This window comes from Helianthus annuus, chromosome 17 (genome assembly GCF_002127325.2).
Source record: "Helianthus annuus cultivar XRQ/B chromosome 17, HanXRQr2.0-SUNRISE, whole genome shotgun sequence".
NCBI classification, from domain to species: Eukaryota; Viridiplantae; Streptophyta; class Magnoliopsida; order Asterales; family Asteraceae; genus Helianthus; species Helianthus annuus.
The window spans coordinates 57,130,495-57,194,363 of NC_035449.2; the positions used below are offsets into that span (position 1 = coordinate 57,130,495).

Here is a 63,869-nt window from a genome sequence, read left to right on the forward strand (position 1 = left end):
TAAAAATATATAATGTTTTTATTATTTAGTCGATGTCGTCGTTAATTTATTTAGTCGATGTCGTTGAAAAACGTATAGCGTTAAATTTTTTTGAAAACCGTATATACGGTTCAAATATATAATATCGTTATCGAGCTTTTGAAATAAATTATTATACCAAGTCTAGTGTCGTTCGAACACTATAAACATTTAAATATTATACCGTTAATTATTTTTAAATAATCGTGTACGGTCCGAATATATTATACTGTTTGAATACTATACCGTGCGGTTCGAATACTATAACGTTAAAATATTATAGCGTTAAATAATTTGAAATACCTGGGTACTGTTCGAATATGTTACACCGTTACAGCAAAAGTTTTATATATACAACAAAAGTTTGATATATACAACAAAAGTTTGTACATACATAACAAAAGATATAATACTATGGCAGCGGATCCTGGTGCTGCTGCTGCTGCTCCTCCTCCTCCTGCTGATGCCATTCCGCAGCCGGAACAAAGTGTCGTGGAGGTAACCCTTCACGCTGTCGGCGCTCCTGCAGCTCCGCAACCACCCACTCCATCATATAGTTCATCCTGTCAACGTCGCGACGTAGCCGCTGATACCCCGCATATGAGGGGGCAAAATCGGGCCAAACATGTCGTGGGAACTGAGGCGCCCCGGGTGGACCACGCGGCTGTGGTGGCTCCGAAATGTACATGTCCGGCTCATGCTCCTCTAGCACCTCCGGATCGCGTGGGGGATATACCAGCTCGAACTGTGCCGGTAGCTGCATAGGCACGTAAGGCTGGCCATCCGCACCCTTAAACCGCTTCCCGCATGGAAATTTTTTTGGTAACGTGCATTCCCGATATCGTGTTCATCCCCATCCGCTTTGGCTGTATCGTCTTGCCTACACTCGGGTGGTCAGTCTCCGGGTGATAGCCCAACGAAAGGGCTATCACAGTGACGTAGGCGCCGCCGTATAATAATCCGTGCTCCTGTCGATGATGCGCGGAGGTGAAGTACTGCGCCAACCCGTGTGCGAGAGCGCACAACCTCTTGTACAAGAGGCAATATAAGAAAAACAAGTCACCGCTCGTACACCACTCCCGGCTCGGCGGCTCTTGTTTCGGGCGGTGATGGAAGTGGATATCATCTTGTGAAAATACCTGCACACAAAAGGAAACCAGTCAGTAAATAATAATTAGACGACATCGATTAAATAATAAGAAAACAATATACTTTTGACTTTACAGATTTCGACGCGCGTAATGGACCTACGCTCATAACGGACGACTTCGACTAAATAATAAAAAGATTATATATTTTTGACTCGTTACGGATTTCGACCGCGTACGTCCCTAACGAGCGTCGAAATTAAGATCGTCGTTAAAATATATTTTTTTATTATTTAGTCCAAGTCGAACCGTAAGGCGCGTAGGTCCCTAACGAGCGTCGAAACTAAGTTCGTCGTTAAAATATATAAGTTTTGTTGTTTAGTCGACGTCGTCCGTAAGGCGTGTAGGTCTCTAACGAGCGTCGAAACTAAGATCGACGTTAAAATATAGTTTTTTTATTATTTAGTCCAAGTCGAACCGTAAGGCGCGTAGGTCCCTAACGAGCGTCGAAACTAAGATCGTCGTTAAAATATAATCTTTTTAATTATTTAGTCGAAGTCGAACCGTAAGGCGTGTAGGTCCCTAACGAGCATCGAAACTAAGATCACGTTGTCCACTTTTAACTCCCACGTGTCATTCGTCACGTCCCGGATAGCGAGTAATGAAAATGGGCAACCAATTTTTTTGCTACCAACTTTCCTAACTTTTGCTTTACTACGGTGCTCACCACTATGGTCGCACACAAGCCATACCATCCCCGTACTACCACCAATATTTTTCGATCGGCGGGTAACAATTACGTAACCATTCTCCTTTCCAGTTGCTTTGTACCCAATTCTTCAAATCAGTTATAGACACGAAACACTAAAAAACAGTTATGTTATTAACAATAATAATATTAATAATTAATTAACAATAATACGTATTTTAACAATAATACAATATTAACAATAATAACAACAACAATAATAATAATATTATCATTAATAACAATAATAATAATAACAATAATAGTAACAATAATAACAATATTAATAATAATAATAATAATAATAATAATAATAATAATAATAATAATAATAATAATAATAATAATAATAATAATAATAATAATAATAATAATAATAATAATAATGACAGTAACAATATCATTTTAACAATAATAATAATTATAATAAATTTAACAATAATAATAATAATAATAATTATAATATGGACAATAGTTATATAATTTTAACAATAATAATAATTATAATAATTTTAACAACAATAGTAATTATCATAATATTAAGAACTATAACAAAAATACAAATATTATTAATAACAATAACAATATAATTTTAACAATAATATTAATAATAACCATAACAATATATTTTTAACAATAATAATAATTATTATAAGAATAATACAAATATTAATGTGATACCTCCTGTATTTGAAACGGATTGCCCGGGGTAGATGGTTGATAATCATCATACAATGGTGTGTTACGAGGCTCATAACCGTATCCACCGTATCATCCGTATCCACCGTATCCTCCGTATCTATCCGAACTATCTTGTTGCACGTAAGAAACTTCACCCCCATATCCGTTACCCGGATACGATTACTGCGTCGAGTATAATATGGTTAATCAACAGGTGCATTCTCAGCATCGTATCCTACGTATCCATCCAGATTACCTTGTTGCTTGTCACACCCCTAATTTCCACGTGTCACCGGTGGGCCCGGTGGGGGATTAACGTGACGTAGTCGATATCATCATAGTCAAACAACACAAATTATAATGCACAGCGGAAGCAAGGATAGATTCATTTCAACTTAAATTATTGTAATATTCGAGTATCACAAAATGTCGAAATAAAATCCACATGCAGAATCAAATAAAAAGGAAACTTCATTTCAACAGACTTCATGCATCCTAAGTTTGCGAGACTTCTATGGATGCTTAAGGAGTGACCAGCCTATTACGCGTAGTACCTGCACTTAGTCTTTTTGGAAAATACGTCAGTTTACACTGGTAAATACAATTTAACTGACTCATTTTGAAAATGTTTAAAATTGATTTAAATGCTCGTGGCATAAAACTTTTTATAACTTGGGATAATTATTTGCTTAATAATCTTGTAAAAGAATTACATGTTCGTTCTGCGTTCGGTAGCCCGGGTCATGCCGGGTTAAAGATTAATAGACACACCACTTAATATAATTCCGCCGCGAGACTTCTCTCGTACCGACGATTATACATGTTGTACAACACTACGGGTGTACGCCTACACCCGAGTGCTAAGGTCGTGGCCATTCTTTGAATGATGCCAAGGATATCCGGGACATGGTCATTAAGCCCCCAAAGGCGTTAAACAAACAAAACAGCATTTTCAAACGGGTTAATTTGACTGCACATAACCAAGACCGGTTAAGGTCAATTCCCCGACCAAGCGGTATTTTATATACCGTACCCCAAGCCCGTATAGGGAAAATAAGTTAAACGTATTTACCTGAGCAAAGTATAAACCAAATATAACGAGTGCACGTAGCTTTTACTGGGCTCCTAGATCTGGAAATTAAGGTTTTAATAACCTATTAGAATCCTAACGGGTCTTAAGCTTAGACCGGTTAGTTTTATATAAAGATTACGGTTTTAAACGCACAGTAAGGCGAAGACCGTTTTAGAATGTGGTTTTGTCCCAACAAGCTTGCACACTTGTTTTATATGGGTAACATAATCACATTCTGGATTTTGAGACCAAAAAGATATGGTTTGACCCGTTTCGGCAAAAATGGCCAAACTAGTCACATAAGCCGATCCGAATGCGTATAATGCGTAACGAGTAACCATAAGAGTCAAATACAAGTTTCTGAAGTCAATATGCTTAAAATATGTTGTGATATCAGAATGATACCTTCCATTATGCCCCAAAATGATTTTAAACCAAAACTATGCCTCATAAGGGCGTTTTGGTCATTTTATAAGGTGAAAAAGGGTTAAAATGATAACCTGAGTTACAGGTCTGAATATATTAGTAAATATACTTAATTTACTAAGTTATAACAGTAGGGTATCAAATTTATGTGAAATTTATTATCTTTAACCTTACTATGCACCGTAGGGGCATTTTGGTAATTTCACATGTGCCTAAAAGGTCAATTCTGGAATTCTGAGTTCAAAACGTTTGCCTACTGTTTAAAATATAAAATTTCACTGATCATATCAGTAGGTTCAATCCTTTAAGCTTAATAAGGCTCTAGTGCACACTTATGCGTTAAAAATGCCTAAAAGGCGATTTGGAGCCATTTCCGGGTTTTCTGTAAAAAGCTGATATTTTTAACATTCCAGAAGGCTCAAAATAATTTATTTATCATAACAAATCAGTAGAAATTGGTTTGAGGTCAAAAGGATTTGTAAAACTCATTTTATGGCTAAAAAGGGCAAAACCGGCATAAACCGAAATAATCTTAGAACACTAAGTTATGCTTAGCCTAAAAATAAATAAAAATCACCAAAAATCCCAAAATATTATTTTATAACAGTGGGTAAAAAGTTTGGTATAAAAATTTGGGTTTTGATAGGCTATACATAATTTACGCCGTTTAATTAGTAAAGAAGCTCTTAATTACGCTATTGAGCATAACTCTTAATCTAGACCTCAAACTGACTTCAAATTTTGGGTGCAAGTTTATAAATCAGTAGCTAAGGTGCTTACCCTTTTACATTTTCAAAAATCACGTTTTAAGGTCAAATGGGCATAATGGTCAACATATAAGCGATTAACGGAAACATGCATGTGAATAGGATTTCTAACGAACCAAGTTGTATAATCTCAGAGAGTTATACTAACATGTAAATAGGTTCAAAAGAAGCTCTAAGGCAATCCTAATCTTGGCTAAAACGGGTCAGAACTGAAAGTCAAAGCAGAAGTCAAACTTTGCGACTTTCGGTTCCAAACCGAGCCTAAACTGAAAATTGTCGAGTTGAACATGTTGGAACATGTTCTTACATTAATTACCAAGTTATTTTAATGATCAAACAGGTTGCATGCATCCTACATTGCTAATTATGTATTAATTCGCAAATAACCTTTCTGTTGACTTTTTATAACAAGCTTTAACTCGACAATTAACCTAGTTAGAGTGGGAATCTGGAAATACCCTTTTATGGGTTTGTTACCCACATAATTACCTACTTAAAGGTATCTTTAATTCGTGATTTGACAGAGCACATTTTAATTAATCACGAAGTCAAACCTTAATTACGACGGTTTGACTTTTAGCTAATTAACTAATCTAAAATGGATTAAGGGAGGTTAAGGGCACTTACAAGAGTCCTAAGAAGGATTAGGGACCTAATGAAAGTTGGTTGCTGTCCAGGGAAGCTCCAGAGAAGTCTTGAACCAATGTTTCAAATGAGCAAATGAAATGGTCACCACCTCATGCCCTTATATAGTGAACTAAATGGTCCAAGATTGAGACAAGCAACTCTACAAAGGTTGGGGGATCATCCCAGGTGTCCCTAGAGGGCTAAATACTGCCTAGCAAGCCCCTGATTTCAAAAACCATCCTTTTATGTCGGTGTAACGGGCTGAACAGGCAGTTGTCCAAAATCTGCTGCCAGCGACAGCCTTACAGACCGTAAGCGTAAGGCCTTGTGGTCCGTAAGCACCTCTTGCGGACCGTATGCTAAAATGGCTACGGTCCGTAACCGACCTTTGCTGAAAATGCCCAGGTACCCTCCTTACGGACTGTAAGCCAGGGGCCTTGCGGTCCGTAACCGATGGTCAGAGGACAAAAATTTTAAAACTTCTAAGTCTTGACCATGCAACTTTGAAGTGCCGAAACATCAGGCTTTTACTGCGGTGTAGGGTCCACCATCACAGGTTTTGCATGCTTGCATGAACATTGATACCTTGGATTCTTATGGCATGCTTAATTTGACGGAATTACCAAGAACAAGTCTTGGATTTTCATATTAGTTGGACAATTTAATTAACTATCTTTGATTCCCTTTTACAAGGATTTTATTCAGCATTTCCATTAGTAATAATCCTGTCAAATCCGAAGTCCATATAGAAGATGGAACTTTATTTATTTGGAAACAACCGGTTATTCTATAAGATGTTTATCTAACGGTTTAAGGATCTTGGGATTTATAAAAATTTGGGTCGCTCAGAGGTGATTTAATAACATGTCGCCCTTGGGCCGTTCAGAGGTATTTTAATAACATAACGCCTTTTTTTTTACTAAAATCCTACCGTACATCTTTTTATCTGATCCGGTTTTCCTGACACGTCTGTCTCTCATGACACGTGTCTTTATTTCAATGGACAGGAATTTTCGAGGTGTTACATCCTCACCCCCTTAAAAGAAATGTCGACCTCGAGGTTTAGGGAAACAGATGAGGGTATTTCTCTTTCATTGTGGATTCTAGCTCCCACGTGTATTCAGGACCTCTGCGGGCGTCCCACTTTACCTTGACAATAGGTACAAGCTTTCTTCGAAGCTTCTTTACCTTTCGATCCTCAATCGACGCAGGTTTTTCCACAAATGTTAGGCTCTCGTCTATATGCACATCCGTGTGTGGTATGACTAGCGACTCGTCAGCTAGACATTTCTTCAGATTGCAGACGTGAAATACATTATGAATACCATCGAGCTCCTCAGGTAAGTTTAACTTATAAGCCACTGATCCTACACATTCGATGATTTCGAATGGTCCTATATACCTTGGGCTTAACTTACCTTTCTTGCCAAATCGCATCACCCCTTTCCAAGGTGATACTTTGAGCAAAACTTTATCGCCAACCTCAAACTTGAGAGGCTTTCGCCTTTCATCCGCATAGCTCTTTTGCCTATCTCGAGCAGCTTTCTAGCAGTCGCGAATTTGGACAATCTTGTCCGTCGTCTCGAAGACTAAGTCAGGACCTGATAATTGCGTATCTCCCACTTCTGCCCAGCAAATGGGCGTTCTACACTTTCTACCATATAGTGCCTCAAAAGGCGCAACCTTAATGCTAGTATGGTAGCTATTATTATAGGAGAACTCGACCAACGGTAAATGTCTGTCCCAACTTCCTCCTAGATCAATTACACATGCACGCAGCATATCTTCCAATGTTTGAATGGTACGCTCACTCTGCCCATCAGTCTGAGGATGGTAAGCCGTACTGAAATTCAATTGAGTGCCCAGAGACTGTTGGAAACTCTTCCAGAAATGAGATGTGTATCTAGTATCCCGATCTGAGATAATAGATACTGGTACGCCATGCAAGGCCACAATCTTATCTACGTACAATTGGGCTAGCATGTCAGAGCTGAAGGTCTCTTTAATGGGCAGGAAATGTGCTGACTTAGTCAGTCTATCAACTATGACCCATATAGTATCATTTCCCTTCGGCGTCTTAGGCAATTTGGTGATGAAGTCCATCGTCACCACTTCCCATTTCCAAGTGGGAATTTCAGGCTGTTGCAGTAAACCTGACGGCTTCTGATGTTCAGCTTTGACTTTAGCACACGTCAAGCATTTAGCTACATAAGCAGCTATAGACTTTTTCAAGCCTATCCACCAATAATTCGCTTTTAAATTCTGGTACATCTTATCAGCTCCAGGATGGACGGAATACTTGGAACTGTGGGCTTCCTTGAGGATAACATCACGAAGTCCTCCATATACAGGAACCCATATTCGTCCATTTAATCTCAACATTCCGCCTTTGTCGTAGGACAACTGTTCTTCAGTTACTCCTAATTTCTCCTCAGGATAGTTAGCTTCCAACACAGCTTCCTTTTGTGCAGCTAACAACCTTTCATTCAAACTACTCTTAATTTCAATGCTCTTGGCATTGATCCTTATCGGCTTCACCCTTTCCTTCCTGCTCAAAGCATCTGCGACTACATTGGCCTTGCCTGGATGGTATCTTATTTCACAATCATAATCGTTCAAGGTTTCCATCCATCGTCGCTGCCTCATGTTCAAATCCTTCTGATTGAACAGGTGTTGAAGGCTCTTATGGTCGGAATAGATTACACACTTCGTCCCATACAAATAATGCCTCCAAAGCTTTAGTGCAAATACAACGGCACCCAACTCCAAGTCATGGGTGGTGTAATTCTTCTCGTGCACCTTTAATTAACGTGAAGCGTAGGCTATGACCTTGCCCTTTTGCATTAACACACAACCCATTCCGGTGTGTGATGCATCACAATACACCACAAATTCTTCAATGCCTTCAGGTAGAGTTAGCACTGGTGCGTTACTTAACTTCTGCTTCAAGATATCAAAAGATTCTTGCTGCTTAGGCCCCCAATTAAACTTAATGTTCTTATGTGTTAACGACGTCAAGGGTACAACAATTCTTGAGAAGTTTTCAATAAAACGCCTATAATATCCAGCCAAACCTAGGAAGCTACGAATTTCTGAAGGTGTCTTGGGCTCCTGCCAGTTCATGATAGCTTCTATCTTTGCGGGATCCACTTGAATTCCACGCTCACTCACAACGTGTCCAAGGAACTGGACTTCGCGAAGCCAAAATTCACATTTTGAAAACTTGGCATAGAGCTTCTCTTGATGGAGCAGCTAAAGAATGCATCGAAGATGCCTCTCATGGTCAGCTTGGTTCTTTGAGTAGATGAGGATGTCGTCAATGAAGATGATGACAAATTTATCCACATAAGGCTTGCATACGCGATTCATGAGATCCATGAATGCGGCAGGTGCGTTAGTGAGCCCAAAAGGCATCACTAGGAACTCGTAGTGACCATAACGAGTCCTAAACGCGGTCTTATGTACATCCTCCTCCTTAACCTTCAATTGATGATAGCCTAACCTAAGATCTATCTTAGAAAACTAACTCGCTCCCTGTAGCTGGTCGAATAGATCATCGATTCTAGGCAAAGGATATCGGTTCTTGATAGTAACCTTGTTTAGCTCACGGTAATCAATGCATAGACGCATTGATCCATCCTTCTTTTTAACAAACAGAATTGGCGCTCCCCATGGAGATGAACTAGGTCTAATAAAACCTTTAGCTAGTAAATCATCTAGCTGTGTCCTTAACTCCTTCATCTCTGTTGGTGCTAATCTATATGGTGCTCTGGCTACTGGTGCAGCTCCGGGGATGATGTCAATCTTGAATTCCACCTGCCTATCTAGTGGCAAACCAGGTAGTTCCTCGGGAAAAACCTCAGGATATTCAGAAATGACTGGTATGTCTTCGATCCTGGGCTTCTTCTCGTCAATGGTTACTTGTGCCATATAAATGACACAACCCTTACTCGTGCATCCGGATGCCTTAAGCATGGCCACATGCTCTGGTATTCCGTGTTGAGTATCTCCCTGAATAGTGAGTGGATCACCAGATGGGGTCTTGATTACTACCTGCTTCTTGTTGCACATTATCTGGGCTTGGTTACGCGATAACCAATCCATTCCTATTACTACATTAAAGCCTGCTAGCTTAAAGGGTAACAAGGACAAAGGAAAAGAGTGGTTCCTAATAGATAGGACACATCCATCTAATACAGTCGAAACTGTTTCTATTGTTCCATCAGCTAATTCCACTTCATATTTCATACTTAAAACTTTAACAGGTAATTTCAACAGTTCACAGAACTTATTATCTACAAAGGATCTATCCGCCCCAGAGTCAAACAATACCCTTGCGTAGACATCATTAATGAGAAAAGTACCTGTTATGACATTATCATCCTGAATAGCTTCCTTTACATCCATGCGGAAGACTCTTGCATTAGTCTTCTTTCCCTCCTCCGTTTTCTTGGCAAGTTTCGGGCAGTTGGGTCTAATATGTCCCTTCTCATTACAATTGTAGCAGGTGGCATCCTTAAGTTTCTTGCAATCTAATGCCTTATGATGCGGGGACTTGCAAATCCCACATAGTTTCTGCTGAGATTGGGATCTAGACTCCTGCCTGCATTTCCCGAAATGGTGCTTCTTACAAACTTTGCACCTAGGCTTTTCACTCGACTGCTGATCCCCCTTCCTGGATCCCGACCCCTTCTTGTGGTCGTCATTGCCCTTTCGCTTTTTATCTGAGCGTCGCGAACCATCATCTTCGCGTTTCCGTTTCTCGGCATCTGCAGCTCGCAGGGATCTCTGTCTAACTGCGTCTTGCGTAAGGGACAGAGATATATCAGCTACTGATCGAAACGTAGTGGGCCGAGAGGCCTTGACGCTCGCTTTAATTTCTGGGGCCAGACCCCCAATAAAACGGGCTATCCTCTTTGGTTCAGGAGTTACAAGATAGGGAACTAGCCTTGACAAAGTGTTGAAGGTTGTGAGGTACGCCTGGCAGTCCAGGTTCTTCATGACTAAGGACAGAAAATCAGATTCTATCCTTTCCACCTCGTGTTGGGGACAGTAATTCTCCTTTATTAGGGCAACAAATTGTTCCCAAGTCATGTTGTAAAGCGGTATCTTCCCGGTGGCTTGAATCAGCGACTTCCACCATTGAAGTGCATCACCTTTGAAGGATTGTGTCACAAACTTCACAATATCTCTTTCAGCACAGCCACTTATATCCACTACTGTCTCCATTTCATCAAGCCAAGTCATACTGTCCACTGCCCCCTTTTCCCCAGTGAAATCCCGGGGTTTACAAGACACAAAGTATTTATACGTGCAACCCTTGGCACGTGGGGCATCATAAAGCACGATCTTCTTGGAATGATCACCATTCTCATTCGAAGAATGTCTATCATCCTCCTTCTTAGATTCCTCCTTTTTAGACTTGGGTTGGACAGAAGGTGGCTTGCTGTGAGCCTCCGAATGAGTCTTAGACTTATTATGCGGTGTAGACAAGGTTCTACTATGGGTCCCGCTGTACTCACTGTACTGTCTTTCTAATGCCTTAGTAACCGCATCATCCACAAGCGCTTTCAACTCCGCGCCAGTTAACTGTATCTTTGCGTTATCGTGGTTTTCCACCGGACGACTATTCACTTCATCCGACCCCGCCATGTAGCTTCAATTGCTACATATAAACAATAATGGGCAAGGTTTTATTTAATAGCTAATACAGTATTTTATGTATTTTATTAACCATGGATTTAAATAGCCATTGCAGGTTAATTTATTAATCAAATATTAATTCAGGATCTGTATTGTAATCCTATATTATAGTTAAGAATTAACATATAACTTAGTCACAAGGACAGTGTTAGTTTATAACCCGGATTCTTACAGAATCAAGGTATTAGGGTCTGAATCACAGTTCATTACCATATTCTAGACAGTGAGTTGCAGACTCAAACTGTCTCTTAGTCCCTAGAACATTAATTATTACCCGTAGGCACTTCATTCTCAAGGAATAGACATTTACTTACAAGGAATTTTTAAATTAACCCAATTTTCAATGATGGCTTATGTGACTTTTACTGTGTCACAATTTGCCCAGTATGTTAACATACTTACAGATGTTAACAGAATTTGGAATCTTCTAGACAGGTTCTACCATCTTGGCCATGTCTGCGACGACACGTGGCTAGGTCTTACCCCTTAGATTCTCTTTATAACGCAGATCAATCCTAAGTTGAGACGTTAATTATGGACCTGAATCTAATTATGGAGATACCATCTTGGCCTTGTCTTAAAATGACATGTGGCTAGGTCTTGTCCCTTTTTAGATTTTTGCCATTTTATATTAATGGTAGGTCTTCTTTAATTTAGGAAATGTTATTCTCATTTTACCTTTTTATTTTAAGTTTATTCATATACTTATTTATAACAAAAATCATGAAAATTTTAAATGCAATATTTCACTAGATAAAGATTCAACAGTACAATACTTGCCCTATACGGGACTTCTACAACAACATGCCCACGCAGGGGCGAAACATAACAAACAAATAAACACTCTAACAAACAACAACCCACGCAGGGGTCAACTGAAAGACATACCCACGCATGGGCAGAATACAAAAGACAAGCTCGCGCAGGAGCTGAATACAGAAACAACAAGTCCACGCAGGGACTGATTATAACTAAAATACTAAGATCTTCAATGGTCCCTCCATTTGGACTTTCCTTTGATCAAATCTGATAGTCCTTTGAAGAAACCTCTGTTGTGTCTGCGCTCAGTTTGGATTTCCCGTTCACAACGGTCCAGTCTCTTAAGGACCTCCTGCTGACGCTCTGGCGGAATAAGCTGTGGCTGCAGCGGCTGGTACAACGGCTGAGGAGGTGGTGGCTGCTGGAACACATATGGAGGGTACCCGGTAGTCCAAGGACCACCATAGGGCCCTTCAGGGTGTCGAGCGTTGTAATCCCAAGCCTCCTGATATGGGTCCACGTTGGCATAGTTAAAGCTGTTGTGGCCCGGCATTTCAAATGCGTTGTATGCCGCGGAACTGGCATAAGCAGGGATTGGGTTGTCAAAACCCGACGGAGGTGCCACAGGCACTGAGTTGACTTCTGGTATGGGGTTTGATGGACCCCCCATTTGTGGTTCTTCCTCTTCCTCCTGAAGTGGCGGATAATGGCTGCCACTTGATGGTTGGGGTGTGCTGATGCGGACACCCCCTTGCACGGACATCCGTGCGTTCGACCTCCTCCGCCTCGGTGGCTCCGGAGGCGGCTGTTGTTCCACTGGTGGTGGTGGTGGCAGAGTGACTGCCACAAATCGTTGATCCTCAGAAGGATCTTGCTGCTGTTGTTGCTGATACGGGGACGAGTGCTCAGAGGGCGTGAAGTACCAGTCCCACTGCTTGAACCTCTCTTGATAACAATCCGGACCGCGGTACGGTGATCCGTGGAAAGATGACCCATCCGAGATTTCGATGGGGGTGGTTCGGCGTTCCTGTAGCAGGCTCCACTGGATCAGTATCCTCGTCCATGTCATTTTCCCCAGAGAAGTGGTCTTCCGGTCCGAGTGGGTTAAAACCCCCGGGTTCTGGAAAAATGCTGGCCGGGTTGAATCGACTTTGGAAAACTGGGGTTGGGTCACCAAAGGAGTGGTGAGAGTTGGATCTCTGCAAAGGTATGAAAGAGGGTGGTTGTTCGTTGGGCTCATTTTCCGATTGGGGCCCAAAGGAGTGCTGGTAAGAAGGTGAAGAGCTGAGGGAACTGACCGTCTCCCGGGTTCAACATAGAGCCTCCACGGCTCTTGTGGACTAGTGCTCATGGTAATGGATGGGGTACGCCGGTGCGAAGGCCCGGCTTCATGATCGTGACCCGTGACTGGTCCTTTGCCTCGACCGCGAAGAAATCTTGGTGGCATGTTGACCTGCATACAAGTTTTAGCTAACAACAACAACATATAATAATAAGACCCAAAAATAAAACAAAACAGAGTTTGTCCTATGTTCTTTGTCTAGACTCAGAATTCGAAGAATGTGCAATTCATGCACTGAGACTAAACACAAAAAGCTAGTGTTTAATTCACTCAGTGTTAGCTCTGATACCAACCTGTCACACCCCTAATTTCCACGTGTCACCGGTGGGCCTGGTGGGGGATTAACGTGACGTAGTCGATATCATCATAGTCAAACAACACAAATTATAATGCACAGCGGAAGCAAGGATAGATTCATTTCAACTTAAATTATTGTAATATTCGAGTATCAGAAAATGTCGAAATAAAATCCACAGGCAGAATCAAATAAAAAGGAAACTTCATTTCAACAGACTTCATGCATCCTAAGCTTGCGAGACTTCTATGGATGCTTAAGGAGTGACCAGCCTATTACGCGTAGTACCTGCACTTAGTCTTTTTGGAAAATACGTCAGTTTACACTGGTAAATACAATTTAACTGACTCATTTTGAAAATGTTTAAAATTGATTTAAATGCTCGTGGAATAAAACTTTTTATAACTTGGGATAATTATTTGCTTAATAATCTTGTAAAAGAATTACATGTTCGTTCTGCGTTCGGTAGCCCGGGTCATGCCGGGTTAAAGATTAATAGACACACCACTTAATATAATTCCGCCGCGAGACTTCTCTCGTACCGACGATTATACATGTTGTACAACACTACGGGTGTACGCCTACACCCGAGTGCTAAGGTCGTGGCCATTCTTTGAATGATGCCAAGGATATCCGGGACATGGTCATTAAGCCCCCAAAGGCGTTAAACAAACAAAACAGCATTTTCAAACGGGTTAATTTGACTGCACATAACCAAGACCGGTTAAGCTCAATTCCCCGACCAAGCGGTATTTTATATACCGTACCCCAAGCCCGTATAGGGAAAATAAGTTAAACGTATTTACCTGAGCAAAGTATAAACCAAATATAACGAGTGCACGTAGCTTTTACTGGGCTCCTAGATCTGGAAATTAAGGTTTTAATAACCTATTAGAATCCTAACGGGTCTTAAGCTTAGACCGGTTAGTTTTATATAAAGATTACGGTTTTAAACGCACAGTAAGGCGAAGACCGTTTTAGAATGTGGTTTTGTCCCAACAAGCTTGCACACTTGTTTTATATGGGTAACATAATCACATTCTGGATTTTGAGACCAAAAAGATATGGTTTGACCCGTTTCGGCTAAAATGGCCAAACTAGTCACATAAGCCGATCCGAACGCGTATAATGCGTAACGAGTAACCATAAGAGTCAAATACAAGTTTCTGAAGTCAATATGCTTAAAATATGTTGTGATATCAGAATGATACCTTCCATTATGCCCCAAAATGATTTTAAACCAAAACTATGCCTCAAAAGGGCGTTTTGGTCATTTTATAAGGTGAAAAAGGGTTAAAATGATAACCTGAGTTACAGGTCTGAATATATTAGTAAATATACTTAATTTACTAAGTTATAACAGTAGGGTATCAAATTTATGTGAAATTTATTATCTTTAACCTTACTATGCACCGTATGGGCATTTTGGTAATTTCACATGTGCCTAAAAGGTCAATTCTGGAATTCTGAGTTCAAAACGTTTGCCTACTATTTAAAATATAAAAATTCACTGATCATATCAGTAGGTTCAATCCTTTAAGCTTAATAAGGCTCTAGTGCACACTTATGCGTTAAAAATGCCTAAAAGGCGATTTGGAGCCATTTCCGGGTTTTCTGTAAAAAGCTGATATTTTTAACATTCCAGAAGGCTCAAAATAATTTATTTATCATAACAAATCAGTAGAAATTGGTTTGAGGTCAAAAGGATTTGTAAAACTCATTTTATGGCTAAAAAGGGCAAAACCGGCATAAACCGAAATAATCTTAGAACACTAAGTTATGCTTAGCCTAAAAATAAATAAAAATCACCAAAAATCCCAAAATATTATTTTATAATAGTGGGTAAAAAGTTTGGTATAAAAATTTGGGTTTTGATAGGCTATACATAATTTACGCCGTTTAATTAGTAAAGAAGCTCTTAATTACGCTATTGAGCATAACTCTTAATCTAGACCTCAAACTGACTTCAAATTTTGGGTGCAAGTTTATAAATCAGTAGCTAAGGTGCTTACCCTTTTACATTTTCAAAAATCACGTTTTAAGGTCAAATGGGCATAATGGTCAACATATAAGCGATTAACGGAAACATGCATGTGAATAGGATTTCTAATGAACCAAGTTGTATAATCTCAGAGAGTTATACTAACATGTAAATAGGTTCAAAAGAAGCTCTAAGGCAATCCTAATCTTGGCTTAAACGGGTCAGAACTGAAAGTCAAAGCAGAAGTCAAACTTTGCGACTTTCGGTTCCAAACCGAGCCTAAACTGAAAATTGTCGAGTTGAACATGTTGGAACATGTTCTTACATTAATTACCAAGTTATTTTAATGATCAAACAGGTTGCATGCATCCTACATTGCTAATTATGTATTAATTCGCAAATAACCTTTCTGTTGACTTTTTATAACAAGCTTTGACTCGACAATTAACCTAGTTAGAGTGGGAATCTGGAAATACCCTTTTAAGGGTTTGTTACCCACATAATTACCTACTTAAAGGTATCTTTAATTCGTGATTTGACAAAGCACATTTTAATTAATCACGAAGTCAAACCTTAATTACGACGGTTTGACTTTTAGCTAATTAACTAAGCTAGAATGGATTAAGGGAGGTTAAGGGCACTTACAAGAGTCCTAAGAAGGATTAGGGACCTAATGAAAGTTGGTTGCTGTCCAGGGAAGCTCCAGAGAAGTCTTGAACCAATGTTTCAAATGAGCAAATGAAATGGTCACCACCTCATGCCTTTATATAGTGAACTAAATGGTCCAAGATTGAGACAAGCAACTCTACAAAGGTTTTTGGGATCATCCCAGGTGTCCCTAGAGGGCTAAATACTGCCTAGCAAGCCCCTGATTTCGAAAACCATCCTTTTAAGTCGGTGTAACGGGCTGAACAGGCAGCTGTCCAAAATCTGCTGCCAGCGACAGCCTTACGGACCGTAAGCGTAAGGCCTTGCGGTCCGTAAGCACCTCTTGCGGACCGTATGCTGAAATGTCTACGGTCCGTAACCGACCTTTGCTGAAAATGCCCAGGTACCCTCCTTACGGACCGTAAGCCAGGGGCCTTGCGGTCCGTAACCGATGGTCAGAGGACAAAAATTTTAAAACTTCTAAGTCTTGACCATGCAACTTTGAAGTGCCGAAACATCAGGCTTTTACTGCGGTGTAGGGTCCACCATCACAGGTTTTGCATGCTTGCATGAACATTGATACCTTGGATTCTTATGGCATGCTTAATTTGACGGAATTACCAAGAACAAGTCTTGGATTTTCATATTAGTTGGACAATTTAATTAACTATCTTTGATTCCCTTTTACAAGGATTTTATTCAGCATTTCCATTAGTAATAATCCTGTCAAATCCGAAGTCCATATAGAAGATGGAACTTTATTTATTTGGAAACAACCGGTTATTCTATAAGATGTTTATCTAACGGTTTAAGGATCTTGGGATTTATAAAAATTTGGGTCGCTCAGAGGTGATTTAATAACATGTCGCCCTTGGGCCGTTCAGAGGTATTTTAATAACATAACGCCCTTTTTTTTTACTAAAATCCTACCGTACATCTTTTTATCTGATCCGGTTTTCCTGACACGTCTGTCTCTCATGACACGTGTCTTTATTTCAATGGACAGGAATTTTCGAGGTGTTACATTGCTCGTACGGAGATTCATACCCGTATCCGTAATCCTGATACACTTAGTACGCCGGGTAATATGGTTCATCAACAGGTGGAGTCGGTGTCTCGTTCAAGTCTGGCAACTGTATTTTTTTATCAACAGGGACGCCAGACACAACCTCCTCCTCCTCCTCATTAGCATCATTTACTCCTCATGCGTCGTTAGAATAGTGATTAAAGAAATAATTCTCGTCCCAAAATGATGACATTTTAACAATATTGTGTTTGATACAGAGGAAATGAATGTATACAGAACAAGTGAATTGAAATCGTGTTTGAATTCGTAGGCAGAGATGGATGTCTAAATACACTTTTGAATTCACAATCATACGTCTCGTATAGCTTTATACTCTTCGTATAGCTTTATTCACGTGCCTAGACAACATCGTATCAGTGTCAAATCTGTCTGACATACGCTGCGTATAGGTCTATACGCAGCGTCTAACTTTTTGTACATACGCTTCGTATAGATCTATACGCAGCGTATGTCAGACAGATTTGACATGGTACTAGGTTTGACTGTCTGATCGTGTACCTACCCCTTACCTACGCTCCGTATAGACTTATACGCAGCGTAGAAGAGTAACCCTATATGCAGCGTATAGGTCTATACGTAGCGTAGGTAAACCCGAATTGTGTAGATAACCAACCAAGGTGTGCAGATACTTTGAGCCTATAGATTACAATCCACAACTTGATTGTAGGCAAAATCTATATCGAGATATATAATCATCCTTATAAAAGGAAAAGAAAGTATACTCAAAACTAACAAAAAAAAATAATTCAAAAAAATCAACTAGGAATGAACAGAATTTAGTAGTTGACAAATGATAATGACACAAAGATTTAATTTTATATTACTTCCCACAAGTTTCGCAATAATAAATATATAAAGGGACAATGAATACATTAAAGAGGCATGCTTTATGAGACTACAAACACACGATCACAACACACAATCCCATTGCCTCTTCCTTAAGCAAACATTTTCCCATTCCAAAAACCATACATACATTCATTCCATTTCTATTTACGTATCTTAATTCATTCCGTTAATCAAATGTCACAGAAGCCATCCCGTCGTACAATTTCAGTTAATAGGAGAATCAAACCTCCTCATCCGTCATCATCCACTCCCAGACTTAACCAACAAGTTGTTGTTCGACGATCATCGAACAAGCAATCCAAACTCATTAAGCGATGCAACTCTGAGTCTGCTTTGTTGACATCCCGAATCTCCATCGCTGGTGCTGGTCTTGGAGACGATCAGCGCTACACGACCGCGCCAAGTGAGAGTTGCCTGATGTTTAGGAGTCGGATTTCGACGAATATATTCGCGTCGTCTCCAGAGTTGCTGCCGAATTTTCCTGAAAAAAATGAGGTAAACGAAATCAATTTATTAATATTTAATTAATTGTTTGATCATTATAAGCAACTTATTAGTTTAGTTTGATCAAAATATGTCTTATAGCACGTTATGTTTAGTTACGTACATGTACAGATTTTAAATGTCGGTAGAAGTTATCAAAATTATTAACGGTGGTTGTTTTTTATGAGAATGAAAATTGTGAAAAGTGATATTGATTTAGGTGGTGTTTGTTTTTTGGCCAAAAGCTCTTCTGAGCACTTATGTCTGCGTCGCGCAGTCGCGCGCAGACATAAGGGTCCTGCAGCTTGTTTGTTTTCCTGAAGATCTGCAGAGTTTTTACCTTTGCCTCATCTTTTCCCCAAGCAGATCCTTCCCTATGTCTTCAAACCTCTGCCAACCTCTTCTCCCTCTCTCCCTCTTCAAAACATCCATCTGCTCCAAAACCCTAGTTCCACCTCCACCTCCACCTCCGCCACCACCTCCACCTCCACTTCCACCTGCCGACACCACCTCCACCTCCAACACCACCTCCACCTCCGCCACCACCTCCACCTCCGCCACCACCTCCACCTGCCACCACATCTCCGCCACCACCTCCACCACCACATCTCAACCACCACCACCTCCACCACCACCATCGTCAAAACCCACCACCACCAAACCCATCAATTAAAACAAAACCCAGATCGGTGAGAGAGACCGTAGAGAGAGAGAGAGATCGGTGAGAGAGAGAGAGAGAGACCGTACAGAGGGAGATCGGTGAGAAAGAGAGAGATCGGTGAGAGAGAGAGACCGTAGAGAGAGAGAGAGAGAGAGATTGGTGAGAGAGAGAGAGGAGGTGGTGTGATGGCGGTGGTATGATGGCGGAGGTGGTGCGGTAGTGGTGGTGCTATGGGCGGTGGTGGTGACAGATTGTAGAGAGAGACCGAGTTCAAGGCAGAGAGAGAGAGTTCAAGGCAGAGAGAGAACTGTTGTGTGTGTTGTGTGTGTGAAGTGGTTTTTGTAGAAAAAAAACAAACCCTCTTCTCCTTGCAGATTGCAGACATTTGGTCCACCGCTTCTCCTGTAAATGCCTACAGATGTGGTTCGCAGACTGCAGACCTTTTACCTCTGAAAAAACAAACAGCACCTTAATCATCTTGATCATCTCACTCATTATTGATTAGATGTGGATTTTTGGGTGTGATGGACCGGCACCGTTTAAGTTAAAACTATTGAATCGTTATTAATGTTTTAAGCATCGGACTGGACAAGGAATGAGTTATTTTACTGGTTCATTGGTTGGACTGATCCGGCTAGTTGACATATTTAAGAACCCGAATACATCAAAAATAATGTAATAATTAAAAGTATACAAGTGTACATAACACAAAATAAATTATAACAATACTTTATGTCTTGTAGTGAATTTAAATAAAATATGAAGAGTTAAATAAATAAAATTTATGAAATAACAAGACAACAAGTACTAAATGGATGATAAGAAATATAATTTTAAATAAGAAATATTAGAAAAAGAAACTTAAAAATTAGAAATCTGGTACACAACTACATTGTTCGGGTTACCCGGTTCACAGATCCGACTGGTTCCCATGGGAAACGGTCAAAGAGGTCAAACGGTATTGATGTCTTTTAGCCTTTTATTAAAGATGTATTATATAACGTCAAACAACCCCTTTGTGATGGCATGAGGAGTTAAAACTTAAAACCTATTATTGACTTATTGTATTTCTTTTTGCCGACCAAGAATGCGATTTTGGTCATCTCCATGACTTAAAGCCAAAGAAAATGACATTGCAAGAGCATAACACATAATATATTTTATTTTATTTTTTCTCTTTTTATTTTAATCTAAGAAAACATGTATCGTGCTTATTAATTTTATAATTATATGAAAGTAAACTTGTAACTTTTTCAATTTTACATGTTTCTAGTATCGCAGGGCTACAACAAAGAAGCAAAAGTCGCGATCAAGGTAACGGTTGAGGGAAGGGTTGGACCGATCCGAGCTTTGGTAAAGTTGGGTTCTAGTGTTGATGAGACAATAAAGCTTGTTATGAACAAATACAATGAAGAAAGGAGGTTCCCTAGACTTGATCAAGATGACATGACTTCCTTTGAGCTACACGACTCATACTTTAGTCTTCAATGTAAGTCTATTATATCTTACTCCAGTTAAAGTCAACTAGTACAACCTATTTATGCACCTACGAAAATAAACTTTGATTGACTTGTTGAATATGATTTTCTAAAATTTTTTATTTTTACATATATAGGTTTCGATAAATCAAATATGATTGGCGAAATTGGGAGTAGAAGTTTCTATATGCGTAAAAGTGTCAGCAACAATGGAGACATGTCTTCTAACACCTCTAATGGTTCTGAGATTGTTGTGGCCGAGGCAGAGGAAGCTCCATATGCAAGTTCAAGTATTTTCTTTACAAGTTTTATACATGAAGGATTAAGAAAAGTGATAAAAAGAATGTGTAAGATTCGGAGGTTCTTGGGATGTTTTGGTGGGTGATTTTAAAGCCATGCCTAAAACAATCATATGAAGACAACTGTATGTGCATGAGTATATAAACATTCGTATACATACAATTGATGAATAGTTTACATATATGTACAATAAATCATGATTGTAAGTGGAATTGTTTATATTTTGTTAACCAAATAAGGTAATGTGTTATATTGTATTCTTCCTACTAGTTACCACATCATTGTGTCCTAAATTAAAATACCCAAAAACACCTTTGGCAATGGGAATTACAATGATTATCATATAACACTAGGATTTTGACCCGCCGCGCGTTGCGGCGGCGTCAAAAGTTAAAGTAACTCGTATTTATACTTTATATTTAACCCGACTCTTTACTGAAAAAAATTACGTCGCCGTCGAATGAAAACGTATTATATCTGACCCAACTCGCTTTACTGTTTACGAACGTACATAAAATAAGTATGAGAAAAAAGTTTATGTTAAAACGTGAATTTAAGATGACAGGTACGTTAAAACTGCGATACGCAACACTACGTCGGTGGCACCTTAGTTGTTTATAGCGGACGACACATTATGTGATGCGTTGACCATATAAAACACGTGTTTGATGTATCCGATCAAACTCAGTGTAACCTATATAAGCATTGTGGTTACAATGTACAATGATGACAATAACGTGTGATGCCCGCACGTGACATTACACGTTTTTTACTTTGTTACACACAGTCCTTTCGTGACATTAACGTCATTATGTATATATAAGGTATGGCTCGATCCTTGTGGTGTAAAGTTGTAACAATATTTTAGACAATCGTTTAAAGTCGTAAAAGTTACATAGATAAAAAATAGTATAATAATGTGTGGCGCTATGGTCTAAAGTCGTAAAAGCAATTCAAATAAAATGAGACGTCAAGTTATTAAGTAGAAAAAGTTGGTGGATCAAAGTTGTCAATTACCAAAAGTTAAAAGTGAATGTCTAACTTACTTAGTTTGAAAGTGTGAAATGAAAGAATTAAAAGTATAAGGGGTTAGAAAGTAAAAGTATTGGAGTTAGAATTCTAATATATGAAAATTGAAAGGAGATAAATGTTTAGAGGCTAAATGTGTATTTATGTAAAAGTTAAGAACTTAAAAGACAAAAATCCACGGACTTTGCCTTTTAAGATGTTATAAAATTTAGTTAACAAAATAGAGGTGTCAAAATGGAAAATGTCACATAGAAGGGACCAAAAAGAAAATGTGTTACAAAATATAAGGGGTCAAAAAGGAAATAACACTGATGCAGCAAATGAGGCAGAACATTAAGGGGTGAAAGTGATTCTTTTACAAAGTTTAGGGGTGTGTTTAGGTCGATGGCAAAAACCACCGACCTTTGTTTTTAAGATATGGGTAATATTTTAGTGCAATTAAAGTATGCTTCATGTGCAACACGAGCTAACAAAGGATCTATGATATGCTCAGTGCTCATCGTTGAGACTTGAGTCAAAGGAAAGTCACTCAACACCTACCTCTTTTAACTTTTTGACTTGATTCTACTTAAGATTATATGTTATCCTTCACTCAGTACCTCTTTTTATGTTAAAAAGGTTAAGGGGAGAGAGAAAAAGTGAGAGAGATAGAGCACGCCCTAATATCAACGAGACTAGTGGTGGCAGAATGTTCCCCGCTCCTTTCACGTCACCTCCCCACTCCCCACTCCCCTCCCCTAGGGTATAACACATAGCCTAGGTGGCATTAGATGTCGATTTCTATTTAAGTGGTGTGGATTCAAGCCTTACACAATGGACAATAGGCGGATTTTATGAGTAAATATTGGGGGGGGGTCTGCTGTTAAAAAAAGTACAAATATATGTGACGCTAGAGGTTTTGTTTTGTTTTTTTTTTTTATATTGTTACCCAGATCATGTGTTGTGGTGGTGTGGTTTTGGCATTAAGCCACACCACATGAACACCAGGCCTAAGAACACTACTCTCGGAGGAACACGAAGGGGGTGATCTTCGCACGGATGAGAACGATGTGGTTTGACATTTTTTCAAATATAAAACAACATATAACCCAATACAATAAATTCATCTCAACCTATCAATACATTTCACATTTTATCTTTTCACTTTTTGAATGTGAAATGTATATCTTTCGCCACTTAATAAACACTCTTTTTCACATTCAACTATTAAAAGAACAATTGGAATTAAAAAAAAAATGAACAAAGAAAAAGGGAAATTAATATTCTAAAGGCAAACATGCTTTACAAGCCTACCAACAGACAATTAGTGCGTTGCCTCTTCCTTAAGCAAATATCATAAACTATACACATACACACTCCATCTCAATTCCCGCATCTTTCAACGCCTTAACCACAAATATCATTAATCAATGTCACAGAAGCCTGCCCGTAGAACAATTCTGGTCAATCGGAGAATCAAACCTCCTCATCCGTCTTCATCCGCTCATAAACTTCACCGAAAAGTTGTTGTTAGTCGATCGTCAAACAAGAAATCTAAATTCATCAAGCGATGCAACTCCGAGCCTACCTTGTTGACATCCCGAATCTCTATAGCTGACGTTGGTGCTGGTGTTGGAGATGATCAGCGGTATATAACTCCGCCAGGTGACAGTAGCCTGCTGTTTATGAGTCGGATTTCAACGAATATATACTCGTCGTCTCCAGAGTTGCTGCCTAATTCGCCTGATCAAATTGAGGTAAACTAAATCATTTCATTAATTTTCGTTTGTTTGATGTAATGAGTGTTTTATGTCTTAATTATCTGCTTGTTCAGTTGCCTACATTTAAAAATTTTAAAATGTTTATTTAACTGATCAGAACGACTGTTGTGAACCAGAACTTCCGGCTTTGTTTTTGTTCTCTACCGTCAATAACTAAAGAGTCTAAATCATGGTTTTCTGTTAAAAGTGGTCAAAGGGTCAATGAAGCCACTTAACCCCTTTGTTCCGCCAACAAAAGTTACGAAAATTGATATTGATTTATAGATAAAACTCGATTTTATTATATATTTGTTTATCTTTAGATTGTTTGAGGAAGTTTTCATAGTTTATTGTCAATTTTAGAACTTGTTTTGATTATAGGTGAATAAGAGGTTTGAACACTTTTTATACGTACTATGTTTCTCAGAGTTCGTAATGAGTTGACAAACATGTATTGATTTTTCAACATAAACATTAATTTCTTCCACCAATTCACCTAGAACAAAACAAGTTTAAAAAACTGACTAGAAACCATGATAACATCTCAAAACCATATAAAAATAAATCAATAAAACTCCATATTGGTTATTGATAAATCGGATTATTTTTCCCTTACACACTAGCCTGGGTTCTTGTATATGATGAAACGTCGCTGTTTCAGTGGAAACATATTTTATCGCTACATTACATAGATCAAAATTAGTGGCTTTTATAAACGACGTATTTCCTCAAACATCACTTTTTTGTATTACTTTTTGCCGACCATAAATGGGACTTCATGGCTTGTTAATAGTTAACGCGCAAAAAAACGACTTTTTTTTATATATTCAATTGGAAAATTTATTTTAAATGAAATTATATTAAGATAGAAGGTAAACGGGCAACAAGCTACGCCGCTATCCCTTTTTGAATAGCAAAACTAATGTGTTTGGGGTTGAGTTTTGAAAATAGATTATGCGTTTTGAATGATCAGAATCAGATAATTAGCTGTAACAAAACGTGTTGCAGAAAGATAGTGTTTGGATTTGATTATGTTGTTTGATATCACAATAATCAGATAATCAACAATTTGAGTGTTTGGCAAATATATATATTTAAAAAAAAAATAAGTGAAATGACAAAAAATCAGTTTTTGGATTATCACGTTTTCCTGCAGTAAGGGGTGACCTACTTTTGGATTATCACATTTTGATCTCTACAAAACGTAAAAAATCAGTTTTTATTAATTTTTTACCAAACACTCTAAATAGATTTTTTTTGCGATTTCAAAACACAATAATAAAAAAATCAAGCAATCCCAAACACCCACTTAACTACTGATTTAGAAAAACACAAACAACTTGGTTTTTACAGTTTTGACGGTTTAACAGTTTTAGACAAAAATGTATCTATTTTTTTAAAAGTTTGTATTAAACTTTAAAAAGATAACGATTATTCATGAATATAATATATATACACAATGTCAAATCTCTAAAATGAAATATATCTAAATAAGAAATGTTAAGTGGCTTTTTTTAATTTATAAAGCTAATTCTAAGTTTCAAACCATAAAACATTAAACCGTTAAAACGTAAAACTGTTAATTTATGGCAGGTTCTGTTTATTGGGTGTAATAAAGAAATAAACACCACAAGCAAACCCGAGCATGGTCTTCACTATAAGCACTTGTTTTACATGTTTCTAGTCTCGCAGGGCTACAACAAAGAAGCAAAAGTTGCGATCAAGGTAACAGTCGAGGGAAGCGTTGGACCAATCCGAGCTTTGGTAAAGTTGGGCTCGAGTGTTGACGAGACAATAAAGCTTGTTATGAAAAAATACAACGCGGAAAGGAGGTCCCCTCGACTTGTTCAAGATGACATGACTTCCTTTGAGTTACACCACTCAAACTTTAGTCTTCAATGTAAGTATACTATCTTACTCCAGGCAAAGTCAACTAGTTCAACATGTATATGCACCAAAGTAACAAATCTTATGTACAAGCTAGGAAAATAAACATTAACTCTTTTTATATTTTAATGATTTGTGTTCTAAATTCGTTTTTTTGACATAGGTTTGGATAAATCAAATATGATTGGCGAGATTGGGAGTAGAAGTTTCCATATGCGTAAAAGTGTCAACAACAATGGAGATATGTGCTCTAACACCTCTATTGTTGTAGCTGAGGCAGATGAGACTCCATATACATGTTCAAATATTTTTTTTACAAGTTTTATACATGAAGGATTAAGAAAAATGATACAAAGAATGAGTAAGATTCAAAGGTTGTTGGGTTGTTTTGGTGGGTGAATTTGAAGCCGTGCCTTAAAACAATGATATGAAGACAAATATATGTACATACATAGTATATAAACATTGGACAATTGGTAATTTGGTATACATACAATTGATGTATAATGAATTATATTTTGTTAACCAATACATACATTTTCTATTCAAAGGTTGATGATTCATGTTAATAGCAGAAAGGATTATATAAGGTAAAGTATGTTATCATGGCAATGGGATTTACAATTACCATACTTTAGTGCAATTAAAGTATGCTTCATGGCAACACGAGCTAACAAAGGACCTATGATGTGCTCAGCGCTCGTCGTTAAGACTTGAGTCACTAGACACCCACCCCTTTATTTTTTGTTAGTTGATTCCGCTTAAGATTATGTGTTATAGTACTTATCTCTCACTGTTACCCTAACTTCACATCAACATATCCTTCCGTCTCTCATCTCTATGTTATACTTGCTCATCCCTCACCATTCACCCCTTTTTTATATTTTTTTAAACAACTAAATACATAGAGAGAGAGATAAAATAACAATTGGAATAATAAAAAAAAAAGAATAAGAAAATGGATAATGGATAATAAGGCAGACATGATTTACGAGACTACCAACAGACTATTAGTGAATAAGTGCCTTGCCTCTTCCTTAAGCAAACAGACCTCCCTTTAAAACCTATGTCTATATCTATATCTACGCATCTTTTCACGCGAACGCAACTAATTCCGTTAATCTATGTCACAGAACCCTGTCCGTCCAACAATTCCGGTCAATCGGAGAATCAAACCTCCTCATCCATCACCGTCTACTCACAGACTTCACCGTGTTCGTCGATCGTCGAACAAAAAACCGAAATTTATCAAGCGATACAACTCCGAGCCTACTTTATTGACCGCTGGAATTCCTATCGACAGTCCTGGTGTCGGGGATGATAATCCGGATTTGACTCCGCCAGGTGATAATTGGCTGCTGTTTCAGAGTCGGATTTCAACGAAAATATTCTCGTCTTCTCCAGAGTTGCTGCCTTATTCGCCTGAAAAAAATGTGGTAACACAAAAATCAATTCACTAATCTTCAAATTGTTTGATGTAGGATACCCGGTTGTGTTACAAATTTACAATGTCGATTGAAGTGATCAGAACGATTTTGTTTTCGATCGAGAATGAAAAATAAGAAAATTGATTTTGATATCGATCTTGATTAGTGGATAAAACTTCATATTAGCCATTGATAAATTGAATAGTGTATAGTAATTTCTTGATCCTTAAGACTCGCTTCGCCTTTAGTAGATTCGAAAGGGAGTTAAGACGCAACTTGTCGCTTGTTTACATGCCACTTGTTTGTAATTGGTTATTTTGGCGTATCAACTTATGTGTGTAGACTATTATACATTTACCCACAGAAGTCTGTGTTCTTGGGTGTGATGGTAACGTCGTCGACTTGTCGTGTCAATGGCAACAAATTTTATTGTTACATTGCATAGATTGATTGATTGCCATAAAAATATAACAAGGTAATCAAAATTGGTGGCTCTTATTGTATTACTTTTTGCCGACCCAAAAATGGGACTTGGGTCATCTCATCTTCATGACTAGTGATGACTTGTTAATAGTTAACCCCCCCCCCCCCCCCCACACACACACACACCAAGAAAACGACATTCCAACAACCTAATTTATATTGGTTCTCTTGATTTCTAGTAATTTCTATAAAAAAAAATTAGATCGATGTAGTAACTACGGTTTTAGGAAAGAGGAAAAAAAAACTGATTCGGTTGATTTTCATGGTTTCACGGTCTTTCACTATAAGCATTTGTTTTACATGTTTCTAGTATCGCAGGGCTACAACAAAGAAGCAAAAGTCGCAATCAAGGTAACGGTTGAGGGAAGCGTTGGACCAATCCGAGCTCTGGTAAAGTTGGGTTCGAGTGTTGACGAGACAATAAAGCTTGTCATGAAAAAATACAACAAGGAGAGGAGGTCCCCTCGACTTGATCAAGATGACTTGACTTCCTTTGAGTTACACCACTCAAACTTTAGTCTTCAGTGTAAGTCTACTATCTTACCCCAGTTAAAGTCACTATTACAACATGTTTATGCACCAAAGTAACAACTCTTTATGTTCAAGGAAAATAAGCATCAACTATATTTATATTTTAATGATTTGTGTTCTAATCTATTTATTATTATTTAAATTTGACATAGGTTTGGATAAATCAAATATTATCGGAGAGATTGGGAGTAGAAGTTTCTATTTGCGTAAGAGTGTCAACAATGGACATATGTGTTCTAACTCCTCCATTGGTTCGATGATTGTTGTGGCTGAGTCAAACGACGCTCCATATACATGTTCGAATATTTTCTGTATAGGTTTTATACATGAAGGATTAAAAAAACTTATAAAAAAAACACGTAAGATTCGGAGGTTCCTTGGTTGTTTTGGTGGGTGATTTTGAAGGCTTCCCTTAGACAATCATCGCAGAGACAAGTATATGTACATACGAGTGTATAAAGATTGCTATGCGTATAGTTGATGAATATTTTACACAAATGTATAATGAGTTAGTTGTTAAGTGTGATTGTTTATACTATGTTAAATACATACGTGCATTTTTCTATGTAGAGATTTTAAGCTACAAGAGTTAGTTGTTAAGTGTGATTGTTTATACTATGTTAAATACATACGTGCATTTTTCTATGTAGAGATTTTAAGCTACAAGAATCTTACCACATCATTTGTCCTAAACTAAAATACCATAAAACAATGACCCAGTTCGATTCGTGCCCCCAGGCCCCCCACCATTTAGTTTTGGCGATACCTGTTGATGATGAGAGACTAGGCGAATAGGAGGCGATCGCTAGTTCGATCCTTGAACTGAGCGGGTCTTACCTAACCGCACTGTCGTGCCTTCGGGCGAATGTTCACTGGCTTCGCCCCTAGGTGAGGGTTTTCTTTGGTTCGGATGCGAGTGTATCCCGATGTGATGAATTTCGCCAGTAGTCCATTTGGAGAATTCGTTGGCCGTTAAAAAAAAGAGGTTTGTAAAATCCGCTACGGATATATGAGTGTTTTAATATACAAGTTTTCATAATCTAGGACAACTTATCTTTAGTCCATTATGGCTTTGTGTGTTATGTTATGCTACTTATAATACAAACTAGGTTTATCACCCTAGCCGCGTTGCGGCGAATTTAGTATGTGTTTACATGTGTTTTGAAATCACTATTAGCGCATTGCACACGGAACCACTAACAAAAATAAAAAGAAAATTGTAAAAAACCGTAAAAAATAATCGAAAGAAAATCAGTCAAAAAAGTTGTATGTTAATGATGTTCGTATGAAACCCGTGGTCAGAGATAAGCAAATAATACTGGGTACCGGTACCGAATTTCCCGAACCGAAGGATCCTAAGTACCAATTCGGTACCGACTTTTGGTGTTCCTAGTACCGGTTCGCTACCGAATTTTATCTTCATATACCGGTACCGTAACTGGTATTTTTGGTATCGGTTGCCACCGAGCTCATCCCTACCCCTGAAACTAAAAAAAGAAATCACTAAAAGTTGAAGAAAATCAACAAGAAAAAGTTGTACGATACCGTTGTTGTTTGTACGGCACCCGTGATCAAGGATGAGCAAATGGTACCGTGTAGCAGTACCGAATTTCCCGAACTAAAAGATTTTCAAACTCAATCTGGTACCTACTTTTGGCGTTTTCTGTATCAGGCTGGTGCCGATTTTTACCTTCATGTACCGATAATGAACCGGACCGTACCCGTATTTTCGATACCAGTATTGATTGATACCAAGTTATCCAACTTAAAAAAGAAAGAAAATAATATATAGTAATTATTATATTAGTATATTATTATAATATATTTAAATCACTGTTCATTTCATCTTGGTTATTAATATTAATTAATATTAATATTAAATATTAATATTAATATTAATATTAATATTAATATTAATATTAATATATAGTAATAATAATACGTACGTTTTAAATAGTCACTAAGCTTTTAATTTGGTGTCATATTCATAAGTTTAGTCAATATGTTTGTATAATAACGTGATTCGTTTTATAGAATTCTAGAAACTATTATTTTGTTTTGTTTTTTTTTTTTTTTTTTTTTTTTTTTTTGAGTTGCATCTATTGGTTTAATGACTACAAGTTAATACATATTTTTAAGCATGCGGATGTATTAAGCGAGCAGAACGCACAAGGATACAAGATGAGCATAAGGCTAGAGGGTATGGTGATGGTCCTCCAAGGGAGGATGATCCGCCACGTAGGCGCCGCGTCATAGTCCTCCCAAGGATGATCCATCCCACTAAACTAGAGGGTATGGAAGGATGGTCCTAGATGATGTTACCCCACAAAACTATGTACAAGTAGGAATGCCTAATGTACAAATCACTAACACAAACAAACAAAGGGGCCCCACCATATTGCATCGTCCTGGCCGTCGAGAAGAAGACGGAGAGGACGCGACGTTGGGGGGGCAGCATGGAGGTAGGATCGGCGACGGTAGGGGACGGTCCAAAGCCGATTCCCATACCGTATAGCCTAAAAAAACTTACTTTGGCAATTTAACAAACATGTTAGAGCATTCACACCCCATCCCTTATCGTCATTCTTAACCCCATTCTTGAATTTGTGGGAAAATAGTAAAAAACATAGAAAACACATGTACCCCATCCCTCATTCCCATCCCCCGTATTATGGGAAACCAACCAAGTCACCTAAATTTGGTTCCAACTTTTGATCCCCGTATCCTTTTTATTAACTTTTTTATGGGTGTGTGTGAGTAAAAGGAAAAGAAAAAATAATAAAAAGAAGAATATAAAAGTGTTATTTAAATGATATATATATGTGAGGAATGAGATGTAGAATGTTTCTAAAATGTGATATACTAATTTAAAAAAATGTATTTTTAATTAAATTATATGGTTATGATTAAAGATATCTCATAACTATCGCTTATGAAATAAGTAAAGGTAAAAACCGAACCAAGAACCAAACCACGATTTACAACACCTACTATTAACTTTTCTTAAAATGAGTTCCGGTGCAACGCTTAGTGTTCAATTCTTATCCGACCCGACCCGTAAAAAATCCCCATTTAACATAATCTTTCTCTTACGTTTGCAACAAACAATGGCGCTCAATTCCATCACCTGTTCTTCATATCTACACCCTGCTCAGTCTTCTACCAGGTCATAATCTCTCACATCAACACTTAATCCCTTCAATTCAATTCAATTAATAAACAAAAAAAAAACGATTTCAGTTAACCCGTATTTTGTTGTTTGATTAACAGTTGCGGTGACAAGGTTTTCGTCGGATTAAGGCTTCAATCTCCTAGTCAGATTTCTCATTTACTTCCTCATATCTTCATTCTTTTCTGGTTTTCTAACCCTTTTGTTTTCCATCAGATTCTTATGGATTCGCTAGACCTAATTTGAGTGCTCAATTGTTTAAGAAGATTCATAAAAGTATTGAACCTAGGTATGCTGCAGTAAAACGAAAATTGAAATATAATCATGAAAGAATTTAGTTATTCCTTTATTTTCATTATTATTATTATTATGATGAATTCATGATATTGAATCTATGTGTGTGTATTAGGAGGAGGATGATACTGATACATTATATGTTCCTGTTATACATTTTTACCATTTTTTGTGTTATTAGTAACTTGCTATTATATGTTACCTATTATACATGCAGTTAATATATCCGAGATGTATTTGTTATCGGTCCCTTGGTGAGATATCGGTGCAAAATATCGGTTGGAATATTGGTACCGATATTGACTGATAACAATTCATTCATTCTCGGGCATAGCTGTTCACGAAACGTGGCGTGGGACATCTGTCGGCGGCGGGTTAATTCCGAGCGAGAGGTCAAACCAATCCCATTCATCCTGGTCTGATCCTGACCGAACCCGCAAAAAAAGATAAATAGATCAAGTTTTTCTTGCCGGGAGAGTTGCGTCGGAGACATCTTTATCTGAAGAGGAGGCTTCGTCGTCCGGCTCCTCGTTCAGGAAGAGAACAAACAGGAGAAGTTTTTGCTTTTTACGCCCCATTTCCCTCTATCCGAAGTAGCAGATGCAATTCCCACATCCGCTCGAGCTTCCTATAGCAACATCGAAATTGAATATCCCAGGTTCAGCTTGGACCGATGTATCATTGATTTTCCTGATATCAGTACCTTTCTTCTTAGTTCTACCATTCGTCTTTCTTCTTCTTGCTGCTATTAGTGTTTCAAGTCTTAATTGTTAATTGTTAGTGTTTTAAGTCTCAATCTGTTCCTACTTGCTACAATTGTTAGTGTTATGCAAGTTGTAAAAGGCTAATTTGTTAATGGTAGGAGAGTACACTGGATTGTTAGTGTTAAATTGCTATATATATAAATTCAACATGATATTAAAATTACCGATATCCCACCACGATTACCAATATCTCAAATATCGGTGCTTGACCGATATCTGATTTTTTTACCGCATTAACTGCTTAATCTACCATAAAACTTGAGTTTCTGTATTGCTTAATGTATGTTCAGGACTGGCATTAAGCCGGCACGAGGGCGTATTACAATGATGCCGATAGGGACACCTAGAGTACCATATAGGGTTCCTGGTGAAGGAACCTGGCAATGGGTTGATCTGTGGAATGCCCTCGTAAGTTTGTGATATTTTGATTCTTGAAACGCCCATAAATTAACTGATATTTACACTCTCTGTATATAATGGATGTTGCTGTAGTATCGTGAACGGGTTATCTTTATTGGGCAAAACATAGATGAAGAATTCAGTAACCAACTACTGGCAACAATGTTGTACCTTGACAGCGTTGACAATTCCAAAAGAATGTATATGTACATTAACGGCCCTGGTGGTGATGTGAGTTCTTAACTTCTTTCTCACCATAATAGTCACGTTGGAGGATGTAGAAAATTCTTTTTAAAATGTTATGTTCCTTTTGAAGCTTACTCCAAGCATGGCTATTTATGACACGATGCAAAGCTTGCAAAGTCCGATCGGCACCCACTGTGTGGGTTATGCTTATAATCTTGCTGGCTTTCTTCTTGCAGCTGGAGAAAAGGTAATTTCGTTTTCATTTTCGACAACAACATTGCATAGAGATGGTTAGTTTTTATCTATGTTCTTAACTATCTTGGGATATTAAAGGGTCAACGATTTGCAATGCCTCTTTCGAGAGTTGCTTTAGAGTCGCCAGCTGGAGCTGCTCGTGGTCAGGTTGGAACATATCATACTGCCAAGAAAGTTTTGCCGTCAATACATAACAATTAACGTATGCTCGACTTTTGTGTTTTTTCTACCAAATGATGTTGTACAGGCTGATGATATTCAAAATGAAGCGAACGAGCTTTTAAGGATCAGAGATTATCTTTTCAAGGAGTTGGCTGAAAAGACAGGTCAACCCGTGGAGCAGGTATGCTATAAATTTCTTTCACTAAAACATTTTAAGTGCGTATATGTTTTACTGTTCATAATCATAACAAAACTTATTATTACGACTTCAAGTCGCTATAATCAAATTATGAGTTTCATGTTTCACAATATCTTTGGCTTGACCTTATCCCATTAACCGTAATGTGCAGGTTCACAAGGATTTAAGCCGGATTAAACGGTTCAATGCTCAGGAAGCTTTGGATTATGGACTCATTGACCGAATCGTTAGACCTCCTCGTATAAAAGCTGATGCACCACGGAAAGAAGCAGGTACAGGTCTTGGTTAACATACCTGGCATTGTACCCATTTCAAAACTTTTTTTTATTATTTGTAAACATTGGAAGTATTATGCAACTGTCAACAACTTTATTTAAGCATGAATAGAACAGAACATCAAGTTTCTTTGTTACACTTTATTTAGTAAAACAAATAACCGAAATAACGGTAAAAGGTTACGTAAAAAGGAACATCACTGAGTGCCAAACGTCTAATCCCGTTATCATCTGAAAATATTCTAACATCCCTGCATATAACCTTGCAGTAGTTGCAGACGGTAGGGCAGAAGACAAGTTTATAACCGTCATCGGTTTTCTCGATTTTAAACCAGTTATCAATTGTTTCTCGTCCCGGGTTTCCTTCTACACCACCCACCATAACAAAATATTGTTTCATAACTTCATCGTATCTCAGCTTCCACACGTTTGACTCGTTACAACTGGTCCGACCCAAGAATTTGATGTTAACATCAGTGGAAAGGCGAATGACGCTTTTCTTGGGGTTGACTGGGGTGAAAGTCAACGGGAGGCCGTTTAAGTGGGTTGAGAGTTGGGTAACTCCAAGTGGGCAAGTTTTGTTTGGACTGGTTGGCCCCAGTGCAATTCCGCCACCTCTAGCCACTGGCATAATGTAGTAGCTGATCCCTGACCGGAGGTTTTTTCGGGTGACATCGAGTACTGAATCTGGAGCTGAGTTGGCTGCCAAGACAAAGAGGATGAATGAAAATGAGAGTAAGATTATTATTGACCTCCTCATTTGAGAAATAGTTTGGGGATGAAAAGTTGCTATTTATATATGGTAAATAAGTAGATAACATATATTTATTATTTGGATCTGGGTTTCCATATAAATTATCTTTCCATATATCATGTTTGGAAGTCAACGGTCAATTGGTCAAAGCCACTTTATTATCTGCCAGCAAGATTTAAAGTTTGGTGAGAAACAATGAGTAGATCTTGTTTGATTACAAAAACATAGATACTTATTCAAACATTGCTAAAACAAACAACATCGTTGTTCTTTACATGTATTTATTTATTAAAGCATCGATAGAACGACAAGACGGATCGATCAATAGAAGTTGAAAAACAAAGGATCACCACTGAGTACCAAATTTCCATGATATGTTCCAATATCCTTGCACATAACCTTACAGGAGCTGCAGACACTCGGGCAGTAAACAAACTTATAAACTTCTCTGTTATAATCATCTACAGCTTTCTCAATCTTGAACCAGTTGTTCAATGTTTCGGGTCCCGGGTTCCCTTCAACACCTCCCATCATCACAACATATTGTTTAGTCGCTTTATAGTATTGCAACTTCCATACATTTGACTCGTGGCAACGGGTCACCGGACCCGAGAATTTTATGTTAACATCTGTGGAAAGACGGATCACGCCCATTTTAGGATCAACTGGAGTGATAATAAGTGTCTGGCCCTCCCCTTCGGTTTGGTAGTATTCTACAGCGCCAGCTGGACAAGTCTTGTTGCCCACTGGTGCTCGTAAGATGCTGCTGTCAAAACCATCTATGCTTGTCGGGGTGGCGTAGTATTCAACCCCTGAGCGAAGGGGTTTTCCGCCAGCATCCAGCACAGGACCGGGAGCTGAATTGGCCTTGAAGATGCACAGGAAGAATGCAAGTGAGAAGAAGATGATTGTTTTCATTGTTGAAAAATTGATGATGAATGATGTAGATTGTGTGTGTATGGAGATTTTTATAGATGGTGGGGAGTTGTAAATTCAAAAACCTGATGAACATGAATGTTGTTGGTTTAGAGTTTTGGTAGTTTTCAAAAGGAAAAATAAACAGGTGAATTTGGATGTAGATTATGACTTCTAATGGACTAGTGAGACGAGCATTTTGAAATTTGTTTTTTAATGAAAAATCATCGCCGCCATCTCATCTCTACCTACTAGTTAGCACTAAAACTTTTAGAGATAATTGGCAAATTTGTCCCTAAGGTTTGGGTGTGCTTACCAATTTCATCAAAAACAGCTTTTTTGTATCATATTGTTCATCACTTTTGTGATTTTTTGTCATTTTCATCCAAACGTTTAACTTTTTTGCTAAAATCATCCCTGAGATTTGGGATTTTTTGCCATTTTCATCCAAATATTTGATAGAAAATATAAAGCAAATTAGACATTTGGATGAAAATGGCAAAAAATCTCAAAAGTGAAGGACAATATTGTACAAAAAAGTTGTTTTTGGATGAAACTGGCAAACACGCGCAAACCTCGGGGACGATTTTGGCAATTTACTCTAGATTTTGATAACCCTAACTAACTGATTAATAACACTCCCAATTTGTATCACAACACCCTCAACTTTCAACTTATTTTTCTTTGTCACTCTCAAACCCAGATGCCACGTCACTAAACAAATACCACATCAGATGCCACGTAAGCAAAAAAGTCACATCGTATACCACATAAAATGACGCTTTATCAAAAAGGGCTACGTCAGCAAAAACAACTGCCACGGCAAATGCCACATCAACAAAAAAAACTAATTAAGTTAACGTTCAGTTAGTTTAAGAGTTCCAGATGAAAATAAGTTGAAAGTTAAAACTATTGTAGTACAAATTAAAAGTTAGAAGTGCTATTGATCAACTTATGAAAGTTGGATTATTTAAATCCAATATCCTTTGAATAAAAAAAATGCTAAACAATCAATTGGAAAAAGGGCATGGATAATAGTTTTATTGGATTACTAACAAACATTTCATCGATGGATGTTACCAACTTTTTATAAATAAATTGTATTTTATTACTGATTTATTAAAGATGTAACATATATGTTTTTTTTTTTTTTTTTTTTTTTTTTTTTTTTTTTTTTTTTTTTTTGGCTCTAGGTTATGGGCTAGTATAAGCAGCCCTTTTGAGATATGATTTTTTATTATCTACTTAGCTAATTCATGGCAAAAACAAGCCATCATTCATCATTCGTTTTTTTGATCATTAACTTACGTTTGTTCGGTATTATGTTTGAATTCTTTGATTTTTTTTGGATGTTTGGATATTTGAATTATAAAGTTTTTGTTCATATCTTTCGATTTTTTTTGTGTTTGGCAATGAAAATAGGAAATATATCACACACATCAACATTTGGTATTGTCAAATTTTCTTTCGGACATGTTAACGAACACTTGGTATGCAAAGAGTCTAACTATGGATATTAGACATTATCATGAAACATAAACAATCCATGAAGCTTAATTAACTTGCAAATTTAATAATTATCATAAAACATAAACAATTATATATAACAAAGGTATTTGCAGGTCGTTAAAATGAATTCAAAGTAGGCTTCACAATTGACAATGAATAACAATTAAAGGAATTCAAACATAGAAAAAAATAATGTAATAGAATTCATACCTTTAGTTTGAATTGAAATTAAGGACCCCGTTGCTTAATTCCTAAATGTCATACATGATACACCCTAGTTTAATAATTCATTGATCGTTCATATGGTTTCTTTGTACAGTGGCTTCAACTAATGGGTTTTGAACATGAAACACATATAGGGTCGGGTATTATACTTTGGACCGAGATACCCGATATGACAAATAACCGGAACCCACCCTATATTTAGGGTATGAAAATCGGGTATGATATCACGGTCGAGTCGGTTCTCGGGTCGGGTCGGCTCGGGTAATAACAAATGCTCACCCCTAAGTGAGAAGCCTTACTGCAAGTTCTGTAAAAAGGACAGACCCAAGTAGAAAGAATGTCCATCATCTAAGGAGTGGCTAAGTAAGAAACGTAATAATCTCTTCATGATATTTGTTCCCTTTAATTTTAATGTTCCAATTAACACATGTTGGTTTAATTTTAGTTCTATGGTTCACGTTACTAATTCTACTCAGGGATTCCTTACAATCAGAAAGCCAGGAAGAAACTAAGGTAGTGTTTGGTACGAAGGAATAGAAGGTGGAATGGAATAGATCATTCTATTGGAATGAAAAGAAACATGTTTGGTTATCAAGTGGTAATGGAATGGAGCATTACACAAGGAATGTAAACCTTCCAACTATAATAATTTTCATTCTTTGGTAAGGTGGTGTTTTTTTATCATTCCTTCAAGGAATGGAAATATATACTATTATTATTATTATTATTATTATTATTATTATTATTATTATTATTATCAATATTTTTATTATTTTCTTTACCATTATTATTATTATTATTATTATTATTATTTTTATTATTATTATTATTTGCAGCGGTTGTAATAAAACCGTGTTAAGTAATAGCAATACTATACCATTTTCAGCGACCTCCAACACCGGAAAAGATCGTAAAAACAAAATAAATAAAAAACGGGAAAAAAATAGCGCCGAGCGAAAAACAAACATAAAATCTTCGAATCACGCACGCACGTTGCTGAGAAATTAAACCGAAACGTAAAACATAGAAAAAAATAACTAAGTCCATCCAGAACCGCGTGTTGGATGAACTTGTCAAACGCAGAAAAATAGATGTGACGCGACGGGCCAGTCAAATGGGAAAAAATATACGAAAAAATGTTGAACCTCACGTGCACGTTGCGGTGCGTTAACTCACAAAATTTAGAACGAAACGAAAATTTGGGAAAGATGAAAAGTATGGTGGACCAAAATTGAAAATAAAAAAGACTTGGGATTAAATTGGAAAAGATGAAAAACTTTGGGTTAAAATTAAAAAACAAAAGGTCTAAATTGCAAAATTGAAGTTATTTATTAATTTTAAATAAAGATAAGAATAAAAATAAGTAATATCTATATATTGGTTATTAATTAATCTTCTATACTATGTAATAAAAGAAACCACTTTTAGGACACTTGTCATGATATTAGAGCATCTCTTATAGATAATTATTATTTTAATTTATTATTTTCTAATTAATTATAGATAACCCTCCTACTAAATATTATTTAGTTAAATATCTCATGGATAATTATTATTTAGTTTAATTTTCTTCTCATTTATAATATTATTTAGAGTAAATTAAGATTTTGGCCCATGTGTTTATATCACTTTGATGTGTTATGGTTGGATGGTCTAATTTGTCATGATTTTGTATGTGTTCACTTGGAATTATGCTTGGAATATGGTAACTTTGTGTGTATTTTGGTTGTGTAGGTTTGCAGCAAAGATATCATGATTTGTTGGAGCTTTACATGTACACAAGGATGGAAACAAAGCAAAGACAAGCATAGACTTTAGAGAGGCCGTAGCCCTACTCTCCTGGGCGTAGCCCTACTCCTGCAAACGAACAAAAACGGTTCCAGACGGTTTTTGATGTTTTTCTATGAAGTTTTGACCAAGGAACTCGACATTCAACACAAGGGGGTGCCAAGGGACGACCAAGGAAGAAGAATCTTGAGTGACAAAGCCTTTCTATCATCCTAATCATGTCTTTCACTTCCGAATTCCACACTTCATCATCATTTTACACCATCATGAGTAGCTAAATCATTCATGGTTGCATCAAGGTCTAGGGTTTGATCTCATTTAGTATTCAATCTGAATTGTAAGTACATTTGACATGGATTTGCTTTGATTTGTTAAGTACTTGACATTTTCTTTGTGATTTCATGTGTTTATCATGTTTCAATGTTGAACAATTTACTATTTTGAACACTTCACAACATTGTTTCTTCTATTTTGAACAAGGTGTTTTGATTGATAGCGTCGGATAGTGTTTTGATAATTGATAATAACCTCATCGTACAACATAAAGTATTCGGTCTAGAATCGTTAAAAGAGTTGTTGTTTGATTGAAGAGTCCATTGATTATCCAATGTGTGAATGTGGTAAACTTCACTATGTCTATGTAGTGATTAATGTGCTATTGAATTAGATTGTTTATTGAATGTGCAACCCAATCCTTGGTGTGACCATCTCCTAATTACTTGTGATAAAATCAATCAATTTAGGTTTTACTTTTGCGAATTACTTAAACTAAACAACTCAATCAAAGAATCAAGTTTACGTTATGTTCATGAATCAATTGAGTATAAACACTAACCAAAAGCTCTTCGTGGTTCGACACCCTACTTGCCCTAACTAAATTAAGGTATTTAGGAAAACAATTCTCTCTATCTTTGATCGGTTCATCGACGCCGATCAAATTTTGGCGCCGTTGCCGGGGAGTTTCTGCGCTTGGTGTTTTATTTTAGTTGATTTGTTTTAATTTTCTGTTTAAAAATTCCAAAATCCAAAAACATCATAAAGATTGCTACTTTTTATTCACGGTTACGCGAGGTGTGTTGATTGTGCAGGTAATAGGTTTGATGGATGCATACTAGATTATCTGGAAGATCATCACCGTTAGTATTTGAACCGGAGATAGAAAGATTAGCAAGACATAACCGAGTTGTCCATAGAGCAAGCTTGACTTCAAGCCCAATTTCTTCATACATTTCTGATTCGGAAGGAAGTGATACCGAAAGCACAAATATGGCAGGTGGCGAAGGTGACCCACCACTACCCGGAGTAGACACTCATTTCAGGCCGACGATCTTTAGAAACCCATCTCCAATTGTTACACCGGTTTTAAATGGGAGAGTATTTGAAATCCGGCCTCAGTACTTGGCTATTTTACCAACCTTTAGGGGAGTTGCATCAGACGAGCCTTACACACATTTGAATGACTATGCAGCAATATGTAGCACCATTGGGAAACAAGGCTTTACATCCGACGAGGTAAAATTACGTCTTTTTCAATTTTCACTCAAAGATAGAGCTAAACAATGGTTTTCAACTTTACCATCCGATAGTATTCGAACATGGGATGAAATGCAAAGAACTTTTCTTGAGGAATACTATCCGATGAGTAAAACTAGTGAAGCTCGAAATGCTATCAAATCTTTTAGTCAACATGTTGGGGAAACATTTCATGAAGCCTTCAAACGTTTTAATGAGATGCTTAGAATGTGTCCTCATCATGACATCCCTAAATGGGATTTGGTCAAAATTTTTTATGATGGTTTAGTTACCGAGGATCAAAAAGTTGTCTTTGCATGTAGCGGTGGAACCTTTTTGACTCATGATGAGAATTATGAATGGAACTTTTTAGAAACTTTAAGTAAAGGTTTAAAAACTCAAGCTTCTGCTGATCGAAGTGTTAAACCACACCAAATTAAAGTTGTAAATGACCAACCTAGTAATGAAAGGTTTGATGCATTAGAAAAGAAAATTGATATGATTTTCCAAAAGTTGGGAAAGGATGTTTCTCTTGTTTCGCAGGTACAAGAGTTATGTGAATATGTGGAGATATGGGGCATGTTGCTTTTGATTGCCCTATGAATTTTGGAAGTAGTGAAGAAGTTAATCAAGTACATGGGGAAAGGAATATGAATTCTAACACGTATCATCCCGGATTGCGGAATCATCCAAATTTCCGATATGGCAACCCCGCTAATCAAATGAATCCTAACTTTCAAGGATCAAGTCAACAAGGTGGACAACAACAATTTCAGCCCCGTCAACAAAACTTTCAAGGTAACCATCAAAGGGGGCAATTCAATCAAGGCGGGTACCAACAAGGAATACCTCAGCAACAAGGGTACTCAAGAAATTACCAACAAAGTCAAAGTCAATATCAAAATCAAGGCCAAGCAAGTTCATCACAAGGAAATGCAAACAATGAAGGTTCAACCAAGTTAGATGAGATTTTAGGAATCTTGAAAGGGGTGGTGCAAGAACAAGAAGTTCAAGGTAAGACCGTAGGATCTCTAACCCAACAAGTTGGTCAACTAGCGGAAGAAGTAGCTATAAGACGACCAGAAAGCTTCCAAGTGACACAACAATCAATCCACAACATCAAGGATCATCATCAAAGAGCAACAAAAATGCACACATCAATGAGGTATGTATCCTTAGAAGTGGTAAGTCTTATAAGAACAACGATGAATTTTCACCACAACTTGTTGAAGGTATAGTGGAGGATGTTAGTGATGAACCTGAAAGTGATCATGAAATTGATTCAAACTCCACTAATGTCCAACCCAACAAAATTTCTGAAAGCTTAACAAACCAAAATGTTTTGAACAAAGAATCAATTTAGGCAATGGATAAGGGCATGGAGGCTAATACCGTCCCATATCCCTCTGCTTTAGTAAGTTCATCAGAAACATCATCTTTTGGGAAAAGGGGGCCCCAAGCTGAAGAAATGTGGGAAACTTTTCGTCAAGTGAAAATAAATTTGCCTTTAATTGATGCAATTTGTCAAATCCCATCCTATGCAAAATTTTTGAAAGATTTATGTACTCAGAAAAGACAACATAAATTACCAAAGAAACTTGATTTGACAGCTAATGTAAGTGCAATTTTATCAAATTCTCTCCCACAAAAACTTAAGGATCCCGGGGCACCCCTCATCTCCATCCAAGTGGGTGATGTTGGCATTGAACGAGCACTATTAGATTTGGGAGCAAGTGTTAGTATTCTCCCGGGGAGTTTATATGACCAACATGACTTTGGTCCACTTAAGCAAACTGACATTACTGTGGTAATGGCTGATTTATCACCTAAACTCCCTAGAGGAATGCTACATGATGTAATTGTGAGAATTCAAGACTTTTATTATCCCGTCGATTTCTTAGTGCTTGATTCTACATCAAAACACATAGATAAACAAGCTAATGTGATTCTGGGAAGACCTTTCTTGGCTACAGCCAATGCTCAAGTTGGTTGTAGGGATGGGACAGTGGACCTCACTTTTGGGAATAGGAAATTGAGATTAAATGTGTTTGCTAATGTTACTAACCCATCTGTTGAAAGTGATTGTTTTGTAGCGGATGTCATTGATGGTTGTGTCCAAACTTACACTTCATGTGTAGAGGAGGATAACAGCACCAAAGAAAATAATTTTTTTATGACAGGGATGCTTTGGAAGAAATTAGAAGCATGATGGATGAGGAATGCCCGGAAGCAGTTATGGCAATTGAAGATGGGAGGCCACCATGGACCTTGCAAGTAGAAAGCCTTCCTGAGCATATTGATTCAAAGCTCAAGCCATCTCTTGAAGAATCACCAAAGGTAGAGTTAAAAGAGTTGCCTAAACACTTGAAGTATGCATTTTTTGGCGAAGGGCAAACTTTACCGGTGATTATTGCTTCAAACTTGCATCCCGAGCAAGAACATGCATTAGTGGAAGTATTGTCAAAGCACAAATCGGCTATGGGATGGACCATAGCTGATTTGAAAGGAATTTCACCCTCTATAGTGATGCATAAGATCATCACTGATCCAAATACCAAACCAAGTCGGGATGCTCAAAGGCGACTCAACCCAAATATGCGTGAAGTTGTTAAAAAAGAAGTTCTTAAATGGTTAGATGCGGGTATAATCTACCCAATCTCTGATAGCACATGGGTTAGTCCAACTCAAAACGTTCCAAAGAAATCAGGTATTCAAGTTGTTAAAAGTGAGGATGGTGAGCAAATCGTCACTCGGCCCGTAACCGGGTGGCGTATTTGCATTGACTATAGAAAATTGAATGCAGCAACATCTAAAGATCACTTCCCACTTCCATTCATTGATCAAATTGTTGAGAAGCTATCAGGTCAGAAATTCTATTGCTTTTTGGATGGCTATTCCGGGTATAACCAAATAGCGATTCACCCGGAAGATCAACAAAAGACTACATTCACATGCCCGTACGGCACTTTCGCATTCAGGCGAATGCCGTTCGGTTTGTATAATGCCCCCGCCACATTCCAACGATGTATGATGAGCATATTCTCCGATATGGTGGGGGAGTCTTTAGAGATTTTTATGGATGATTTTTCGATATTTGGTCATACTTTTGAGACTTGTCTTGGTGAATTAGAAAAGGTTTTAAAAAGATGCACCGAGACAAACCTTGTGTTGAGTTGGGAGAAGAGCCATTTCATGGTTCAAGAGGGAATTGTATTAGGTCATGTGATATCTCAAAGAGGAATCGAGGTAGACCGGGCCAAGATACAAGTCATCTCTACTCTTCCCCCACCAACAAATGTGAAGTGCGTACGATCATTATTAGGACATGCGGGTTTTTATAGACGATTCATCAAAGACTTTAGTGCAATTTCAAAACCGTTATGTAATTTATTGCAAAAAGATGCACCATTTGTTTTTGATGAAGCATGTCTTAAGTCCTTCAATGCATTAAAACAACACCTAGTTGAAGCTCCCATTTTGCAATCGCTCGATTGGTCCTTGCCTTTTGAAATCATGTGTGACGCGAGTGACCATGCAATTGGAGCTGTCCTAGGGCAACGAGTGAATAAAAAGCCCGTTGCAATCTATTATGCTAGTAAAACCCTTTCTGATGCCCAACTTAATTACACAACCACCGAAAAGGAATTACTAGCTGTTGTTTATGCTTTGGATAAGTTTCGATCGTACATTTGGGGTAGCAAGGTGATTATATTTTCTGACCATAGTGCAATTCGTTATCTAATGGAAAAGAAAGATGCCAAACCGAGATTGATTAGGTGGGTGCTATTGTTGCAAGAATTTGACTTTGAAGTCAAGGACAAGAAAGGCTGTGATAATGTTGTTGCTGATCATTTGTCAAGAATCCCTGAAATCAAGGATGAAGATACAAGAGAAATCAATGACAAATTTCCGGATGAACATTTATTTGTTGTTTCTAAAATTCCTTGGTATGCTGATTTTGTGAATTATTTGGCTGTAGGTAAGATTCCCGAGTTTTGGACATCAAGAAGAGCGAGTCGGTTCAAGGCCCAAGCAAAGTACTATATATGGGATGAGCCTGATTTATTTAAAGTTGGTGCAGATCAAATTATCCGCAGGTGCATTCCTGAAGAAGAGGTTCCAAGTGTCTTGGCACATGCACATTCATTTGCATGCGGAGGCCATTTTAGTGGTCGAAAAACAGGTCATAAGGTTTTAGATTGTGGTTTGTATTGGCCTTCAGTTTTTCATGATTCCTTTGAATATGCTAAACAATGTCATCGTTGTCAACAAGTTGGTGGCATAACCAAACGAGATGAGATGCCTCTTAACCCCATCCTTGTGGTGGAAATCTTTGATGTTTGGGGCATCGATTTTATGGGTCCCTTCCCAAACTCGTGTGGTTATCTTTACATTCTTGTGGCTGTAGATTATGTCTCTAAGTGGATAGAAGCCATAGCCACAAGAACCAACGATCATAAGGTAGTTTGCAATTTTGTTCGTTCAAACATTTTGTCAAGACATGGAATTCCTCGTGCTATCATAAGCGATGGGGGTTCTCATTTCAAACATTTTCAATTTGGCAAACTACTAAAATATTATGGCATCCACCATCGTATTGCAACCCCATATCACCCACAAACAAGTGGGCAAGTCGAAGTTTCCAACCGGCAAATTAAAGATATTTTGCAAAAGACGGTACGTCCCGATCGCAAAGATTGGTCTTCACATTTAAACGATGCTTTATGGGCGTATCGTACCGCTTTTAAAACACCGATTGGCACAACCCCTTATCGACTTGTATATGGGAAGGGTTGTCATTTACCTCTCGAGTTGGCTCACCGTGCCCTATGGGCGGTGAAAGCCGTGAATGTTGATTTTGATGCTGCAGGTAAAGAAAGAAAGTTGCAATTGGCGGAGTTGGAGGAACTAAGAGATGAGGCCTATGATTGTTCGGAAAGTTATAAGGCTAAGATGAAAAAGGTTCATGATGCTAAACTGCGCCTCAAGACGTTTGAGGTAGGGCAAAAAGTTTGGCTTTACAACTCCAAGCTAAAGTTCTTTCCGGGCAAACTAAAAAGTAAGTGGACGGGCCCATTTATTGTCAAAAGTGTTGGAAAGTATGGAAATATAGAGATTGAAGACGAGAGTGGAGGTCAAAACCAAGTGGTAAATGGACATCGTCTAAAACCTTACATTGTTGCTATTGATCAAGAAGGTGCACCGATTGAAGTGGTGAAGTTCCTTGTGGATTCACCAACTTATGAGGTCGACTAAATGGGCCAGGAAATGTCGGGCTGAGGACATAAAACTTAGCGCTACCCGGGAGGCAACCCGTTTGTTTGTTTTTTTTTTTCTTTTTTTTTGTGTGCGTTTTTGTTTGTTTTCTTTTGTTTTTCAATCACCACACCAAACCGTTCATTGTTCACATGGTTCCAAGAATCTAAGTTGGGGAGGACACAGTTGGCGAGTCACAAATATGTTGTCACATTTTACAAACTCATTTGCACTATGAATGCATTGAGGGCAATGCACACTTCTAAGTTGGGGAGGGGAGTCTTTTTAGATGACAACATGTGTCTTTTATGAAAAATGGTTTTAAAATGTAAAAAAAAATTAATGTGGTTTGAAAATGTCGATAAAAATTGAAACCATTTCAAGAACATTAATGGAGTTGTTAAATGCATTTTGGATCTAAAAAGAATTGAAATTTCAGTAAATGAGTTTTGGGAATTAAAAGTTTGGTCAAGAGTATCACGTTGTTTTTTTTAATAGACACAGAAATCTGGCACATTTCACAAGGTGATTTGGCAAAATAAATCATAAGTGTACGCTGGGTGGCGCAAGCATACGTTGAATGCAAAGAAAATCTCAATTTCTTACTGTACTACGCTTGCTGTACGCTGATAAAGTGTTTTCAGAACACCGTAAGCATACGTTTGGCACCACACAAATACGCCGATGCTGCTGAATAACAAGTTGAAAAAGGGGGGCGGTTATAAGAAAAAAAAATTCAAATTTCTCTCTCCAAACACCCCATTATCCATCAATTCTCAGATCATTAACCAACTTTTTCATCATCTATCTCATTTTTCTTTCAAAACCTCTCAAGAACCCTAGCCACCATTTTCATAATTTCTTCAAAACGCAATCAAAATCAATGAGTTTGGTGTCAAAACATTCATGTTGACGAGTATATCGAAACCCATGGAGTAATTTTTCAAAAACATTCGCGAGTCAAACGATTTCCGTGGTTGAAGTTCACGAATTTGGGTTGTTTTTGTGTGTTTTTGGTGCGAGCTTTCATCTAATCACATTCTCACCATCACGAGATAAGTAAGGTAAGAAATTTTCGTTTTTATTTTGCTAGTACTTTCACGAATGCTGAAAATCTTGCATATTTATCATGCTAAATAACTAGAAATGGTGTTCATGCTTAGATTATTTTCATGTTAAGTTGTTAGGGTAAAAATGAAAAATTAAATTGAATAATTGTGGGTTCAACATGCTGCACTGTGAGATGTGTGATGGATGTGAGAAAAGTTGAAAATTTGAAGTTTAATTTTAAGATAGAACATGAAAAATGATAATGTGAGATGCTGTGAGGTCAAAAAGAAAAAAAAAATCCTATGTTGTGTAATTTTGGGTGAACAAGGTTAGGTTTGATTGCTGACATTGTGTTATGCTAGATGGATGGTACAGTTGAGTTAGGAAGGAAGTTTGTGAAAATTTCCAATTTCGAATGTTAAGTTGTTAAAAAAATGGTTAGACTACTTAGATAGGAAACAGACACACATTTACAATTGATTTTATGAGAAATCGTTATATCATGTGAGCTAAATGGTGGTTATTTTCTTCGTTTTCGCAGAATGGCACCCAAAAGGAAAAGTTCAAAGGAAGTTGCTGAATCAAGCAACAAGAAGCCATCTTGGGGAAGCAAAAAGTTATCGGACATAGAAAAGAATTGGCGACCACAATTATATAGGGAGAAACTGGAAGATGTTAAGTCTGAAGAGATTCTTGTGCCAGAACGGAAAACTGAATTGGATGATTTCCGTCATTTTGGGTTGGTTGAAGGATTTGAACGTTTGGGATGGTTGGCTGCACTAACTTTCAACAATAAGGATAATCCGGAAGTATATCAAGAAGAGATTATCGAGTGGATGTCTACTTTAAGGAAAGTGGAGGGTGATAATCATCCTTGGGACACAAAGTTAATTGGTACAGTGAATAAAACTGAAGTAACAATGTCTATGAAGTCTCTATTGAAGATTGCTCCCTTTGACACTTTACCTCAAGCACAATATGAAACTCATCCGGATAACTACATATGTCTTGATATAAAACAAGCAAAAGGGCCAGAATGGGCTGAAATGTTGGAGACATTGTTTGAAGTTCCACTTGAGCAATTTTCTGAGTCAATGCCTTTGAAGGCGAGTGATTTGAAACCATTGCCTCGATTAATCTCAAAAATTTTTACTTGGAACATTATCCCAAGAAGGAGTGACAAAGCTAAAGTAAGACATTGTGATGTGAGAGTTCTTTACGCACTTGTGATCGGTAAACCAATTTTCCCTTTTCGTCAGTTAATCATGTTAAATGTTTGGGAAGCACATGAAAAATCAAAAAGAGCCATCATCCCACGTTGTCGGTTGTTATCGTGTTTATTGAAGAATGCAAATGTTATCTATAAAAGAAGTACACCAAGGATCGTGCCTTTCACAGATTTTTGCAGATCTCAATTGGGAAAAGGAGAATTTACTTATAAGGAAACTGTGACCCATTTTGTTCTACATGATATGAGTAATAGGCGGGTCCATGAGATAGCTAAAGATATAGTTATGGGGGAGAATGATGGGGGTCCTAATGGTGAAGAAAGAGAGTACGATCATTTAGGGAGAAATGAGCCCATAAATCCATATCCAGGTCGGCATCCCGCATATAGAAGCTGGAATTCATTTCAAAGAGCAATGTGGGATCGAAGTACAATGGAGTATGAAGAAGCGAGACAATGGAGGAGCGAGCAACGGGAATTGCTGCAATTGTGTGTGTACCAACAAGAAAGGAACTATCAAAAGCTCTTTGATTATGCTGAACAGGTTCGTCATCATGAGGACTATCGTGCAGGTTTGAATTACTTCGAGAATGTTTCAAGGGTGGACTATAGCACTCTACCGCCTTGGGATAAGGATGATGAAAACTTGACACTCCCGTATTACCCACGGATGCCATTTCCTAGTTGGAGATCAATATTTGCACCAGCTCAAGTTTATGATCAAGGAGAGAGTTCAAGCAATGAGCAACATATGGATCCGTACACAACTCGACCTCTTGCGCGTGGTGTTATGGAGTCTTTCTTTGGCCCCAATCGCGGGCCAAACTGATCAGAGCACTCTCTGATCTCAATTGATCAGGTCCACGTGCACTTTCTATCCCTTGTACTTTATCGTTGAACTTTTTAGTCTTTTGTGTGTTGGTGTTTGGTGAACTTCGTTGCTTTAGTTTGTCATGTTTTTAAGACTTAGTTAATTTTCTTTAGTTTAGTTACTTCATCAATTTGAATATCATTGAAGTCCCTTGTGCATGATGCAACTGAATGATTCAAAACCCCATTCGCACATACTTTCTAGTTTACAAAATATACATTGGGGACAATGTATAACTCAAGTGTGGGGATGTGGGGAAATTTAAAAATTTTTGACGAAAAGTCCTTTGAGTAAATCTTAATTGTGCACGAAAACAAAAATTTTCAAATCATCAATTCATTACTTGCCGGTGCACATGTATAGGTCCTTAATCATGGTTAATTCTTTAAGCTACAATCTAAAGTTTCTCAACAAGTTGTTTTCAATATAATAAGAAATGCCTGATTAGGGGTAACATATTAAATAGGGGACAAATCTACATGCTTCACATCGGCAACCCTATTCCACCGTTTCCGTGAGATTTTGAGCCTATTCACATTTATGTGTTCGCTTGGATTCTTTGGTTTGAGTGTTGCCATTATGTATTTCAATTTCAGAACTTGTGTAGTTTGATGCATATCAAGATCATGAACCAAATGCTTGCACGAAAATGATAGAGGCACTAGGATTAAACCTTTGTTTGAAAGCCTGTTTCTTTTTTTTATTTTACCCACTACCTTAACATGATCCCTTAGTTGCCACTATTGACCCTTTACCTATTCGTTTGTTAAAACCCATTCACACTACCCATTTAGCCTTTAGCCTTTTTTTTAAACCTTGTGTGGTGAAATCCGAGTAAATTTAGGTCTAGTAGTTATGTATTTTTGTGTATTTTGTTTAGTCAAAGAAAAACAAGAGTGATATATTGGGTCAAAAAGACCAAAGCAAAAAAAAAAAGAATAAAAAAAAGAGAGAGAGAATGAGAAAAAAAGAAAAAAAAGTAGAGCTACGTGTATGGGTCACATTGATCCAAAGTTTAGTGTTCATGTGTTTAGATTGTTTATATAGCCTAACTAGGATTTTCACCACCTTAGCCATTTTTTTTCTCTTTCTATATTCCTTTACCATACCCTTAACCTTAGCCAAATTACAACCCAATAAATCCTCTTGATTCGCGCAATGTGTTTGTGTTATTTGGTGGCGATTTGATTGCTATACAAGCTTATGGTAATGATGTGCATATTGGTTTTGAGTGTTCACATATATACTAGTGCATCTTGACTAGTCCAGAAATAAACCGAGTGGTGTGATTAATTGTGAGGGGTGTGAACGCATGTAGACTAGAAACCTGAAGTATGCTAGGCTTGGCCAGGTAGTGTCTTGTTTATATCAATATAAATTGCTTGTTGGGTTATAAATATGTTTGTCTTAATAAGTGGGCATGACTTTGGACCTTAACTCACATATGGTAAAGAGATGTTTTGATGCGTTTGTCTAATTATTGTTATAGTGTTACAAGAGAGTTTGCTTGAGGACAAGTGATATTCGCTAATTTACACATATTTTAGTCCCTCATTTTATCCCCATTTTATGCGTTTTCGGCCGTAAAACCGTCATGCGGATACTTAATCATGTATACTTTTGTTTACAGGCCTAAAACAACATACCAGACAAGATGATAGTGAAACGAGGATTTTCCGGGCGAAACGAATGAACTGCGAACATTCTGTGGAAAATTCTGACCTGGGCAAGTTGCACCCCCGTGCGACTGGTGGCACCCCCGTGCGGATGCGACAATAAGGCTCAGCTCGGCGTTGCACCCCCGTGCAACTGGTGGCACCCCCGTGCAACTGGTGGCACCCCCGTGCGGATGCGACAACAAGGCTCAGATCGGCGTTGCACACCCAGTGCGATCAGGAGTGCAACGAAATCCCGGCAACGCACCCCCGTGCGACTTGTTGCACCCCCGTGCGAATGGTTGCACCCCCATGCGGATTCGATGACCAGCCCCGACCCCGGATATGCACGCCCGTGCAGCCCATGGCACGCCCGTGCGTGACCGAAGACCAGTCAACTCTGCTGATGTCACACGGTATGGTGGACCACCACCAATAATTGCTTAAAGTGCACGACCGTGCCAAACCAAGAACGACCGTGCGACACCGAAAAAGCATAAAAACAGAACAGAACCATTTTGTTGGTAACTCTGGACATTTTGGGAGCTCTGCAGGCGATTTTGAGGCTCCGAAGGCTGCTGCTTTCGCTCGGATTCAAGCCACATTGCCCGGTTTTGCTCATTTACTATCCAGATTCTCATTCTTATGCTTGTTTATGGTTTGGTTTCTCAAATCTTTCCATACTTTTGTTATATTTCAAGCATTTAGATTGATTATTATGTATTAATGTAAGCCTTTGGGCAAAAACACAACAATCCCTTGCTTGATTAGTATGTTAATCTATGTTTGTAATGACATTTTGAAGTATTTTCTATGACTATCTTTGATGATTAGTTTGCAACCTTGTTATTGATATTGATTTCTTGATTATAAGTAATTGTGTTGGATGATTGGTGCTTGGTTAGGTAAGATAGTTGCAAAATGAAGCTTATTTAATCATGTATTAGTAAACTTTTAATTTGGTTAACTAGTTTAACTTGGTTAAAATGTAGGCACCATGATACTCTAACGGGTTAGTGGTTTAATAAAATGCAATTATTATTAATCAAGAGAGCTTGCCCTCACGGAAGGACTCTAACGGCTTAGATGGTGTTGTTACGGATTCTTGCCATGATTTGTTAGCCTAGTTAGTAGTTTCGGCCAAAATTGCTATCTTGGTGAATTTATGTGTAAGATTTGTAAAATGAACTCGGTTGTGATTTAATCTAGTTTATGCTTGTCTCGGTGGTTGCATTGTGTTTATCGGTGTTGCTTTCCTTGATTAAGTGAGGTTAGAAAACTCCTAACGGATGACTAACTTATTTTTAGGAGATTTTTGTAGACATTTATCAATCGCACGTTAAAGAACAATTTTAGGTGGTTAAAGTGTGTTTATCGTTTTAACTTTCCGAATGATTGTCATGTTAGGATTCCCGAAAGGGATACTAATTGTCTCGAAATGGAAAATTGACCAAATGCTTCTAAATGCCAAAACTGACTTAGTTGACATGCTGCGGTTATGTATTAAGCAAGGCTATTTATATATAATTTACTATGTTTTATAAGTATTTATTTATGCTTAGTTTAGATTAATTAAAACCAAAACAACGTATGTTTTTACCGGTAATTTAGTGACAAAGGTCTAGTACTATTTCTCCGCCCATTTCCGTGGATCGATACTTGGTTCTTACCGATACTTTACTACATATATGACGGGGTACACTTGCCCTTTCGTGTGTGTTTTGATGTAAAAGTAATAATCACTTTTATAAATTTAAAACCAATTCGTGTGTAAATTCATTGTAAAAATATGTACAGTCGCGCACGTACCAAGTTTTTGGCGCCGTTGCCGGGGAAGTGGCGAGTTTTAGGAACGACCCGAGTCATTGTGTTATCGGTGTATATACTTGTTAATATTTTTGTATACTTTCGTGATTATTTATTCGTTGATTTATCTGTTAATATTTCTTGTTTTTAATTTAATTTATTCGTTTTCATGATTCTTTTGTACACTTGTAAATTTTTATTCTATTTATTTGTTCTAATCCGGATTTATTTATTCATTTATTCGTTGAATTTTCGGCTCTTAAAAATCGTTTTTGCACTAGCCGATTCGATTATTTTCATTGCTTTAATTTTTATAAAAATTTCGGCCCATTTTCGGATTTTTATAAATTTTTCAGCCCATTTAAAATAATATTCTGTTTCTTTTCAGCAAAAAAAAAAAAAAAAACAGCCTTATTATAATAATATAATATTCTTGTCGAGCAATTTTTCATGTCCTCAACCCCTGCTCCTGACGCTGCTGAGCCTTCAGACAAACCCGAGCGTGATCTGAGGAGACGTCTTCATTAGAGATCCCGTGCGGTTGCGCTGCAACTCGCAGCAGCTGTGGACGAGCAGGTGGTATCCGCTGAGACAGAGGGCCCAGCCGACGAAGGACACATCATCATGGCTAACGACAAGAAGCGTGTTTACGAAAAAGCTTCATTCACGTTGGACAGGACCATACACAGTAAAAGAGGTATTTCCTTATGGGACTGTTGCAATATAGAACGCGGACGGCGTTATTTTCAAGGTAAATGGGCATCGGTTAAAGGTTCACATTGGAGGGCCGATCGAGTCGGCGGTGGAGGTTATCGAGCTCCACACCCCGCATACAGCTTAAGTGTGGGGACATGAGTCTTGCTATCGACTCGCCGACAAAAATTTAGCATGAGTCTTGCTATCGACTCGCCGACAAAAATTTAGCATGAGTCTTGCTATCGACTCGCCGACAAAAATTTAGCATGAGTCTTGCTATCGACTCGCCGACAAAAATTTAGCATGAGTCTACGCTACTGACTCGCGGATTAAAAATGTAGCAAGAGCGCCAAAAGCGCTTTAGGGGTAGTATCGTCTTTTTATGTGTTTTTCTAGTTTTAGCGTAATTTAGGAGTGTTTGGTAGTTTCCGTTTGTTTGTACAGTTTTTATACGTGCCGAGTGAAGGGTCTACGTGGGAATATTGTTAAAACATGTTGCGGATGGTAAAAATGGCGAAACATGGCCAAAAAGAGTGCTGAAACTGGTTTCTGCAGCAAACAGACACATCTGCAGATTTGGCATGACCGTGCCATGGGTCGCACGCCCGTGCAATTTCGGGCTGGCCTGCACCTCGAGTCGCACCCCCGTGCATTACCGAGGTCAACGTGCAAGAATGGGTCAACATCGGATCCGCACCCCCGTGCGAAAATCCGCACACCCGTGCGAAAATCCGCACGACCATGCGCATGGTCAGGGGCATTTTTTCATTGTTCCATATAAAAGCCCTCATCTGCATCCACTTCTCACATTCGCGAAACCCCACTGCACTCTCGTTCCTGGCCAATTTTTTTCCCCAAAATCGCACCATTTTTCGCACGGTTTCTCAGATCTTCTCGCACGGTTTGTTTTTTTTTCTTGTCAATTTCCTGTTTTTGTCGCTTTCTAGGGTTAGATTCTCCAATTTCTTCAAGGCTTTTTAGGGTTCCCTTTATAAACAAATCGAAACCCTAGCCCTTGCAAGAACTTCACAAATCATGAACACCCGGCTGATTTCCTAACCCCCTGTCACTAGAAACTTAAAAAATTTCGAAAAGATTTGACTGTTCTGATTCGAGGTTAAGAATCTGCAGAAAACGGGATCGCACGGTCGTTCTGTACATGGAACGGTCGTGCGTACGCGGGTCGTTCATGATTTTTAACTGTGGTGCCGGATGTGCACGGTGATGCGACCAGTCGCATGTCCGTGCAATCCCGTCATGTTCCGATAATCAAGACCGCACCACCACTGGTCTCGGTGACGCATGACCATGCGTCCATTCGCACACCCGTGCGAAACACCCAGATCAGTTTGACAGAATCTTCATAACTGTGTGTTCGGCTGAGCATGAAGAGGAGGAGCAGAATCAGCCACCACCCACACCACCACACCAGTAGTTCCAGCAGCACCAAGACTGGCCACCCGGCATCCCATCTTATCCTGATTTGTACCAGCAATTTCAACAAATGCGGCTGAACCAGGAGCAGCTGCGAGTCAACCAGGAGGTGGTGTTGACGGTGATGATGAGTAGCTGGTGGTGGTAGTAGCATTTCAGTACTTTATATTTCGGGTGTTCATTTTGCGTAGTATTTCAAACACCCCCGGATTGTATTTTATTTTTTAACACTTTACTTTATGTTGTGTCTTTGTTTGGATTGGTAGTATTTATGTACATTATGGTTTATTTGTGTTTATTCTGTTACTGTTCTGTTTTGTTGTGCCATATGACATACTTGCAGATTTCGGCTATCAAGTCTTGGACCGGAAGCACATCACAGATACAGCTTGGAAGTCTCGTTGCATAAAAATTATCTTCAGGGGAGTATTATTCTCCTTTATCTCTATATTTCGGGTTTCGCATTGGGGACAATGCGAAGTTCAAGTGTGGGGAGGGGGTTAACGTTGTTATCTTTGTTTGTCCTCTAAAAAAAAAAAAAAAAAAAAAGAAAAAACCAGAAAAATCATTCAAAAATATCAGTTTTTTTTGTACGTATTTTAGTAAATAAACTGGTTGGTTGTGTTTTAGAAAGCTTCGGACATGATAAAAACTCGACAAGCAAAATATTTTTGAAAAAGGAAACCGGAAAGCGTGACAAACAAAGAAAGACTTACATGATAGTTTTCACACTTTTACCCATTCCATCCGTTACGTGAGCAAATTTGAGCCTATTGTTATATATTTGTTTGTTCATTTCGGATATAGGAGTGAGCCGGATGTTATGTGTAATTTAGAATTTGTCACTAGAATGCTTGTTAAGACCATGAACTTGCGAAATTGTGTAGAAGTGATAGAGGCACCTAGATTACCAATTTGTGTTAGCCTTGTCCTTTGTGTTATGTTTCCCATAAACCTTACATTACCCTTTAGGATTAACCATGTCGAGCCTTCCCGTTTACCTTTGTTTACCCAACATAATCGCCCACTTAGCCAAATTTAGCCTTTTTATGTTTTAAACCTTTTAGTGTTGAAACTCGGTCAAAATAATCGTTTAACTAGCGCTTGTTATAGTTTATTATTCATTGTATAAATCCATTAGTTTGCAAAAAAAAAAAAAAAAAGAAAAGAAAAAAAAACAGAAAATAAAACATCCTAAAATAGGGTGAAGTAGACAAAATTCGAGCAATTTTGATTAATAAAATGATGAAATCTTGTTTATGAGCTCGTTGTCGCATAAGTCGCCTTTTTAAGGCATTTGTATGTATAGTTTTGTTGTATTGCGCTTGTTAAACGTAACTACCGAGTTTTAACCGTTTCACCACTTTAAATATCCCTTTCCATACCCTTCGCCCAAGCCTAACGTTACACCCCGTAAAGACCTCTTGATTTACACTTTTTCGCATGTTAGTTGGTGGAGACGAGATCTTATGACAAGCTTATGATATTGCATATTTCATTGACGTGGCATTGAGTGTTTGCACATACACATTTTATGTATGTTTCATAAATAAAACCGAGTGTGTGTGAATATTGTGAGTCGTGTGAAGATTAACATGTTGAGTCAATTAAATGTGAAGTCACGGCTTTTTGGTTGTCACTATTATAATTGCATATGCTTGTTGGGTTTGAGTCTTTTGATGTTGTCTTTCGACAAACCGGCTAACCGTTTATAGTAGTTTTCAATAAAATAGTGTGTAAATTATCGTTCTTGTTTGTTCCGTCTTTTATTGCTTTTTAGTTCAGCTTGCTTGAGGACAAGCAAGGTTCAAGTGTGGGGAGATTTGATATTCGCTAATTTACACATATTTTAGTCCCTCATTTTATCCCCATTTTATGCGTTTTCGGCCGTAAAACCGTCATGCGGATACTTAATCATGTATACTTTTGTTTACAGGCCTAAAACAACATACCAGACAAGATGATAGTGAAACGAGGATTTTCCGGGCGAAACGAATGAACTGCGAACATTCTGTGGAAAATTCTGACCTGGGCAAGTTGCACCCCCGTGCGACTGGTGGCACCCCCGTGCGGATGCGACAATAAGGCTCAGCTCGGCGTTGCACCCCCGTGCAACTGGTGGCACCCCCGTGCAACTGGTGGCACCCCCGTGCGGATGCGACAACAAGGCTCAGATCGGCGTTGCACACCCAGTGCGATCAGGAGTGCAACGAAATCCCGGCAACGCACCCCCGTGCGACTTGTTGCACCCCCGTGCGAATGGTTGCACCCCCATGCGGATTCGATGACCAGCCCCGACCCCGGATATGCACGCCCGTGCAGCCCATGGCACGCCCGTGCGTGACCGAAGACCAGTCAACTCTGCTGATGTCACACGGTATGGTGGACCACCACCAATAATTGCTTAAAGTGCACGACCGTGCCAAACCAAGAACGACCGTGCGACACCGAAAAAGCATAAAAACAGAACAGAACCATTTTGTTGGTAACTCTGGACATTTTGGGAGCTCTGCAGGCGATTTTGAGGCTCCGAAGGCTGCTGCTTTCGCTCGGATTCAAGCCACATTGCCCGGTTTTGCTCATTTACTATCCAGATTCTCATTCTTATGCTTGTTTATGGTTTGGTTTCTCAAATCTTTCCATACTTTTGTTATATTTCAAGCATTTAGATTGATTATTATGTATTAATGTAAGCCTTTGGGCAAAAACACAACAATCCCTTGCTTGATTAGTATGTTAATCTATGTTTGTAATGACATTTTGAAGTATTTTCTATGACTATCTTTGATGATTAGTTTGCAACCTTGTTATTGATATTGATTTCTTGATTATAAGTAATTGTGTTGGATGATTGGTGCTTGGTTAGGTAAGATAGTTGCAAAATGAAGCTTATTTAATCATGTATTAGTAAACTTTTAATTTGGTTAACTAGTTTAACTTGGTTAAAATGTAGGCACCATGATACTCTAACGGGTTAGTGGTTTAATAAAATGCAATTATTATTAATCAAGAGAGCTTGCCCTCACGGAAGGACTCTAACGGCTTAGATGGTGTTGTTACGGATTCTTGCCATGATTTGTTAGCCTAGTTAGTAGTTTCGGCCAAAATTGCTATCTTGGTGAATTTATGTGTAAGATTTGTAAAATGAACTCGGTTGTGATTTAATCTAGTTTATGCTTGTCTCGGTGGTTGCATTGTGTTTATCGGTGTTGCTTTCCTTGATTAAGTGAGGTTAGAAAACTCCTAACGGATGACTAACTTATTTTTAGGAGATTTTTGTAGACATTTATCAATCGCACGTTAAAGAACAATTTTAGGTGGTTAAAGTGTGTTTATCGTTTTAACTTTCCGAATGATTGTCATGTTAGGATTCCCGAAAGGGATACTAATTGTCTCGAAATGGAAAATTGACCAAATGCTTCTAAATGCCAAAACTGACTTAGTTGACATGCTGCGGTTATGTATTAAGCAAGGCTATTTATATATAATTTACTATGTTTTATAAGTATTTATTTATGCTTAGTTTAGATTAATTAAAACCAAAACAACGTATGTTTTTACCGGTAATTTAGTGACAAAGGTCTAGTACTATTTCTCCGCCCATTTCCGTGGATCGATACTTGGTTCTTACCGATACTTTACTACATATATGACGGGGTACACTTGCCCTTTCGTGTGTGTTTTGATGTAAAAGTAATAATCACTTTTATAAATTTAAAACCAATTCGTGTGTAAATTCATTGTAAAAATATGTACAGTCGCGCACGTACCAACAAGCAAAACATAAGTGTGGGGATGTTGATGTTTTATGGTTGGATGGTCTAATTTGTCATGATTTTGTATGTTTTCACTTGGAATTATGCTTGGAATATGGTAACTTTGTGTGTATTTTGGTTGTGTAGGTTTGCAGCAAAGATATCATGATTTGTTGGAGCTTTACATGTACACAAGGATGGAAACAAAGCAAAGACAAGCATAGACATAGCCCTACTCCTACTCAAATTTGATATTTGGGTGTATTGCATGGGAATTTTAAAGATTCAGGAAAATGGACTTTAGAGAGGCCGTAGCCCTACTCTCCTGGGCGTAGCCCTACTCCTGCAAACGAACAAAAACGGTTCCAGACGGTTTTTGATGTTTTTCTATGAAGTTTTGACCAAGGAACTCGACATTCAACACAAGGGGGTGCCAAGGGACGACCAAGGAAGAAGAATCTTGAGTGACAAAGCCTTTCTATCATCCTAATCATGTCTTTCACTTCCGAATTCCACATTTCATCATCATTTTACACCATCATGAGTAGCTAAATCATTCATGGTTGCATCAAGGTCTAGGGTTTGATCTCATTTAGTATTCAATCTGAATTGTAAGTACATTTGACATGGATTTGCTTTGATTTGTTAAGTACTTGACATTTTCTTTGTGATTTCATGTGTTTATCATGTTTCAATGTTGAACAATTTACTATTTTGAACACTTCACAACATTGTTTCTTCTATCTGGTGTTTATTATTAGAGAACAAGGTGTTTTGATTGATAGCGTCGGATAGTGTTTTGATAATTGATAATAACCTCATCCTACAACATAAAGTATTCGGTCTAGAATCGTTAAAAGAGTTGTTGTTTGATTGAAGAGTCCATTGATTATCCAATGTGTGAATGTGGTAAACTTCACTATGTCTATGTAGTGATTAATGTGCTATTGAATTAGATTGTTTATTGAATGTGCGACCCGATCCTTGGTGTGACCATCTCCTAATTACTTGTGATAAAATCAATCAATTTAGGTTTTACTTTTGCGAATTACTTAAACTAAACAACTCAATCAAAGAATCAAGTTTACGTTATGTTCATGAATCAATTGAGTCTAAACACTAACCAAAAGCTCTTCGTGGTTCGACACCCTACTTGCCCTAACTAAATTAAGGTATTTAGGAAAACAATCTCTATCTTTGATCGGTTCATCGACGCCGATCACACTTTTACCCTTTTAGCTTAAAAATTTTTTTTTTAACATCTGAGCCCCCAACGTCTTCTTTTCTAACCCTTTTGACCCCTAACACTAACTCCATCCATTAAATGTCATTTTCAACTTATGAGCCCCCAACGTCTTCTTTTCTAACCCTTTTGGTCACTAACACTAATCCCATCCATTAAATGTTAGGGGGCAAAAGGGTTAGAAAAAAAGACGTTAAGGGCCAAAAAAGTTATAAAAAAAGACGTTGGGGCTTAAATGTTAAAAAAATCTTTTTTAGGCTAAAAGGGTAAAAGTGATATAACCACGGGGGTCAAAATTGCAATTTACTATATTATTTATTTGAATTAATTATTACTTTTATATTTATCTATTTACTTCAAATTCAAACTTAATTATCTAATTTGATCTTAATTATATATTTGAACATTTTGTTTAGTTTGGTATCAAACAGATTTTACGAAACATAAAATAAAATTAATTAATATTAGTTATTATTTATACATTTACGGAGTTTTAAATAAAGGGTTAAATTTATTGAGACTTCGTTAACAAATTTTGCAAACAATAGAATAATCTATTTTTATCACGAAAACCAAACTTTGTGTTAATATATTAAATATTTTTATTTTCACTATACAAAATTACATTTACTCGACCCATGTAATATATGATATTTTTAAGATATCACTTTTTATTATTTGATGTATAAAATTAGATTTACTCAATTCGTATAATACACAGGGTTTTTTAAGGATATATATTATTTTATTATTTAGTACAGAAAATTACATTTATTAAAACAGTGTAATACGCATATTTTTAAAGATGTGATTTTTTATTATTTGGTATATAAAATTACATTTATTCAACCCGTGTAATAAATGAGGATTTTTAAAGATGTATTATTTTATTATTTGGTAAATAATAAACAATACTACATTTATTCAACTCGTGTAATACACGCGGTTTTAAAGATATAACCTTTTTATTCTGTATATAAAATTACATTTATTCAACCCGTACAATATTATCCTTATAGATATAACTTTTTGTTATTTAATATATAAAATTATATTTATCCAACCCGTGCAATAAAGAAAGTTTTTAAAGATATATTGTTTTATTATTTACGAAATAAAATTTATTTATTCAACCCGTGTAATACACGGGGTTATAACCTAGTATTAATACTAAAAGAAATTTATTAAATAAATATAAATACAATTTATGATATTGAAGGAGAGAATGCCATGTGCCATTATTTGGAGTCTTTTATTATATGTTAGATTATTATTGGGTCCTAATATTAACACATGGCAAATCCTTATTTACATATGGTGTATACGGGCCGTATACAGTTATACGGCCCGTATATAATAAAATAAAACTAATAAAGTCTGTGCCTTCAGACTTTGTCAGTTTATTTCATTCCATACGGGCCGTATAACTGTATACGGCCCGTATACACTATGTGTAAAGAATTTGTCTGGTCGTATACAATGGATACGAATGCTGTATACGGGCCGTATAACTGTATACGGCCCGTATGAAAAGAAAATTAGATTTCACCCAAAGTATTTAATGGATTTAAGGTGTCAATCACACGAGACGTTTTACAGTCGTTAGGTGGTCCAATCTTTCTAAAAGTAGAAAAAAATAAAACTTTAACAAGTAACAAAGACTGAAAAACAAAAAAAACGTGTCGTATGACTGTAATAAAAAAGGAAGGGTGAGGCATTTGATGAGAGTTGTAAGGAGAAGCGTTTTAATCACTTGTTTTCAACGGAGATGTAATGCAATGATTCTGCTAGTGGTCGGGCTTCCAATGCTTACACAGGGTGATAAACAACGCTGATATGAACCCAAACCAACTGCTTTGTCATGAGTCGTCGGGAAAACTTTTCCTTAGGGGAGGGTGAGTAGTATGAGTCTGAGTCCATTATGGTTCTTGAATGTTTCGAATCATCATAGAAGACGTGTCGGGTTCTGTTATAAGAGTATAAGGATTTTGTTGGTTTGTTTCCAAGTAGGGTTTAGAATGTTTGAAGTATTCTTGGTTCAATACCAACTCTTCTGAAAGACAAGAATACAACATTCATGTATCACAAGGAATGACCGATCTAAGGCAGGGAACCTGATTTAGATACACAAATTCATCACCGGTTTCTACAGCACAAGCACATACACAGTTTGTTGGAAGAACCCTACACGTCTTCTGCTCGTTACTCTTTTCTTTGATTTCAACAAATCATTTCTTCGAATATATGTTTATGCGAATTCACAACATCCTTGCTTTATTCTCTTTAATCTATTAGAACGATCCTTGTTTTGTCACGTACATGCGTTTAATTCCCAATATCATCTGTTCATCATTGTTCTTGAAGATGAAGATGAAGATGAAGAAACGAGAGTTTATTCTCATTAATCTATTAGAACGATCCTTGACTTGAATTTGTGGATTTCGGTTGGATCAGAAAAACTTAACAAGAGAATCAACTAAAAAAATACAATTGATTACTCGGTCGAATAACCGGTCCGTTAAAGTTGAGCTTCCTGATGCAACTTTCACAGTGGTACCAATGTCCTACTACTACAATCCTTCCAACGCCTGATTCCGATACAACCCTCGATGTTAATGAGTGAAAGAGTTAACATTCTGATTCAGATTCAGGAAGCAGATGTTGATGAGTGAAACAGTTAACATTCTGATTCAGATTCAGGAAGCAGATGTTTATGAGTGAAAGAGTTAACATTCTGATTCAGATTCAGGAAACAGATGTTTATTAGTGTTTTGAGAAACTAACAAGGTAAACCTGACAATATGGTTTCTCGACAAATGAAGTATTATTTGTCCTTGCTGCCTCTTCGGTTGGTAAAAGGCATAGGATGGTTTCTAATACAGGCTCTTTTAACGAAGCGTTGGGATTCAAGGGTTTATGAGTAAAAGATGGTAGTTTATTGACAGTATGGTTTCTCGACAAATGAAGTATTATCTGTCCTTGCTGCCTCTTCGGTTGCTTTATTCTCTTTAATCTATTAGAAAGATCCTTGTTTTGTCACGTACATGCGTTTAATTCCCAACATCATCTGTTCATCATTGTTCTTGAAGATGAAGATGAAGATGAAGATGAAGAAACGAGGCTTTATTCTCATTAATCTATTAGAACGATCCTTGACTTGAATTTGTGGATTTCGGTTGGGTCAGAAAAAGTTAACAAGAGAATCAACTAAAAAAATACAATTGATTACTCGGTCGAATAACCGGTCCGTTAAAGTTGAGCTTCCTGGTGCAACTTTCACAGTGGTAACAATGTCCTACTACTACAATCCTTCCAACGCCTGATTCCGATACAACCCTCGATGTTGAAACCGGTTTTACCTCATGAAAAGGAAAGAGTTAACATTCTGATTCAGATTCAGGAAGCAGATGTTTATTAATGTTTGAGAAACTAACAAGGTAAACCTGAATTTTCAAAATTTTTTAACATGCGTATACGGGTCGTATACCGTGGGTACGGCCGTATACGACTGGTAAAAAATATTTTTACCGATCGTATACTATGTATACGATGATTGTATACGGGTCGTATATTGTTATACGGCCCATATACTATGGGTAAAAAATGGTAAAAATTGGTTTATTCTCTTTAATCTATTAGGACGATCCTTGTCTTGAGAACCTGATTCTGATTTAAACAATGGAATTTGTGGATCAACAGAAATAACTGAAAATAACTCGCCATTCTCTTGCATCTGTATACGTTGATTGTGGATTTAAGTTGCAAGAATTGTGTCTGTCGCATGGACTCAGACTCATACTACTAGCAGAACCCGACACGTCTTCTGTGATGATTCGAAACATTCCGAATCACTAGCAGAAGAATCCGACACGTCTTCTGTGATGATTCGAAACATTCCGAATCACTAGCAGAAGAACCCGACACGTCTTCTGTGATGATTCGAAACATTCCGAATCACTAGCAGAAGAACCCGACACGTCTTCTGTGATGATTCGAAACATTCCGAATCATGCCGTTTTTTCTCTTCCGGTTACCAGACCTATCATCTCCGTCTACGTTTAGTTTCAGCTACTGGAGTGAAACTCCTTTAATGTAAGATTCTTCAAGTTTGCACATTTTGAGAAAATACCAATGTGTTTGTCAGCTTTGTCAACACACAAAGTGACAGAATGAAGCAATGAAGATTGAATATGCACTAAGGTTTTTTCTCTTCCGGTTACCAGGCCTATCATTTCCGTCCACGTTTGGTTTCCTCAACGAAGAACCATCAGCCACTAGAACTATTTGTGTATGCATTCTTTTGGTAGTTAACAATGCTAATTAGAAAAAAAATCTGTAAAATTAATCATATCGATTACTA

The 63,869-nt window shown here is 37.7% G+C and overlaps 9 protein-coding genes and 1 non-coding gene across 10 annotated transcripts; 7 read left to right on the top strand and 3 right to left on the bottom strand.

The window, feature by feature from the left end:
* The first annotated feature begins 432 nt into the window (after positions 1–432).
* On the top strand, positions 433–783 carry LOC110924245 (predicted GPI-anchored protein 58). Its single transcript, XM_022168275.1, has one exon. It carries the CDS (start codon positions 433–435, stop codon positions 781–783), a length of 351 nt encoding a protein of 116 aa, XP_022023967.1.
* A 17,370-nt stretch (positions 784–18,153) lies between these two features.
* Positions 18,154–21,263, top strand: LOC110922446 (uncharacterized protein At4g22758). The gene is made up of 3 exons (XM_022166748.2): positions 18,154–18,586; positions 20,517–20,724; positions 20,851–21,263. The coding sequence occupies exons 1-3, from the start codon at positions 18,266–18,268 to the stop codon at positions 21,096–21,098; spliced, it is 777 nt and encodes a 258-aa protein (XP_022022440.1). The 5' UTR covers positions 18,154–18,265; the 3' UTR covers positions 21,099–21,263.
* Positions 21,264–23,278: 2,015 nt separating this feature from the next.
* LOC110921423 (uncharacterized protein At4g22758) lies at positions 23,279–26,218 on the top strand. Its single transcript, XM_022165746.2, has 3 exons — positions 23,279–23,778; positions 25,474–25,681; positions 25,832–26,218. Exons 1-3 carry the CDS (start codon positions 23,452–23,454, stop codon positions 26,065–26,067), a joined length of 771 nt encoding a protein of 256 aa, XP_022021438.1. The 5' UTR covers positions 23,279–23,451; the 3' UTR covers positions 26,068–26,218.
* A 452-nt stretch (positions 26,219–26,670) lies between these two features.
* On the top strand, positions 26,671–28,674 carry LOC110921424 (uncharacterized protein At4g22758). Its single transcript, XM_022165747.2, has 3 exons — positions 26,671–27,104; positions 27,897–28,104; positions 28,262–28,674. Exons 1-3 carry the CDS (start codon positions 26,793–26,795, stop codon positions 28,504–28,506), a joined length of 765 nt encoding a protein of 254 aa, XP_022021439.1. The 5' UTR covers positions 26,671–26,792; the 3' UTR covers positions 28,507–28,674.
* A 2,467-nt stretch (positions 28,675–31,141) lies between these two features.
* LOC110920824 (ATP-dependent Clp protease proteolytic subunit-related protein 2, chloroplastic) lies at positions 31,142–33,949 on the top strand. Its single transcript, XM_022165024.2, has 9 exons — positions 31,142–31,275; positions 31,380–31,423; positions 31,495–31,567; positions 32,627–32,744; positions 32,829–32,966; positions 33,052–33,168; positions 33,255–33,323; positions 33,424–33,519; positions 33,689–33,949. The coding sequence occupies exons 1-9, from the start codon at positions 31,217–31,219 to the stop codon at positions 33,824–33,826; spliced, it is 852 nt and encodes a 283-aa protein (XP_022020716.1). The 5' UTR covers positions 31,142–31,216; the 3' UTR covers positions 33,827–33,949.
* On the bottom strand, positions 33,864–34,674 carry LOC110920825 (miraculin-like). The gene has a single exon (XM_022165025.2). The coding sequence runs from the start codon at positions 34,570–34,572 to the stop codon at positions 33,958–33,960; it is 615 nt and encodes a 204-aa protein (XP_022020717.1). The 5' UTR covers positions 34,573–34,674; the 3' UTR covers positions 33,864–33,957.
* A 38-nt stretch (positions 34,675–34,712) lies between these two features.
* On the bottom strand, positions 34,713–35,671 carry LOC110920826 (miraculin). Its single transcript, XM_022165026.2, has one exon. The coding sequence runs from the start codon at positions 35,482–35,484 to the stop codon at positions 34,888–34,890; it is 597 nt and encodes a 198-aa protein (XP_022020718.1). The 5' UTR covers positions 35,485–35,671; the 3' UTR covers positions 34,713–34,887.
* Positions 35,672–40,657: 4,986 nt separating this feature from the next.
* On the bottom strand, positions 40,658–40,763 carry LOC118489562. Its single transcript, XR_004887583.1, has one exon. It is a non-coding gene; the product is annotated as a small nucleolar RNA R71 (small nucleolar RNA).
* Positions 40,764–41,881: 1,118 nt separating this feature from the next.
* On the top strand, positions 41,882–42,724 carry LOC110924247. The gene has a single exon (XM_022168277.1). The coding sequence runs from the start codon at positions 41,882–41,884 to the stop codon at positions 42,722–42,724; it is 843 nt and encodes a 280-aa protein (XP_022023969.1).
* Positions 42,725–46,468: 3,744 nt separating this feature from the next.
* LOC110925926 lies at positions 46,469–49,035 on the top strand. The gene is made up of 2 exons (XM_022169722.2): positions 46,469–46,835; positions 47,363–49,035. The coding sequence occupies exon 2, from the start codon at positions 47,364–47,366 to the stop codon at positions 48,876–48,878; it is 1,515 nt and encodes a 504-aa protein (XP_022025414.1). The 5' UTR covers positions 46,469–46,835; position 47,363; the 3' UTR covers positions 48,879–49,035.
* Positions 49,036–63,869: the final 14,834 nt, after the last annotated feature.

What these genes read in the sequence shown, in the direction of transcription:
- LOC110924245 (XM_022168275.1), top strand. Translation starts at nt 433, where the DNA reads ATGGCAGCGGATCCTGGTGCTGCTGCTGCTGCTCCTCCTCCTCCTGCT.
- LOC110922446 (XM_022166748.2), top strand. Translation starts at nt 18,266, where the DNA reads ATGTCACAGAAGCCATCCCGTCGTACAATTTCAGTTAATAGGAGAATC. An exon ending in ATTTTCCTGAAAAAAATGAG is followed by an intron (nt 18,587 to 20,516) that starts GTAAACGAAATC and finishes CTAGTATCGCAG; the next exon opens with GGCTACAACAAAGAAGCAAA. An exon ending in CTCATACTTTAGTCTTCAAT is followed by an intron (nt 20,725 to 20,850) that starts GTAAGTCTATTA and finishes TTACATATATAG; the next exon opens with GTTTCGATAAATCAAATATG.
- LOC110921423 (XM_022165746.2), top strand. Translation starts at nt 23,452, where the DNA reads ATGTCACAGAAGCCTGCCCGTAGAACAATTCTGGTCAATCGGAGAATC. An exon ending in ATTCGCCTGATCAAATTGAG is followed by an intron (nt 23,779 to 25,473) that starts GTAAACTAAATC and finishes CTAGTCTCGCAG; the next exon opens with GGCTACAACAAAGAAGCAAA. An exon ending in CTCAAACTTTAGTCTTCAAT is followed by an intron (nt 25,682 to 25,831) that starts GTAAGTATACTA and finishes TTTTTGACATAG; the next exon opens with GTTTGGATAAATCAAATATG.
- LOC110921424 (XM_022165747.2), top strand. Translation starts at nt 26,793, where the DNA reads ATGTCACAGAACCCTGTCCGTCCAACAATTCCGGTCAATCGGAGAATC. An exon ending in ATTCGCCTGAAAAAAATGTG is followed by an intron (nt 27,105 to 27,896) that starts GTAACACAAAAA and finishes CTAGTATCGCAG; the next exon opens with GGCTACAACAAAGAAGCAAA. An exon ending in CTCAAACTTTAGTCTTCAGT is followed by an intron (nt 28,105 to 28,261) that starts GTAAGTCTACTA and finishes AATTTGACATAG; the next exon opens with GTTTGGATAAATCAAATATT.
- LOC110920824 (XM_022165024.2), top strand. Translation starts at nt 31,217, where the DNA reads ATGGCGCTCAATTCCATCACCTGTTCTTCATATCTACACCCTGCTCAG. An exon ending in TTCTTGCAGCTGGAGAAAAG is followed by an intron (nt 33,169 to 33,254) that starts GTAATTTCGTTT and finishes GGGATATTAAAG; the next exon opens with GGTCAACGATTTGCAATGCC. An exon ending in CAGGTCAACCCGTGGAGCAG is followed by an intron (nt 33,520 to 33,688) that starts GTATGCTATAAA and finishes CGTAATGTGCAG; the next exon opens with GTTCACAAGGATTTAAGCCG.
- LOC110920825 (XM_022165025.2), bottom strand. Translation starts at nt 34,572, where the DNA reads ATGAGGAGGTCAATAATAATCTTACTCTCATTTTCATTCATCCTCTTT.
- LOC110920826 (XM_022165026.2), bottom strand. Translation starts at nt 35,484, where the DNA reads ATGAAAACAATCATCTTCTTCTCACTTGCATTCTTCCTGTGCATCTTC.
- LOC110924247 (XM_022168277.1), top strand. Translation starts at nt 41,882, where the DNA reads ATGGATAAGGGCATGGAGGCTAATACCGTCCCATATCCCTCTGCTTTA.
- LOC110925926 (XM_022169722.2), top strand. Translation starts at nt 47,364, where the DNA reads ATGGCACCCAAAAGGAAAAGTTCAAAGGAAGTTGCTGAATCAAGCAAC.